This window comes from Macrotis lagotis, chromosome 2 (assembly GCF_037893015.1).
Source record: "Macrotis lagotis isolate mMagLag1 chromosome 2, bilby.v1.9.chrom.fasta, whole genome shotgun sequence".
In the NCBI taxonomy this organism is placed as follows: Eukaryota; Metazoa; Chordata; class Mammalia; order Peramelemorphia; family Peramelidae; genus Macrotis; species Macrotis lagotis.
In genome coordinates, this window is record NC_133659.1 from 188,771,188 (window position 1) to 188,843,276 (window position 72,089).

The 72,089-nt window shown below is 36.8% G+C and overlaps 1 protein-coding gene, 1 long non-coding RNA gene and 1 pseudogene across 2 annotated transcripts; 2 read left to right on the top strand and 1 right to left on the bottom strand.

Annotated features, from left to right (window-relative positions):
* Positions 1–12,576: 12,576 nt before the first annotated feature.
* On the bottom strand, positions 12,577–28,824 carry LOC141513803 (uncharacterized). The gene is made up of 3 exons (XR_012475883.1): positions 28,070–28,824; positions 27,412–27,853; positions 12,577–13,026 (listed from the first exon to the last, which is right to left on the bottom strand). It is a non-coding gene; the product is annotated as an uncharacterized LOC141513803 (long non-coding RNA).
* Positions 28,341–52,397, top strand: TOP2A (DNA topoisomerase II alpha). The gene is made up of 35 exons (XM_074223974.1): positions 28,341–28,466; positions 30,177–30,332; positions 30,582–30,672; positions 31,148–31,211; positions 32,233–32,378; positions 32,750–32,847; positions 33,084–33,296; positions 33,527–33,700; positions 33,893–33,994; positions 34,640–34,777; positions 34,898–35,036; positions 35,794–35,951; positions 36,334–36,459; positions 37,218–37,328; positions 37,416–37,521; positions 37,735–37,844; positions 38,133–38,225; positions 38,681–38,795; positions 38,877–38,998; positions 39,555–39,703; positions 40,949–41,180; positions 41,389–41,523; positions 41,636–41,836; positions 42,231–42,426; positions 44,250–44,341; positions 44,451–44,621; positions 44,737–44,820; positions 46,119–46,310; positions 47,673–47,763; positions 48,685–48,840; positions 48,972–49,104; positions 49,545–49,591; positions 49,791–49,934; positions 50,743–50,960; positions 51,252–52,397. The coding sequence occupies exons 1-35, from the start codon at positions 28,443–28,445 to the stop codon at positions 51,387–51,389; spliced, it is 4,665 nt and encodes a 1,554-aa protein (XP_074080075.1). The 5' UTR covers positions 28,341–28,442; the 3' UTR covers positions 51,390–52,397.
* Positions 52,398–54,147: 1,750 nt separating this feature from the next.
* Positions 54,148–54,551, top strand: LOC141511352 (prefoldin subunit 4 pseudogene; annotated as a pseudogene).
* The last annotated feature ends 17,538 nt before the right edge of the window (positions 54,552–72,089 follow it).

Consider the following 72,089-nt stretch of genomic DNA (forward strand, 5'->3'; position numbering starts at 1 on the left):
AGTCAGACTTGACTACACAACAATGTCAAAAAAATAAAGTCTCCACCTCCTAACAAAAGGAAGAAAGTATATTTTGGGGGCAGCTAGGTGGCGCAGTGGATAAAGCACCGGCCCTGGAGGCAGGAGGACCTGGGTTCAAATCCCATCTCAGACACTTAATAATTACCTAGCTGTGTGGCCTTGGCCAAGCCACTTAACCCCGTTTGCCTTGCAAAAACCTAAAAAAAAAAAAAAAAGTACATTTTCTTATCTATTTTCCAGGGCTAAGATTGTCAATTATAATTTCAGAGGGCATAATTTATTGAATGCTTTTATGTACATTGTTGAAGTCATTATATATATTATGTATCCAAGTACTTTACTCTGCTTCAATCCATACAAGTCTTCATAAAATTCTTCATTTTTGTTATTTATATTACATTCATATAGTACAATGCATTTAGTCATGTGCCCATCTCCATGTATCCATTTTTTTCCATTTCTTTGCTACCACAAAAAAAAAAAAGTGTTGCTAACAAATTAAGGAATATATGTCATTTTTCTTTTGGATTTTAACCTTCTTGGGGAATATGCAAAGCACCAGTAGGATCTCTAGGTCAACAAGTTAGAATAAGTTAATCATTTTCTTTTTCTCCTTCTCTTCCTCCTCCTCTTCTTCCTCCTAGCCCTTCTTCTCTTCCTCCTTTTCCTCCTCCTTCTTCATAATTCTAAATTTGACCAATTCAAAATTCCACCAACAGTGCACTAGTGTAACCTCTCTTCTCATAGCTTTTACTACACTACCTCATAGTCTTTTGTCATTTTTGTCAATTTGCTGGGTGTAACATGAATCTTCTAAAACACTTCGTGACCCCATTTGGGGTTTTCTTTGCAGAGATATTAGAGAGTTTTTGCCATTTCTTTCTCCAGTTCACTTTACAGATGAAGAAATTGAGGCAAACAGGGATAAGTGACTTGCCCAGGGTCATACAGAGTGCCTGAGATCAGATTTGAACTCAGAAAGATCAGTTTTTCTGACTCCAGAACCTGAACTCTACCTGAACTTCCCTGTTTTGATTTGCATTTCTCTTATTAATAGTGATTTGAAGCAGTCTTTATAGTTATTAGCTGATAATATTCTTTTGAGAGCTGTTCATATCCTTTGACTACTTATCTGTTAGGGATTTAGAATTTTTGCACTCTGATTTTCCCCCACCCTTCTAGACTTGAAGAAGAGATTGCATGCTTCATCCATCTCACTCTGAAGTTTTAGAATTCTAGTCAAAAACCTTTTCAGGATAGTTACAGTACTTTAAGGGCTTAAGAATCAGACTTCCATAGATATTGTATTCTATTACAAGAGAACTGAATTTTTTACTGTCCCTTTGGAAAATTTACCAAGTCAATTTCCTCCCCAGATCTCATATTCCTCTTTTGTAACATGAGGAGTAAAATTGAATATGAAGAATTCAGAGAAGCATGGGGAGACTTGGATGAACTGATAGAGCATGACATAGAGCAGAATCAGACAATGACTACAACAATATAAATAGAAAAAAACAAGCATCAAAAAAAATTAACCCTGAATATTGTCCAAACTTGTCCATAGAGAATAGATGAGAAAATATATTTTCCTTCCTCTTTGAAAAGGTGGAGAATTATAAGTATAGAAAATTGTATACACCATCAGACTCAATTAGATATATAGACTGGTTTTTCTGAATTGCATTTTTTCCCCTTTCTTTTTTACATTCTGTTACATGGGATGGCTTTCTGGATGAGGTATATATTCTGAAATATAAATGATAATTAAAATAGAAGTATAAAAATTTTAAAAATACAAATTAACATTTAAACTAGCTGATTGCTTTTTTTAGTTTTTTTTTTTGCAAGACAAATGGGGTTAAGTGACTTGCCCAAGGCCACACAGCTAGGTAATTATTAAGTGTCTGAGGCCAATCTGAACTCAGGTACTCCTGACTCCAGGGCTGGTGCTCTATCCACTGCGCCACCTAGCCACCCCTAAACTAGCTGATTTCTAAATTCCCTTCTAGCTTTAACATCTCAGAATAAGTCTTTGCTCTTCCTTACATCCTAGCAGAAGAATACTAATGGACTACTTAAAATATTATAAGCAATGTTTGCTGCTGACTCTTCTGAAAATTATTAGATTGTAATTATACTCCTTTATGTTAGGGACTCTCTTTTGCCTCCTTTTGCATCCTCAGCTCTAAGCAGTGTCTGACTCTTAAATGTTTATTGATTGAATGAAATTCCACGTTTTCCCTTTTCTCTTGAGTAGAAGTGATTCATTTTCTACCTCTTCATCTGACTGTGTTGCTCAAACCTCCCCTTTTCTTTCCTCTCTGATCAACTTGGTATCCCAAATCACACCAGCAGAAGACCACCTATATGTCCTGGTAGGGAGCAATGAAATGTATGGGAGAGAGAGTAATCTAAGGAATTAGTAAAAGAAGATACCTAAGGATCTTTCTAATTATAACTGAGTTTGCTTCTGAACTCAATGAAGATCCCTCTGTGCCTCTAGATAATCAGTTTTTAAAAAAAATTAGATGGGGCATAAGTCATCTGGGACTAATCAGGGCCTGAGACACTTTGGGGTTAGAGACCCCAAACTATTATTAAATCTTTCTCTTTCCTTGAAGTATATAGGGAATTTGTGTGAGAAGGTATCTGATTGGGGTGAGAGTGAGGGAGATGGAAGGAATAGGTTGCCAGACTGGTAGGGTAGGAAGAAATAAAGCTTGACTTGCTCCCCTCCCTAGGTCCCTTCCCCCTGCCCCAGAATTCTTGAGAAACCTCCTGTAAAGAGAGAGAAGGAAGGTGAGTGATCTTACAATTGGAACAAAAGAGAGGAGAGAACATAGTGTTGAAGAATGGGTACCAATGCACAGAGGAGAGAATGAGACAGATACATGAAAACCAAGGAAGAGTTCATTGAATGTTTGTCAAGGTCCAGTTGCTGAAGTCTCAGTCAGATCCAAAGTCAAACCAACTGAGACTCTAACCACTCAGTTGGTGGTTAGTTCCAAGCCCTTCTTGATTATTCTTAATTAGACTGAGGAAGCTTGGGAGAAGTTTGAGACACAGTCCAAGAGATCTGCACTCAATTCTTATGCTAAGGCAACCAAAAGGAGAATATTGGGTAGATGGAGGGTGAAGAGCGCCTGGCACTCCCTTTTTAAAGTAAATGAATCCCAGGGCTTTATGTCTCAGGCTTCATGCTATTCCTTAGCCAAATAACAGTCTGAGTACCTATGATGAAGCCCATTGTTGGGTACAGGGTAGAGCTGTGAGTGAGAAGTAGAGAGGAAACTGGGATACTTCCATTTTGAATAAACCCAAGATTTAAGGAGGAAAAAAGATTAATTAAAGAATACAGATTTCACAAATTGTGGTATATGAATGTGATGGAACATTATTCTTCTATAAAAAATCATTAGGGGGGCGGCTAGGTGGCATAGTGGATAAAGCACCAGCCCTGGAGTCAGGAGTACCTGGGTTCAAATCCGGTCTCAGACACTTAATAATTACCTAGCTGTGCATCCTTGGGCAAGCCACTTAACCCCATTTGCCTTGCAAAAAAAAAAAAATCATTAGGGATGGGATTTCCAAAAAGCCTGGAAAGACTCACATGAATTGAGTGAAATGAGCAGAACCAGAAGAACACTGTACACACTAACAACAGCATAGGGTGATGATCAACCATGATAGACTTGTTCATTTCAGCAGTATAATAATCAAAGACAATTTTAAAAGACTTGTGATGGAAAATACCATCCATATTCAGAGAAGGAACTGTGGAGTTTAAATGAAGACCAAAGCTTATTATCGTAAAGTTTTAAAAGTTGTCTTATATGTTATATCAATTTTTCTCTCCAATGTTTTCTTTTTTCCATTTGAGAGATTCTTCTTTCATAATATGTTCAATATAAATCTATGTTTATCATGATTGTGAATATAGAGCCTATACCAGATTGCTATCTGTCAGGGGAGGGAAGAAGAAATGAAGGGAAGGAGAAAAATTGTAAAACTCAAAACTGTGGGGGGAAAAAATGATTGGAAGAAACTGCCATTGCATGTAATGGATAAATAAAGATTATAGATTTAGAACTAGAGGAATCTTAGAAATTATCCAGTCTAATTCCTTCATTTTACAGATGACAGAACTGAGGCTGATAAAGGTTGAATCTCTTGTATTTGGCAGAAAGCTAGTAAATAGTGAAAGAAAGATTCCAATTGGAGTCTTCTAATTCCAAATACATTTTACACTATATCAAGTAAATGTTTCTTCACTAGACAAAAGGACTTGCCATAGGGCTCCTTTAAGTAATTAAGTTCCCTTAGTTCATTTAGAATAGGATTTAATTTGCAAGATTAGATTTACATTTTTTTTTTCAGGAATAACCCCTACTAGTCTTATTTAGAAAGACTTATCTGAAGAAGTTGAGAGAAAATTCTCTGTCCTCACAAAACTCCTCATCTGGGAGAATACAGAGCATAAAGTCAAGAAAATGAAGAATTCAAAAGCTGCCTTGAGGAACTAATGAATAGGGTACAAACTGAGTCCATACATATATCAGAGCTCCTGGGTGATACACCCAATGGGAAACTGTTTTTTTGTTCTCCTTTCATCCTCCCTTCTAACAATCTGAGACCTTCCTCTTTCTCCTTCAGTTCCATCTAGTAGCCTTGAACATCATTCTCCCTGGGAAATGAGCAGAGTACAAAAAGCTGATTACTAGTGCCACTGCTAATCTAAGAAATTTAAAGAAGCAGAGTTCTATAAAATATCTTGAATTTTCCTTTCTTCTTTCAACCAGAGACTGAAATCCCTGTTTAAAAAAAATGACTGCTCTGTGCCCATCATTAATCTCAAGGCAAACAGAGCCAATTGCCACAGAATTTCACAGAATTTCAGCCTTAGAAGACTCAGAGGCCATCCAGATTAATATATGTCCTGAACAATTTGGAACTATAGGACTATAAAACTGTTACCTTCGACCCAGCAATACCATTGCTGTGTCTGTGTCCCAAAGAGGTCAAAGAAAAGGAAAAAGGATCTATATGTACAAAAATAATTTAACAGTTCTTTTTGTAGTAGTAAAGAATTGAATACTGGGGAGACATACTATCAATTGGGGAATGGCAGAGCAAGTTATGATATATACTGTGATAGAATACTATTGTTCTATAAAGAAATGATGAGCAGGTTGGTTTCAGAAAAACCTGGGAAGACTTATATGATACAAAACAAAGTGAACAGAAGTAGAAGAACATTATATGACGTATCACAACATTTTCACAATAATCAGCTGTGAAAGATTTAGCTACTCTGCAAAATACAGTGATCCTAGACAATTCCAAAAGACTCATGAAAAATGCTTTCCACTTTCAAAGAAAGAACTGATGATCTCTGAATGCAGATCACTTTCTCTTCTTTGTTTCTTTTTGTTGTTGTTTTTTGCAAAATTGCTAATGTGGACATTTTGCATGATTTCACATGGATAATTGATATCATATTGCTTAGTTTTTCAATAGGTGGGGGAGGAATATGGAACTCAAAATTTTTTAAAAATGAATGTTAAAATTTCTACACGTAAATTGAAAATATTTAGTGAACTAAAATATATTTTAAAATAAAATAAAACACTGGACAGAAGATATACAGATGATAGATTAGATAGATAGATGAAAAAAGAGTTTTCCCTACAACATATTCAAAGAAACATGGATTGTTGGATCAGGTACTGACCTTGAAGTCAGGAAGACCTGATTATAAATCCTACCTTAGACACTTACTTTGTGACCCTGGGAAAGTCACTATGTCTCTGTTTCTGCATCCCTGACCTCTAAAATCTCTTCCACCTTTAAAGCTATGATCCTATGATATCCAAAAAGTGATCATCTTGCCTTTGTTGGAAGAAACTCCTATAAAGAAGAGCTTATTACCTCCCAAGAGAAGAAAGGAAGAAAAATTGTAAAACTCAAAACCTTACCCAAAAAAATGATTTGGCAAAAACTGCCATTGTATGTAGTGGATAAACAAACAAATGGTTCCCATTCTTGGATAGATTAAATTTAATGGAAGTTAATTAAACTGTGACTTTTCTCAGGGTTCCAAACTGTCAGTTGTCTCTTTGTGATCATTTCAGTTCCTCTGAAAACAAGTGGAAAAAATAAATAAAAATAACAGCAAAAACTTAATTCACAAAAACTGAGGACTTAATTCCTAATAATCTCTAATTTGTCCTGTAGGTAACCTATTTGTATAATTGTTTGCATGTTGATTCCCCCATTAGATTATGAATTCCTTGAAAGTAGGAACTATCTTTTGCATTTCTTTGTATCCTCAGCCCTTACAGTGCCTGTTGTTTAATAGACATTTGACAAATGTTTGTTGACTGACTGTAACACATCCATTAGAAGAAATCTGGTCAGCTAGGTGGTGCAGTGGATAGAGCAGCAGTCCTGGAGTCAGGAGGACCTGAGTTCAAATATGACCTTAAAACACTTAATAATTGCCTAGCTGAGTGACCTTGGGCAAGTCACTTTAACCCCATTGCCTTAAATAAATAAATTTTTTAAAAACAATAGTAATAATCATAATTTCTATTTATATAAAGCCCTTTATGGTTATCAAGGCATTTTATAAACATTACTTCATTTGATCTTCACTACACAATACTTGTGACAGAGGCACTATGGATCACAGTATTATAGATATAGCAAGATATAGAGATATATAATATTTGTGATATATAATGATAATGAGATTGTGCAATGGGTAGAACTCTGGGTGTAGGGCCAGGAAGACTCAGCTTCCTGTGTTCAAATCTGGCCTCAGATGCTTACTAACTGTGTGACACATAATAATATATTTCTGTGTCTCTGTGTGTGTGTGTGTGTGTGTGTGTGTGTGTGTGTGTGTGTGTGTGTGTGGGAAGATATAGAAAGGAATTTTAGAGGCCATTCCAGCCAAACTCCTCATTTTACAGGTGAGGAACTAAGACCCTGAAAAGTTAATTAACTCTTCCAAGGTCACACAGATAGTAAAAGAGAAAGATAGGATTTGAAAAATGGATCCTCTGAATCCAAATCCTTTCCACAGAATTACACTGATATTTGTGGTCACTGAAGCTGAGAGAAGGGAACTCCAAGGCCATGTAGATAGAAAAGGGTTCAATTGGGACTTAAATCTAGGTGTTCTGACTCCCAGTCAGAGCCCAGGAGATAGATCTTAAGCTGAGGGTTCAAAGAAGAATTGGTAAAGAGAAGAGAGGAAGGTACCTAAGCCTATATGAATGAGCTATGGGAAAGCATTGCCTTCAGTTGCAGAGGAGGGTCTCTTAAAGATTATTTAAACAATGTTCATAAGTGTCTATGGGCAGCCCACAGACTCTTCACTCCTGCATAAGACCCTCATGCCTCTTTATTTAAGCTACTAACCTTTCTTCCCTTCCTCCTTTCCCAGAGTCAACTGCTGACCATTATCTAGAATTCCTTATTTGAGGGAAATGCAACCTAAATCCAAGTCCCAAGCTCCCAACTATTCTTTAATAACCAACCCCTTCTATAGAATCCCTCTGATAGGTATCAAGGAGGAAAGATGTGGGAGGATATTGAGGAGAAGCAACTGGGCAGAGAATTGAAAAATGAAAGGAAATGAGAGAAGTTAGCTCTTAAAGAATCTCCTGGCTTTGGAGCTTAGAAGACAAGATTTGTCCTAAAAATTAATTCCCTGACTTCATCAACTTTCCCAGATCATCCAAAATTTTTATTTTCCAGAGATTATATTGCTCTATGACTCATAGATAAAATAGCATCACTCAGAGTTATTTAAAAGCACTGAGTATTTCATGACTAGGATCAGATTATAATCTCTTTTGTTTTGTTTTTGTTTTTGTTTTTTTAGGATTTGGCAAGGCAAATGGGGTTAAGTGGCTTGCCCAAGGCCACACAGCTAGGTGATTATTAAGTGTCTGAGACCAGATTTGAACTCAGGTACTCCTGACTCCAGGGCCAGTGCTCTATCCACTGCACCACCTAGCTGCCCCAGATTATATAATCTCTTAAAGGATTTTGCAGTTTCCCAAAATAGAAAGTTTGCTCTTTCCTTCTCATTCAATTTTCTGTCTACCTGTAGTTGCTGTTCAAGATATTTATATAGATAGACTCTCTTAATGGGCTATACATGCAATTGTCTGAACAACATTTATTCTTCATTACTGATCTTTCCTGTGCAGACCAATCTTTTGGGGAGAAGCTATGGTTATTCCTGAGGAAGCCTTATTTAGATTTCTGATAAAGAAGACTCATCTTCAAATCTCAAAATCATTCAGTAGTCACAGAAGGCATTTATTATGAACCTGGTGTAGTGAATCATTCACATATTAGTACTGCTTACATGATTCTAAAGTCTGTCAATAAAACAAGAGTTGGTTGTTGTTGTTGTTGTTGTTGCTACATGATGAGAAACTGAGGCAAACAGGGTTAAGTGACTTGCCCAGGGTCACACAGTTAGTGGCTGCGGCCAGATTTCAACCCAAAAACATGAGTCTTCCTGACTCCAGACTTAGTACACTGTTCACTGTACCACCTAGCTGCCCCTTAAAGCAAGGCTATGTCAAAGTAACAAGGATACCACCCATGTCCTTTGAAAAGCCAATGTTAAAAAATTCATATGGTGGATGGAGCCAACATGGCAGCATGGAGGCCAGAATTCCAGAACACTCCAAAAATTATGACTCTAACCAAATTCTAGAAAGACTGAGAAAAACAAGGGGCAGCTAAGTGATGCAGATGATAGAGCACCGGCCCTGAAGTCAGGAGGACTTAAGTTCAAATCTGGCCTCAGACATATAATAATTGCCTAGTTATGTGACATTGGGCAAGTCATTTAACCCCATTGCCTTTAAAAAAAAAAAAAAGACTGAGTGCAACTATTTTCCAGGTCAATTCAACCTGGAAGATCTACAGGAAGGGTCTGTCCCACCTGGATTGGAAAGGGCTGCAGGGCCACATCAGGCCAGAACAAACCAGCTCCAGCCTTCCAGAAACAATTTTCAGGGAGCCTGGGTCCAGTTTCCAGACCTCTCAACCCAGGGATCCCTAAGGACTACTTAAAAGGTCAGCGGGAAAATTCTTCTGCAACAGAGTGAAAGCAGCACAGGCCTCAGCACAACCCTGCCCCAGGAACCAGAAGCTGACCTGCCTCCAGAGTCACCTGTCAGCTGCTTCCAGAGCTCTTAACCCCCAAGGGGGAGACTGTTAAAGTCTCTCTGCTATCCTTAGGGCAGGACTCTGCTGCTTTGCCCATAATCAGATCTAAGTCATAGTCTACAATAGAGGAACAGGGACCCTCCTCATAATTCCAGGGCAGAGGGGAGTGCTGGTGGTCATCCACAGACTAGAGCACAGGCCAGGTCTCTCATAAGACCTTGAAGGAATTAAGGTATCTAGGGAGTTGTCCCAAAAACACTCAAAAGTTTGGGAAGTACATTAAAATAAGGTCATAGGCTGAGGAAATGAGTAAACCACAGAAGAAAAAGAATCTGATCTGAGAAGAACACTGGCCTTGGAGTTAGGAGTACCTGAGTTCAAATAGGGCCTCACACACTTAATGATTACCTAGCCGTGTGGCCTTGGGCAAGCCACTTAACCCCATTGCCCTGAAAAAAAAAATAATCTGATCATAGATAATTACTTTGGTCCCATGGAGAATCAAAACACACACTCAGAAGGTGGCAAAGTCTAAATTTCTGATCCAAAACCTCCAAAAAAAATAGGAATTGATCTCAGGTTATGGGAGAATTCAAAAAGGATTTTGAAAATCAAGTAAGGAAGATAGGGGAAAAACTGGGAAGAAAAATGAGAGCAATGCAGGAAAATCATGAAAATCAAAATAACTTGGTGAAAGAGATACAAAAAAAAAAACAAAGGAAAATAACATGTTAAAAACCAGTTTAAGTCAAATGGAAAAAGCAGTCCAAAAGGTCGATGAGGAGAAGAATACCTTAAAAAGAAGAACTGGCCAGATGGAAAAGGAGATAAAGCTCTCTGAAGAAAATAACTCCTTCAAATGTAGAATTAAGCTAAGGGAAGCTGATGACTGTGAGAAATCAAGAAACAATAAAACAAAACCAAAAGAATGAAAAACTAGAAGAAAAGGCACAATATCTCATTGGAAAAACAACTGATCTGGTAAACAGATCTAGAAGAGATGATTTAAAAATTATTGAGTTACCTGAAAGTCATGACCAGGAAAATAGCCTAGACTTCATTTTTCAAGAAATTCTCCAGGAAAATTACCCTGATTTCCTAGAAGAAGAAGATAAAATAGAAATAGAGGGAATCCACCAATCAACTCCTGAAAGAGTTAGGGGATTTTCAAACTTTCCTGTTGAAATGACCAGAGTTGAACAGAAAGTTTGATCTTCAGATAAAGGAGTCAGATGAAGCAAAGAGAGGGTGATCAAGAAAAGCAAATTATGAGGGATTTAATGATGTTGAACTGTCTGTATTCCTGCATGGAAAGATGATACTGATAACTGAAATGAACCTTCTCATTTGTTAGAGCAGTTAGAAAGACCATACATAGACAAGGCACAGGAGGGAGCTAAATATGAAGGTAAAATACATTATAAAGATGGAATCAATGGGTGAAAAAGGAATATATGAGAAAGGGACAGGAGGGAGAATGGGCTAAGATATTTCATACAAAAGAGTTAAGAAAAAAACTTTGCAATGGAGTGGAAGGGGGGAAGGTAAGGGGGAATGAGTAAGTCTTCATTCTCATTGGAAATGGCTCAGAGAGGAAATAACATTCACACTCAAAGGTATAGAAATCTGTCTTACCCTAGAGGAAACAAGGAAAGAAAAGGGATGGGAGAAAGGGGATGGGGGAGAGGAGGGGTGTGTAGGTGATAGGAGAGGGAAGATTGTGAGAGAGGGTAGTCAGATATAGCATATTTTTGAGGAGGGACAAGGTGAAAGGAGAGAGAATAGAACAAATAGGAGTGGGGAGGAATAGAATGGAGGAAAATATAGTTAGCAATAGCAACTATGAGGAAAAAAATTAAAGCAATTTCCCTGATAGACTTATGATCAAGAATGCAATCCATCCCAAAGACAGAGCTGATAGTATCTGAACACAGACTGAAGTACATTTTTTCTCTCACTTTTTTTTCTTGAGGTTTTTCTATTTTTGTGGGGGGGGGGGGGAATTATGGTTACTTTTACAAGACTATTGTAGTAATGTGAAAATAAATAAATAAATAAACTAAATGTGTTAACAAAAAAAGTTCATATGGCACTAGAAATTTACACATCATAAGGAGCTGTACTGTGGCTTCTCTCTTAGAAGTTCTCAGCTGAGATTCCTACCCAAAACACTCTAGGAATCATTCTCCTTATCTCTGGAGGTGCATCTGATTTCATAGTCTTTGAGTTTCAAGGCCAAAGGCTACTGTGGCTATTGCAATCTGGCTAAATGGTTTATTTGAGCTATTGGGAAATTAAATTCTCATAGTCTTCCCAAAGGCAATGAAAACTCCCATTAAATCTTCTTGTTTTATCCCCATTCATTGATAGTCTGTGTCATAGTAAGCATTTAATAATCCCTTACCAATTGAATGATTATTAGGGCAACACTAGGCAAAGAACTAAGTGAATTCTGGTAATCTATCCCAAACAATCAAAATTGAAGGCTGGGTAAAGGTGCCCTGTTGGTGAAATTCAATATTTTAATGTTACAAGTGCAGTAACAGGAAAATGTATGCAATAAATATTGAGGATTTTATATGGTAAGTATATATTTTGTAAAGTTTTCAGAGCTATACCTAACTCATCTCCTGTTTGCTGTAACATACAGAGAATCAGGTTGTCAAGTAAGATAATTAATAAATTGATTAACCAACAAGGAGGTGCAGTATATATTTTGGCCACCAGATGGTGCTGCCCTCAGACCATCAGTACACTGCTTCATGACTTCATCAGTCAGTGTGATGATGCAAGCTCTCCCAACACTACATTTCTTCTTATGCTCACAAAAGCATGCTTTTATTCTAGAAAATAAACTACTCTCCTGTATTATCAACCTGATAGTGATCATCTGACCTTGGGGGGCTATATGGCTTTATATAAGTTTTTTATAGTTCTAAGAATGTAACATAGAATGTACTCAACAATTAACAAAACAAAAAAAAAAATCTCCCTTCCCTGTTCCAAGCCCCAATACCCATTTTGAAGGTCTTCCCTTCTCATTCACAGCCAACTGTAAATTATTCATAGGAATTAGACAATTTAAATTCTAATATTTATATGATTTATTGAAATTATACAATAGGAAACTTTATTTTATTAACATTTTTTATTTTAACATTTATAAATGTTATTTTTTAACATTTATTAATTTTAATTCTTGTATTTGAAAACATTATTCTGAGAAAGGGTCCATAGGTTTTACCAGACTTCCAAGGGATGTGATACACAAAAATTCCTTGCATTAAGGCAATTATAAATTAATGTAAGTTACCCTCTAATCTATTCATTTTCCACTTTCTATATATCCAGGGAATGAGGAAAATGATAAAAAAAAAAAGGGGGGGATTCAATATTTCAAAACTCACTGAGATTGTCTCAGCAAGTTCAGGCAAGGAGGTAGGGAAGGAAGAGGAAGAGAGAGAATGTGTCTAAAGATTGCAATGATCAACTGCTTGATCTGAGTTCATATGTGGGAATATCACCCTAGTTGTCAGTCTCATTAGTTTTCTCTGATCCATGTTAGATTCTCATCTTCTGTCTTCATCTTCTGATACTCACTATAGCCAGCACAGAAAGGATAAGTTCCAATTTTTCTTCCACTTTGCCTCACCCTGATTTTAGCCTTGCTCTTCCATATGAGTTCCCAGTCTTTCAAAACCTCTCCTCCACTCAAATCAAGAAAGGCATCACATGGTCTAGTGGGGTGTCTAAGCCTCTCTGTTCCTAGTCAAATGAAGGAAATTTCCCATGGAATGGCATAGCCTACAAACACAGTATGGAGAACAGAGACGTGTTTACGTTAAAAAAAAAACTTTAGCTACCCTCCCACTTTGTATTTCAAGATAAAGTCAAAATGGATACATGTTTTAGACATAAAGGATATAATAAATAAATTAAGATGGCATAAAAAAATTTACCTATTTGATCTATGGATAAGGAGAGAGTTTATAACTCAAAAAGAGATAGAGACGATCACAGGAGGTAAAATGGATAATTTTAGTTACATAAAATTAAAGAGGTTTTGCCCAAACAAAACCAATGCACAAAATTAGAAGGAAAGCAGGAAACTGAGGGAGGGAAAGAGATTTTTACAGCAAATTTCTCTGATAAAGGCCATCTCTCTCTCTCTCTCTCTCTCTCTCTCTCTCTCTCTCTCTCTCTCTCTCTCTCTCTCTCTTAGATTTTTCAAGGCAATGTGGCTAGGTAATTATTTAGTGTCTGAGGCCGGATTTGAATTCAGGTACTACTGACTCCAAGGCCAGTGCTGTATCCAGTGAGCCACCTAGCCGCCCTATTTCTCAAATATATATAGTGAACAAGTCAAATTTGCAAAAAATCTAGAGCCACTCTTCAATTGATAAATAGTATATATATATATATATAAATAGTATATATATATATATATATATATATATATATAAAGAATACGAAAAATCAGTTTTCAGAAGAAGAAATCAAAGCTTTTGATATAAAAACATCACTTATATAAAAATATTAATAGCCCTGTTTGTGGTGGCAAAGAATTGGAAATCAAGTAAATGCCCTTCAATTGGGGAATGGCTTAGCAAACTGTGGTATATGTATGTCATGGAACACTATTGTTCTATTAGAAACCAGGAGGGATGGGATTTCAGGGAAACCTGGAGGGATTTGCATGAACTGATGCTGAGTTAGATGAGCAGAACCAGAAAAACACTGTACATCCTAACAGCAACATGGGGGTGATGATCAACCTTGATGGACTTGCTCATCCTGTCAGTGCAACAATCAAGGACAATTTGGGGCTGTCTGCAATGGAAAATATCATCTGTATCCAGAGAAACAACCGTGCAGTTTGAACAGACCAAGGACTATTACCTTAAATTTAGAAAAAAACAAACTGGTATCTTATTGTCTGATTTTGCTATCTCTTATACTTTATGTTTCTTCCTTAAGGGTATGATTTCTCTCTCATCACATTCAATTTGGATTAATGTATACCATGGAAACAATGTAAAGACTGGCAAATTGCCTTCTGTGGGAGGTGGGGGAAGGGAAGTAAGATTAGGTGAAAAATTGTAAAACCTAAAATAAATAAAATCTTTAATTTTAAAAAAAGCTATCAATAGTTATATGGAAACATGTTTTAAATCACTAATAATTAGATAAATATAAGTTAAAATAACTCTGAAATACAATTTCACACTATCAGAATGGCTAACATGACCAAAAAAGAAAATTATAAATACTGGAGGGGATATGGAAAGATAGTTACCCTAATTCACTATTGTTGGGGCTATGAACTATAACCATTTTGGAACTTTGCCCAAAGGACTATTAAACTTCATAGCCTTTGTCCCAGGGGTACCACTACTAGGTCTGGTAAAGAATTAAAAATTGAGGAGATACCCATCAAATGGGAAGTGACTGACAAATGATAGTATATGATTGGGATGAAATACTATTGAATCACAAGAAATGCCAGAGAGAATAGTTTCAGAAAAACCTGGAAATACATTGACTGATGCAAAGTGAAGTGAACAGAACTAGAACATTATATAGTAACAGAAACATTTTTTTGTTTTTTTGCAAGACAATGGGGTTAAATGACTTGCCCAAGGCCACACAGCTAGGTAATTACTAAGTGTCTGAGGCGGGATTTGAACTCAGGTACTCCTGACTCCAAGGCCAGTGCTTTATCCACTGCGCCACCTAGACACCCCAGTAACAGAAACATTTTAATGATAATCAACTATAAAAAGCATCTACTAGTATTAATGCAATGATCCACAACAATACCAAAGAATTCATAATGAAAAATGCTATCCATCCCCTGAAAGAAAATTGATGAATTCTGAATGCAGATTAACACATATTTTTTTCACTTTCTTTTTCTTGGGTTTTTTTTGGTAATGTGGCTACTGTGGAAATATATTTTGCATGATTTCATATGTATATTGTGGAGGAGTTGCTGGAAAGAGAACATTTGGAACTAAAAGTAAATATCATTTAAATTAAATTAAATACATAAAATAAAATAAAAACACATGTTTGAAAGACACCTGGTCAAAATAAAGCCTTTAAGGCTATATATTGTTCTACACTGAATCAACTTTTTTTATAATCAAGTAATAAATATAACAGGATTTTGCAAAGGCAAAAAAGTAAAATAAAACTCTTACTCAATCTCATACTAGTTTCAAACTCACATCCAACATATATGAAGAGTGGTGGGGGAAAGAGAAGGGAAACTGTTGGTTGGATAGTGAAATCTCACTTCAAATCATTTTATCTTCTCATTCATCACACATCTCAAACATGGTCAAGAACATCATAAAATAAAATAATTAGTTGTTACATTATGAATAAAGTAATCCAATCAATCCCATATAGAAAATAAAACATACTTAACATTGTAATATTTATCTGTAATAGAAAAACACTAGAGATCTTTCTAATAAGATCAGGGGTAAAACAACGTTATTCATTGATCCTACTATTACATGATATAGTTCTAGAAATACTAGTTTAGATCAACATTTTATATTACATTCCATAATAAACTCTAAATAGATAGATGACCTACATATAAAAAAAGACACATCACAAACAAAATATATTCCCTTATTTGAATAAGGGAAGAGTTCTTAAGCAAACATAAGAAATAAGATAGATAATTTTGATTGCTTAAAATTAAAACATTTCTCTACCAACAAAAGTAAAGCAGTTAGAATTAGAAGAAAAAGTTCACTGGGAAGAAAAGTTATTGAGATTTCTAAATAGAGGTGGCTAGGGTGGTTCAGTGGATAGAGTACCAGCCCAAGAGTCAGGAGTACCTGAGTTCAAATCTGGCCTCAGACACTTAATAATTATCCAGTTGTGTGGCCTTGGACAAGCCACTTAACCCCATTGCCTCAAAAAAAACTAAAAAGAGAGAGAGAGAGAGAGAGAGATTTCTAAATAATTTAATATTTAAGCTATATAAGGAATTGATAGAATTTATATATATAAGGAATTGATAGAATTGATAGAAATTCATAATAATAAACACTATATGCTTGGAGATAAATGGTCAAAAATTATGAACAGTTTTCCACAGAAGAAATACCAACTATCAGTATCTATATAAAATTACTATTTAGAACTATGTAAATTAAAATAATTCTGAGATTCTACCTCATATCCATTAGATTGACAAAGTTGGGATGGGGAGAAATTAGGCTTATGCTCGTTGGAAGGCCTATGGAAGGACAGGCACATTAATAGATTCTTGGTAGAACTGTGAATTAGTCCATTCATCTGGAAAGCATTTTGGAAAGTCATTAAACTGTGCAAACTTTTATCCATTGATACCACTACTTGGCATATACCCCAAAGAATAAAAAAAGAATGAAAAACCCATACAAGCAAAAATATGTTTACCAATACTTTTCACTGTAACAAAGAATTAGAAACAAAGCAAATGACAACCAATTGAAAATTGGCTTAACAAATTGTGGTATATAGATGTAACAGAATATTATTGTGTTGAAAGAAATTACAAAAGATATTGCTTCAGAAAAAAATGGTAGGGGCGGCTAGGTGGCATAGTGGATAAAGCACTGGCCTTGGAGTCAGGAGTACCTAGGTTCAAATCCGGTCTCAGACACTTAATAATTACCCAGCTGTGTGGCCTTGGGCAAGCCACTTAACCCCATTTGCTTTGCAAAAACTTAAAAAAAAAACTGGTAGATGGTAATGATGCAATAGTGAAATGAGCAGAAACAGAACTATGTAGACAATGATCATAGTATTATAAAAGAAAGACTTAAGAATTCTGAAAAGTGCAATGACCAAACATGGCTCCAGAAAAATAAGAATGAATCATAATAATATAATTAACATTTAAATAGCACTTTCATGTTTAAAAAACATTATATATACAGATACATATATATAAAATCTCAATTGATTCTCACAACATCTATTGCTATTATTATCTCCATTTTACAGATAATATAATTGAAGCTATGAGAAGTTAAATGACTTGCTCAGTCATGGAGACTGCTAAGGTAAAGGAAGGTACAGTCATGGAGCTTATAAGTGAGACTAAATTTTAATTTACATCTTCCAGATACACTGCACTACCTAGTTTACCTGATGACTAAAACATGCTATCATTTCTTGGTGCAGAGATGATGGGTTGTAGGTACAGAAATAGACATACATTTTCCAGACAAATTTATCTGATATACTATACTTTTTTAATAAGAGAAGGCTTTCAAGGGGCAGTTAGGTAGGGCAGTGGATAGAGTACTGGCCATGGAGTCAGGAGGACCTGAGTTCAGATGTGATCTCAGACACATAATAATTAATCTAGCTGTATGACCTTGGGCAAGTCACTTAATCCCATTGCCTTGCAAGAAAACAAAAGAAGAGTTTTGTTTGGAAAGGGGGAAATGGGTATACAGTGATAGTATTACAAAAAAAGACAAAAATGAAAACAGTATCAATGAAATATTTTTAAAATTCACAAAAGAGAGTAAGTTTGTAAGGGGACAAAGACAAGCAGAGTCATATTGATACAATTGCGTTAAATTAAATTTATATTTTTAAAATAAATATATGCAATAGATTAATATACAATCTTCTTTTTCTGACCTTTGTATTTGGAAAAATTCATGTTCATAGAATATTTTATAGTTCATAGTTAAAAAAAATTCAAGAGCTGAAAAAAACCCCTGCTTATGGACATTTCCTTTAGGGGAATGGCCACATAGCAGCTATAACTCAAGGTACAATGCAGAAGATGACAGCGGTGCAGCAACCTCAGTGCCTTAGAGAAAACAGCCCAGCAGAGGACAAACAGCAACTTATAGCAGGGCTTGCAGCTTGATGGTACACCTGACAGAAGGTATCAGATGATATTAGCAGCACTGTGAGAAAAAAAGTGGCAACACTAAAAGAGGTATTTCAGATAGCACAGTGTATGTTCCTCTCAGATGCATTCAATCAATCAATCAAGTTTATTAACTTCTTCCTTTATTCAGACACTGTGCTAGGCCTGGGAATATCAATTAAAACAAAAATAAAGTTCCTGCCCTCAAAAAACTTACTTCCTTTTTTAAAATTAAATATTGTATATATGTACATATAAAGTACATATATATGTACATAAAAGTACATATATATATATGTACTTTTTTTTTAAAGTTTTTGCAAGACAAATGGGGTTAAGTGGCTGGATTTGAACTCAGGAACTCCTGACTCCAGGGCCAGTGTTCTATCCACTGCACCACCTAGCCACCCCTAAATATTTTTTTTAAGAAAGATTTTATTTATTTTGAGTTTTACAATTTTCTCCTTATTCTTGCTTCCCTCCCCCCACCCCCCATAAAAGGTAGTCTCTTAGTCTTTACATTGTTTTCATGGTATACATTGAACTAAGTTGAATGTGATGAGCGAAAATCATATCCTTAAAGGAAGAAAAAAAAAGTAAAAGAAACAGCAAAATTACATAATGAGATAACGGGGTTTTTTTTCCTAAATAGAAGGCAATAGTCTTTGGTCTTTGTTCAAACTCCACATTTCTTTCTCTAGATGCAGATGGTATTCTCCATCACAAATAACTCAAAATTGTCCCTGATTGTTGCACTGATGGAATGAGCAAGTCCATCGAGGTTAATCATCACTCCCATGTTGCTGTTAGGGTATACAGTGTTTTTCTGGTTCTGCTCATCTCAGTTAGCATCAGTTCAGGCAAATCCTTCCAGGCTTCCCTGAATTCCCATCCCTCCTGGTTTCTAATAGAACAATAGAGTTCCATGACATACATATACCACAGTTTGTTAAGCCATTCCCCAATTGAAGGACATTCACTTAATTTCCAATTCTTTGCCACCACAAAAAAAGCTTACTTTCTAATAGAGGAAGATAACATGTAAAAAGGAAGCTAAACATTTGGAAGGGGGGAGAATGAGTATCTGAGCAGGGGGGAATAGAGGAGAAAAAAGTCTAAAGAGTCAGAAGAGCTCAGAGACCAGGGAAGAATGAAGGGAGGAACACGGCAGTCCTGAGTCCTTCCTTAAAAATAGAGCTTCTGACTTGCATAAATTGATGCTAAGTGAGATGAGCAGAACCAGAAGAACATTATGCACCTTAACAACAACATGGAATGATGATCAACCTCAATGGACTTGCTCACTCCATAAGTGCAATGATCAGGCATAATTTTAGGGTATTTGTGATGGAGACTCTGTATCCAAAAAAGGAATTGTGGAGTTTAAAAGAAGACAAAAGAGTGTTATTTTCAATTTTTTAAAAAGTCATCTTATGTATTACATAATTTTGCTATATCTAATATTTTCTTTCTTCCTTATGGACATGTTTTTTCTCTCAACATATTCAATTTTGATCTATGATCATGGAACAAATGTGAAATATATCAGATTGTCTTTTGTTGTGGGGTGGGGGGAAGAGAGGGAGAGGGGAAAAATTGTAAAATTCAAAACCTTGAATTTGAACTACTATTGTATATAATTGGAAAACAAATAAAACATTTATATAATGTTTTAAAAATAAATTGAAAGAAAAAGAAGTGTGAAAAAATAGAAATTTTGGAAGGAACTGACCAATCATAGGAAGGGATTACAGGGGTAGGGGGGGATTTTTTCCCAAGTTAGAAGGACTGAAGAGACACAGTGGAAAACAAAGTTCAGAGATTCAGATTGTCCCTCAATCCTGAATGTCCCCAAAGTGGGTGGCTTCTCCTAGGTATTCTCTTACAAATGGAACCAGTGATATGGAAATCTGTGGGAGAGTATATATTTTATAATATCCAACAGAGTCAATCTATGAAAGTTGCATGTGAGAGGAGTTTTGTTGTAATTCCTGTTTACTATTCAATTAAATATCTTTTCTTTGGACCTATAGATGTTCTCATTGTTCAAATAAAAGGAACAACAGTGAGAGAGCACAAGGAGAATCTAGAACTCAAGAGAGTGGAAAGGAATGGTTGCAGTTTTCTGGAATGCAAGTTTCTGTCAGAGCAGGAAGATGGAATTCTAGACACCCATGAACAAGATTTTCAAAGTCTTTGCCTCACCCCACACCATATCCAATCAATTGCCAAGTCTTGTTGACTCTAATCCTTTATCTTGAATTAGTACCCTTCTCTCCACCTTATTCAGACTCTCAACATCTCTCATATCCTATAATAATTCCTTCCTAATTGTTTTCCCTTTTTCCAGTGTTCTCTCCTCTCCAGTTCATCCTCTACACAAATATCAAATTAGCATTTCTAAAACAGCAGTCTGATCAGATCACTGTCCAAACATCTTCAGCAATATTCCAATGTCTCTAAGAAAAATCCAAATTCCTCAGATTGGTATTTACAACCCTCCAAAATCTGACTGCCATCTATATTGTTTCATATATTCCTTTTTTTTTTAAGGTTTTTGCAAGGCAATGGGGTTAAGTGGCTTGCCCAAGGCCACACAGCTAGGTAATTATTAAGTGTCTGAGACTGGATTTGAACCCAGGTCCTCCTGACTCCAAGGCCAGTGCTCTATCCACTGTGCCACCTAGCCACCCCCATATATTCTTCTTTCAAGTATTTTCTTATTCCAGCCAAACTGAATATTTGTTGATTAGCTCTGAGGAATGTTGGCCTGAGAAGTCGCCCCTCAAAAAAAAAAAAAGATTCTTTCTTCTCAGGAAGAAGAAGCAGATAATAGTTTCAGCAGATGTCAATAGTAGCTTATCTTAGAATAAACATTCATTTGGAAGGAAGAATAAAAGAGAAGTATTTCAGCAGAAATATACTTCTTCCAGATGATATTCTCTTTTTTACTGGCATGACTGAGACTTGCAGGGAAGAGTCATGCTGATGTTCTGAGGATGACTCTATACCTTAATTTTCTCTTATTTACTTTTTAATTGTCATAATTAGAATGCCTGGGGGCAGCCAGGCTGCACAGTTTCCCTGGAGTCAGGAGGACCTGAGTTCAAATCTACCTCAGACACTTAATAATTAGCTAGTTGTGTGACCCTGGGCACACAACTTTTTTTTTGCCTTGCAAAAAAAAAAATTCATAATTAGATTGCCATCTAATTTATTATCATGCCTGGTCTGTTAGGTGGAGAGTTAAATCATCTTTGCAAAACTGTTATTACCCCCCAAAAAAATCCTTACTGAATCTGGAATAGCAAAGGGGTCCAAAATGTTTAGGATCTATGATATGCAGTAAATGCTAATGGAATAAAAATGAATGAATGAATGAATAAGGAAATTGACTGGACCATTTACAGGAAATGATATTCGAAAGGTTCAGGAAAGGTCATTAACTATAGAAACAAAATGGAGTTAAATAGTCCTGAACTGTTGCACTATATTTTTTTAAACTGTAATAGTTATGGTATGATCTTTCCCTGCTTCCATCCAATGACCTCTTTATGACATCAGAGAAGATACAGCCTCATAAGTGGCATGCCACAGTACCTTCTCATATTCATCTCAAAGAAAGAGATGTTCTATAGCTGTGGTGACTGTCAGAAGAGGGATTCTAATCCTGAAAAAGATAAAGCAAGTGAATATGTGAGCCACTAATCTTTTAAACATTCTAATCTGAGAGTCTGTTAACAGAAACTAGTAAATCAAGAGAGGGGTTGTTATCCTGCATTCTCAAAAAGGACCAAAACTTCAGGAAGGCAATGTCATGACTTGCAAGTAAATTGGATTTAAGTGAGGGTGGGCTGTGCAAAGTCTCCATCTGAACAACTGGGAGAATCAATAACAGCTTCACTCACTTCCGTCCCTCTCCTTTCTGCTTGTTCAAATCTACTCTTCAGTTAGATCAAATACCACTTAAGGACCTATATGTGTTAGGTAATCTCCCCAGTTAGGTTTTGAATTCTGTAAGAACCAAGAATTTGGCCAGTCTCTGCAGGGATTTAACAGAAGACCTTTCACATTTTAGGAGCTTAACATTTACTTGTTAAATAATAGAGGGGAGAGATAGCAGGTTTTTCTTTTTTTAAGCTGGTTTTAAATCTATTATGGCTGTCTCTCCCTCCTCAGTACATGATGAGGAGGGAGACTAATTTCCTTCAGTTTTGCTCAACCCTGAACAAAAATTGAGCATGTGAGAGGAAGGATACCACCTGTCAGCAGAGGTGGCCTAAAGTTGAGCTGCTTTTGAAAAAACACTAGAGAAGTTCTTAGAGTTGTGTTTGAAATCAACCCCTCCTGGGCAGCTAGGTGGCTCAGTGGATAGAGCACCTGCCCTGGAGTCAGGAGTGACCTTCCAAATGTGACCTCAGACACTTAATAATTACCTAGCTGTTCGGCCTTGGGCAAGCCACTTAACCCCATTGCCTAGGGAAAAAAACAAAAAACAAAAACAAGAAGAAACCAACTCCTCCCACAACCTTTCAGATACCATTTCCTCATCTGTGAAAATGGGCTTAAGCATTCAAAGCCTTCTTACCAGCCCAGGGCTCTTAGCTCTCCAAGTTTCACTACATCACATTGCCTAATACAAGGAAGGATAATAATAAAGATTGAGAAGAGTGCTTGTGGACCCACCAAGATGATTGTAGGGCAATCCTCTATCAAATATTCCCCTGAGGAAAAATGGATGAATAATAGAAAGGCATTAAAATTGTTAGATAGATAATTTATTAAGCCAGACAGTGTGCTAAGCACTGAGGGTACAAAGAACAGTCCAAAAAAAAAAAGGTCCCTGCTTTTTTCCCTTGTTGGGGGAAATATACCAAATATACCAAGATATATACCAAATAAATTGGAAATAATTAATAAAGGAAAAGTATTTGAATTAAAGAGGTTCAGGAAAGGTTTCCTATAAAAGGTAGGATTTTTTTGCTCAAATGTAAAGGAAGTCAGGGAAACCAGGAGGTAGAGAGGAGAGGCCTTCTAAATAAAGGGGACATATTATTTTATAAAGGAGACATTTTTAATAAAGGGGACATTTAAATGAAAATATCCAGGGTTAGGGGATGGAGTGTTTTATTCAAGGACAGAGGAGACCAGTACCAGTGAATCAGGATGAGAGTGGGTATAAAGTGTAAAAAGACTGCTAAGGTAAAGGAAGGTACAGTGACATGAAGAGCTTTGAACCACAGATATTATATTTGATCTTAGAAGTGATAGCACAGTCACTGGAGCATATTGAATGGGGGATAGAGGTTGAGGGTGACTGATCTGCAATCACTTTTAAAACTGATGGAGGGCGGCTAGGTGGCATAGTGGATAAGGGCAGCTAGGTGGCGTAGTGGATAAAGCACCAGAAGTACCTGGGTTCAAATCTGATCTCAGACACTTAATAATTACCTGTGTGGCCTTGGGCAAGCCACTTAACCCCATTGCCTTGTAAAAACTAAAAGAAATAAATACATATTAAAACTAATTGATGGCAGGGTCACCATGTTGGTATGGTTCAAATATGAGGTGATGAGAGACTTTTCCAGAAAAGTGACTGTCAGAGGGCAGAAGGAAACTCATATTAGAAATTTCACAAATGTAAAATTAATGGGGCTTGGCAACAGATTAAATGGGGAGGTAGAGGGTAGAATACCAGCCTTGGAGTTCAGAAGACCTGAGTTCAAATTCATCCTTGGGCAACTCACTTAACCCTAATTACCTAAAAAAAGGAAGGAAGGAAGGATGGAAGGAAGGAAGGAAGGAAGGAAGGAAGGAAGGAAGGAAGGAAGGAAGGAAGGAAGGAAGGAAAGACAGAAAGAAATAAACAAAGATTTGAGGGGAGGAGACTAGAGGGGAGTTAGGAGGGACTGAAGACTAAAAGGATGGTGGTGCCCTCAACAAGAGCAGGGAAGTTAGGAAGAGGGGAGGATTTGAGGGTAAGATAATGAGTTCATTTTTGGACTCAGGTAGAGTTTAAGAGGTGGTACAGTAGATAGAGCACCGGTCTTGGGGTCAGGAGGACAGGAGTTTGAATCAAGCCTGATTGCCTCACATCCAGGGCCATCTCCAGTAGGCCTAATTCATATCTGGATGCAGATGGTTCTGAGTTTTGTTTTTTGGGGGATTTTCTTTTGGCTAAGCAATGGGGTTAAGTGACCTGCCCAAGGTCACACAGCTAGGCAATTATTAGGTGTCTGGGGTCAAATTTGAACTCAGGTCCTCCTGACTCCAGGACCAGTGCTCTATCCACTGTGCCACCTAGCTGCCCCTGGATATGGATGGTTCTGGAGGAAATGAGGCTTCTGACTTAGCACAGCAACCCCCCCCCCAAATCTAATTCATGTGCTTGTCATGGCATCACCTCCTTGATGTCATAGCCTTCTTCGAGAATGAAGGACAAGCATTACAGGATATCCAAGGACAGGCCATATCCTCAAAGAGTTTACATTCTAATAAAAAGAGACAACATACAAAAAGGAAATGGAAAGTTGAGGGGAAGGTATCAGGATGTATGCAGGACCAGAGGTAGAAAAGTCAAGAGTAAGGAGAAGAGTTGATTGAGAAGGGAGTTGAGATTGTCCTGGGAGTTTCCTCAGATGAGGTTCCAGGAAGAAAGCCACCAATAAACGAAGGAAGCCTGGATTCAGACCTTATGTTGTGCCAAAACTGGGGCTATAAATAGAAAAATTGAGATAATCCCTGCCCTCAAAGGGCCTCATACTCAAAATTGTGGGGACCACCATCAAAGAAAACTTCCCCCCACCCCAAAACTCTCCAGTGGGTGTGTATTTCTAAGTGTGACTTTCCATAGATCTCTGAGACCTCTGAACTCTTCAAGCCTCCATTATTTATCAAGTACCAGTATGGACCAGATGGAAAGTGCTTAGCATTGGGAAAACAAAAACAAAAAACTCTGCCCTCAAGGAGCTTTCATTCTAAAGGAGGAGAGAAAGAGAGCATATAAATGATGAAAGGAGGAGCTAGCACTTTTATAGGAAACCTTTCCTGAACCTCTTCTGCACAAAGTGTCTGGAAAGAAAGGGAAGGTAAAAGGGCATAACTAAAGACAGATATAAAAAATGATGCCATCTGTTTGATGATTAGCAAATGCCTCAAAGCATTGTAGATGGAATGCCAGTATAAAATGAGCTGGAGTAGGAAATGGCAAACCTCTTCAGTATCTTTGCCAAGAAAATCACAAATGGGGTCACAAAGAGTTGGACACAACTGTCAACAACAGTAACAACTACTACTAATATGCCAAACACTTTAAAGTGTTAAGTACTCTACAAATTTTATCCCATTTGATCCTCACAAGAATTCTAGGAGATAACCCTATTTTTTTTATTTTTGTTTCATTTTCCATTTATTTCATTTTCATTTATTTTGTTTCATATTTACAGGCAAACTCAAATTATTTACAAATTTTTTGGTTTTGTTTTTCTAACATTCATTTTATATAAAATTTTGAGTTCCAGATTTCTTCCTCCTTTTATACCCCTCCCTAAGACAGTAAGCAATTTGTATTATCCCCATTTTACAATTGAAGAAACTGAGGCAGGAAGAGTTTAAGTGGCTTGTCTCCAGGGTCACACAAGTAGGAAGAATCTGAGGTCAAATCTTCACTAAGATTTTCCTGAGTTCAGACCCACTATTCTATACAGTGTGCCACCTAGCTATCTCCCTGGAGGAAGAACAAAATGTGTAAAGATTAGAAAAATATGAAGGGGCTAGATTTTGAAGAGCTTCAAATGCCAAACCAAGTTTCTGTTGACTCCCAGAGATAATCGGGAGCCACTGGTTATTTGACTTCAGATGTATATTTTTTTAAAATTACTTTTGAAAGAGATATGGAAAGATATCGACCCTCATATCTTTTTTTTTTTAGATTTTTGCAAGGCAAATGGGGTTTTGCTATCTCTTATACTTTATTTTTCTTCCTTAAGGATATGATTTCTCCTTTATCACATTCAACTTAGATCAGTATATACTATGGAAACACTGTAAAGACTAACAGACTGCCTTCTGTGGGGGGTGGGGGAGGGGGAGGGAAGCAAGATTGGGGGGGAAATTGTAGAATTCAAAATAAATACAAATCTTTCTTTTATGAAAGAAAGAGAGAGAGAGAAAGAAAGAGAAGAGAAAGAGAAAGAAAGACAGAAAGAGAGAAAGAAAGAAAGAAAGGAAGGAAGGAAGGAAGGAAGGAAGGAAGGAAGGAAGGAAGGAAGGAAGGAAAGAGAGAAGAAATGAAGGGAGAAAGAAAGAAAGAAAGGAAGGAAGGAAGGAAGAAAGAAAGAAAGAAAGAAAAGAAAAGAAAAAAGAAAGAAAGAAGGAAGGAAGGAAAGAAAGAAAGAAAAAGAAAGAAAGAAAGGAAGGAAGGAAGGAAGGAAGGAAGGAAGGAGGGGTAAAGACTAACAATAAGAGAGAATGAGGAAAATTGAGGAGGCAATTTGCTAGAGATTCTGGAAAATGAGATCCAGGGTCTATTTCCTCTCTCACTCCCTTCTAGCTCCCATCATTTGAATGCAAGCTCCTTTACAGAAGAGGCTACCTCTGCTGATTTTTTTTTTTTTTAGTTTTTGCAGGGCAAACGGGGTTAAGTGACTTGCCCAAGGCCACACAGCTAGGTAATTATTAAGTGTCTGAGACCAGATTTGAACCCAGGTACTCCTGACTCCAAGGCCGGTGCTCTATCCACTGCAACCACCTAGCCACCCCCCCTTTGCTGATTTTTAATATTTCAGTACTCAGACCTTGGCATTGACCACTAAAGAAAAAAGTGTTGCTGCTGTTCAGTCATATCCAACTGTTTGGAGTTTTCTCGTCTGGGACACTAGAGTGGTTTGCCATTTCCTTCTTCAGTTCATTTCACAGATGAGGAGACGGAAGTCAACAAGGTTAAGTCATTGCCCAGGGTCCCATAACTAGTGTACATCAGAGGCTGAATTTAAACTCTGGAAGTGGAGTCTTCAAGGCTCCAGAGGCTCGGCGGTTCTGTCCATGGCCCCGCCTAGATGCCCCTAATAAATAGCCATAGCTAGGAGTTATGTAGCATTCTTAAGGTTTGCAAAAGCACTTCACAAATTATTCTCTCACTTGCTTCTCTGAAATCCTGGCTCTGTCTGTCTGCTATCTTCCTCCCTCCCCTCCCCCTCCTTCCATCTCTCATCCTCTCCTTCCCCCCAAAAGAAAACTGAGGGTCATATTGATAACATATAATTTTCTATAAATATAGTATTTCTGTTCACCTGCTTTGTTTAAATAAATCCAAATGTGATATAATCCCAGACGTGATTTATTTAGAAATTCTATTTCAGTTGTTTTTATTCCCAACACACTCCGTTTGTAATTCTTAGAGAAAAAGGAAAAGTCTTCCAATGTAAATAAAATTAATATAGGAGTTAAGCTCTTCAGAGTAATGCCTTCAAACAGGACCCTGTTCTGCAGCAAAAATCTCCACGGCTTCTCAACTGTGGCTATTAATATTAATGTAAAAACCACTTGCCAGTCATTTTAATTTTTTTACTCTGCTGTTGAATATAAATTATTGTGGAAATAACAATAAAAGAATGATCAAAAACACACTCCGCGTTTAGAAGGAGCAAAGGGTGTACTTGATTTGAATGGCGACACTGCTGTGCGACCCAGGGAAAGTCCAGGAGCTTCTCGGTGCCTTTTTCTTTTTCTTCTCTGTAAAAGAGAAGAAATCGCGAAATCCCTTTTTAGCTCTAAATCCTATTGGATCCTCGGCTGCGTGGTTAGACTCGGGCTCTAGGGATCTGAGGATTCTTGGGGGCCGGGAAGACACTTCTTGTCCCGTATCCCTCCCTGAACCCCCACTCTCCCCCTTTGCATTCCCGCGCTCCTCCCTCATTTCATAAAACCGCCCAAGTGGTTTTTACGAACCTCCGAACCGGCAAACCGCTGCTTCCTTCTCATTGGTGAAACCTCCCGCCAATCTTCTCGATCCCGACTCCAATTGGTCCCATTTGAAAGTTCCCTAGGATCCCTCCCCCTTCCGTGAGGACAGGCCTATTCGAATAGGACTCCGCAGTGGTTCATTGGGTTGTCTGAGAGCCACACGGTGATTGGTCGCTTGTGGTCGCAGGGACGACGAGTGATTGGTCAATCTGTCTCGGGCGGGCGGGGAAAGGATAATTTTGAAAGGAGCCCGCGTAACGGCCTCCTCGCCTCCGGCGGGTTGTGCAGTCGCTTTCCCATAAGCGCCTGGTCCTCGGTGTGTTCGGTCGCTCCCGTTGCCTCCCCTCACGGCCCGGGCATGGAGGATCTGTCGCCGCTGCAGGTGAGCATGGGGAGCCAGAGCGCGGCTTCGGACTCGGGCGGCCCGGATTGGGCTGGATAACCCCCGGGACCTTGGCCCGGCCAGGAGCCCCCCCTCACGTTCCTCACGGGGGTCTCGGAGCAATGACCTCCGACCCCTGGCCCCGGGTTAGTGAGGAGTCGCCTCAGGCCTCGTGGGCGGCCCCGGGTTGCGCCTCATCCCGGAACCGGCCCCCCCACCCCGGGGTGTAAAGCGAGGCGCGGGGGGGGCAAGGACCCTGCCCCGGCGGCGGCCAGAGGCCCCGTGACCGGGACTAGGGTTACCTGGGCCGAAGGGCCGCGAAACGGGACCCGCCGGGCCCTTCGCCCGCCTTTGTGGCCTGCGCGCAGGGTTTTTACAGTCTAATGGGGGAGGGGCGGCAGGGTGGCACCGTGGATAAAGCACCTGCCCTGGAGTCAGGAGGACCTGGGTTCAAACCCGGCCTCAGACACTTAATAATGACCTTGGGCATGCATGCCACTTAACCCCGTGGCAAAAAAACAATCTAAGGGGGGAGTCAGCGTGTAATCAGAAAGCTAAAAAGTGAGCTACATTGGGACAAATGGGAAGTCATCCTCAGAAGGCAGTGGAACTGAAGGGGATGCTTTTCTGTAAAAGATGGGATTTTAGTTAGTGCTCCCCGGGGAGGTAGTCGGAGGTGAGGGAGGGGCCGAGAGGATGCGCCTACCCCCCTGCTTAGCTTGTGTGGTCCCCGGGGTTCTAGAGGGTCTGAGAAAGATCCAGGAAGTTTGGGTCCGCCCCTTCCTCCCTCGGGCTCCTCTTTGGGAGATCACCTAGGCACACTGACTTGCCCTCACTTTTTCAGATCAGGAAAGTAAAGGCCAGGACCTGGGGGGGGGGGGGCGGAAGGAAAGTAAAGCCCAGGACCTGGGGGTGGCCGGGAATGGCTTTGATACTGTACCTGTCCACCACCCCACGTCCCTTTTATCGACTTTGATGCCCTTTTTATCTTACAGGGGTTTACAAATTAACTTTGCATACAAATTCAGTTTTTAATATGGTTCTACCTAAATCAAGAACTAGGGACCAAGAAACCTTTGGTCCTGGCCCTTATAATGACATGTATGTTTTTCTTAATAGCAGAAAAGAGCTCTACAAAGAATACTGAAACTATGCCCATCGTGGCAACTCATGTACACCACTGTAAAGATAAAAAAAGAAAAAAATTGTGTGAATAAATCTCTCCTAAGCCAAATACCCATTTGTATAGATCATAAAAAATATAATATTTCAGTTATTCCAGACCAACTGTATAGCATGTAGATCTTTTCTGTATGTTTCCCAGGGACATGATTTGATTCATAGTTTGTGTATATCTGAAACAATCAAATTATTTTAGAGCAGGACTTTACATGTTTATATTGCCCTACAAGTTTTCCATTCTGAAAGATGAATATCACTGTCTTCAAAGGAAAATGGATGTAGGACATAATTTTTTTCTGTGTATCTTTGCAATCTCCTTATACTCAGGATTGATTTAAAAAAACTGGTCTTCTTGATGTCTTTTAATTGTTAGGATTCAGTGATCATCTCCTATAAAGTATACTAGTATTGTATTCTACTTTGCAAACTCTACCCTTAACTATTAAAATATTAGTTTGGATTTTTTGTTCTATTTTCCTTTCAAGATTATTATTAAGAAACTTTTCTTATCTGTTTTTTTATTCTTAGCCTGTAAATGAAAATCTACAAGTAAATAAAATAAAGAAAAATGAGGACGCAAAGAAAAGATTGTCTGTTGAGAGAATCTATCAAAAGAAAACCCAGTTGGAGCATATTTTGCTCCGCCCTGATACCTATATTGGCTCTGTGGAGGTTGTGACCCAGGTAAATAAAATCAAGTACAGTTTGATGTTTGGTTTTCTAGGCCTTTGTTCTTTCTGGGTCCCCCCCCCTTCATCTTGGCTTATAAGTAACTGATCTCAAAACTTCAGTCATAAAATGCTTTCAATTAAAGTGTATTTTATTAGTATGCAACTTAGAAAACTTATAAAATCTGTAATGACTAGTTTAATTGTTAGGCATAATTTAGAGAATAACACACTGACCTTTAAAATGTCTTTTACCTTGTTCTAGCAAATGTGGGTTTATGATGAAGGAGTTGGACTTAACTACAGAGATGTAACTTTTGTTCCTGGTTTATACAAAATTTTTGATGAAATTTTAGGTAAGTAAATTCAAGTAAAGGATAAGAGTTATACTCCAAAGCCATTCCAATTAAAATTCTTACCTAGTAAAGATTTCTAAACTTCAGTTGTGGCTTACAAATAATCCATACAATCAAAGGTGTGTATAGCATTTTGACCTTGTTTTAAGTTTTCTAGTTTTTTAAAAAAAATTAAGTAATTCTAATAATAGTTTCACCTCTTATATTTGATTTTAGTGCCTTTCAACAATTTGTTGACATAAATGAATAGCATGAGTAATCATAGTAGTACTTCCATTTTTATAGAAAGTAAGGATTAGTGAGGAAGGTAATTAGCTGGGGTTCAAATGGGGATTTCTGGCTCCAGATCTAGTCTTTGTTGCCTGTAATTAATGCTTTCTCAATTTAGATTAGGTTTTTCTTTGGATTATGAGCATTTCTTTTTGAAAACAGACTTGAATTTCTTATTAAAATTATGATTCCTTTACTCTTGCAGTAAATGCCGCAGACAACAAGCAAAGGGACCCAAAAATGAATTGTATTAAAGTCACAATAGATTCGTAAGTCTTTTTTTGATCACCTATTGAATAAATCCCTAGTATATTTGAGAATAAGAGCTTTTTCTTTTTCTCATCTTAATTCATGCCAGTCCAACAGGTGATATTAATACTCTGGCTTCCCACATTCATAACTGATCTTCTCCAAAATAGGACTGAACCCCAGAGGGTACATAGACCATTAACCTACTGACTTACAGTAAAATGTGCTTTTTGTATTTTTCCAGCAAAGAAGGGAGCTGTATAATAACCAATTGTAGAGAATTTTTAAAATTATCCTGCCTTATAGTCTTTATCCAAGTTTATAGGAAATACTTTTTTCTTTTGTTCCATACAGTATACAATATTTATAATTAAAATACCATTGACTATTACAATAAGCACATTTATTTATTTAATAAGTTACAAAAAGCACATTTTATTCTCTTAAAATTTTGCTTAGAATACTGCAAATTTTTCCATGTAATAGCTATTGTTATTGGTAAAAAATGCCATGGAATAGTCATTTTATTTATGTCCCTGGATAGCAGAATAGAGAAAGGATAAAGGGGAAACTGTCAGGAAGGATGCTTACTTATAGGGGAACCAGTTTTTAATTTTTTTAACTGCAAAATAATATTTTTCCAGGTTTATCTTTTTCTTTCCATTTGGCATAGATCATATGCCCTTCCCCTGTGTATGCTAAATTGTGACTGTTACATATTTATTTAACATTATCATTGTCAGAGCAGATGTCGGAAAGAGTCAAGATTTTGGTGCATTTTCCTGCCTGCTTAGTGTTGTGAATGCTCAGGTTTCACCAATATTCCTTTCTAAGAAATATACTGGGTTTTGTGAGAAGGCAATTATGATGTCCAATTTTAGGAGGGATAAGAGAATGTTCATTTAAACTAATAAAAATTACAACCTATGAATATAAAATATTTAGGAAATAACTCCTATAAATATTGAACTTAAAATACAAAAGCATATGTTTAGCCTTTTATAATTTTAAATAAAAATTCAAATTTCTTTTTTTCTCCAGGGAAAACAATACAATTAGTATCTGGAATAATGGGAAAGGTATTCCTGTTGTAGAGCATAAAGTTGAGAAGGTCTATGTACCTGCTCTTATCTTTGGACAGCTCTTGACTTCCAGTAACTATGATGATGATGAGAAGAAGGTCACTGGTAAGATGTCTGAAAACTACTAAACTGTGGCTAAAAATTGTATCTTTGAAACTCAGGTCACTTATCAATCTTCTGGTGATTGGTGTAAAGGAGAGGGCAGAGATTTATAATTTTGGGGCAGCTGGGTGGAGCACTGGATAGAATACCAGCCCTGTAGTCAGGAGGACCTGAGTTCAAATTAGAACTCAGACACTTAATACTTAGGTATATGACCTTGGGCAAGTCACTTAAACCCCAAAATTTTAAAAAATAATTTTAATACTCTACCAAATACTATGTAGTTAAAATAGATGTGCACCCATCTTCACAGACTGTAAAGGGATTGAGTTTTGAGGGGGTTAAAGTACAATTTATGCCTTTACTTGTCTTAGGTGGTCGAAATGGTTATGGAGCCAAATTATGCAATATATTCAGTACCAAATTTACGGTGGAAACTGCCTGTAAAGAATATAAGAAAATGTTCAAACAGGTATGTATCAGGCCCTGGTTTTTATGATATCTACAGCATAAGTTTGCATCCTTGTTCTTATTATGGAATGTTGTGTAATTTAGAAACATTTAAGCAACTACTGAGATTGTGTGACATTAGATTCATTAAAATGCTTACCTTTAATATGTGCTATGGTTTGCACATTATTTTGGTATCTTTTATTATAAGACTATTTGAAAGTCTTTTACTAAATTTTTGCCTATTAACTTCCACAGACCTGGATGGATAACATGGGAAAGGCAGGGGAAATGACTCTCAAGTCCTTTAGTGGAGAAGACTACACATGTATCACATTTCAACCTGATCTTTCTAAATTTAAAATGACTAATCTAGACAAGGATATTGTTGCCTTGATGTCTAGAAGAGCTTATGATATTGCTGGTTCCACCAAAGATGTCAAGGTCTTTCTCAATGGAAATAGGCTGCCTGTGAGTAATGTTTGTTTGTCTTTGAACATCCCTTCCTTTACCACTACTCAACCCTCCCCTTAAATTACCTCCTTTTAAGTTTTTGAATTTTGTATGTGGACTTTTCCCAGAACGTTTTTCATCTATCAACCAGTATCACTGGATTTTAAAGAATCGTCATAATCATTGTACCCATTTTAACATTCACTTGATGGGAAGAAATAAAGTAATTACTATTATGTTGATAACAGGTAAAAGGATTCCGTAGCTATGTGGATCTGTATGTGAAGGACAAATTGGATGAAACTGGCAACCCACTGAAAATTATCCATGAAGAAGTAAACAACAGGTGGGAAGTATGTTTAACTATGAGTGAAAAAGGCTTCCAGCAAATTAGCTTTGTCAACAGCATTGCCACTTCCAAGGTAATTTCTTAAATCCGTCATTGATATAACTCATTTTATTGTTAAAAACATATTTGTTATTTTAAAAATTGATTTATGTTAATATTGGCATTTTATTGTTTATTAAGCTGAAAGTATAATAACCAGGACTCTTTAGTAGTGTATTAATGGTCTGAACTATTGACTTCTACATTTTACTATTTTTCTCCTTAGGGTGGCAGACATGTTGATTATGTAGCTGATCAAATTATAAGTAGACTTATTGATGTTGTGAAGAAAAAGAACAAAGGGGGTGTTGCAGTAAAAGCACATCAGGTATGAGCCCTTAATATTGAGAGAATAGTATAAATATATTTAGTCTTATAATTGAGCTAGTGACAAAGAGATTCAGTATTCACATGGACCCCAATCCATACACATGTATGCATACTGTGTGAGTTGTCCATATCCTAACCTCACTTGATCACAAGGAGGTGCACTCAACACAAAGAGATTTGTCCTCAGTTTCTCCTCAAAATTTGAGAATATGATTAGAGCACTTATTCTGTTCATCTTTCTGCCTTTGTGCCATGACATCTTTTACTCTCCTATGCCTTCTTTGTTTTCTGGGTGGTACTGGATTTCATTTCTTTGGAAACTTAGGATTTTTGTCTTATGACCGTTGTACAACATCATCAGTAGATTGTTGGCAGTTAAAAGATGGATCTTGGTTTCTAAGAGAAGATTGGAATCATTAAAGAAAATTTACAATTTTCTGAAGGCAATTTTACTACCCTTCTCAATTTAATTATAAATCCAGTGTGAAATTTGTCCTGCATGTTTCAGATACATACAATGATCAGGCTTAAGTTTTTTTCTGGTGCACACATGATGGCAAGAAATTGGGTAATAATCCAAACACAATATTGAGCTTATTTCACAGTTATAGATGAATTTTTAATTGATTAAATTTTACTGCAGGTGAAAAACCACATGTGGATTTTTGTGAATGCCTTAATTGAAAACCCAACCTTTGACTCCCAAACTAAGGAAAATATGACTCTGCAGGCCAAGAGCTTTGGTTCAAAATGTGAATTGAGTGAAAAATTCATCAAAGCTGTGAGTTGATACCATTACAGAGTGTAATAGATTATTAATAACCATATCTCAATTGAAAAAGTTAACGTTACATACTTTAGCCTGTGTTTTAAATATTCCCATGCATCCTTTCTATTTCAGGCAATTGGCTGTGGAATTGTAGAAAGCATACTAAATTGGGTGAAGTTTAAGGCCCAAATCCAGTTGAATAAAAAGTGTTCAGCTGTTAAACACAATAGAATCAAGGGAATTCCTAAACTTGATGATGCTAATGATGCAGGTATACACTTAATAACATTATTTTATTTGGAACTTTAGATTTCATAATTAAGCTTGTGAATTATAATATAGATCTTAGTTAAGCAATGTCCTATCACTAACTTAGAATTGGAATCTTGTAAGAATGACAAAGTTGAATGTTAGGCATCAAGAGTTTCTTTAGATGGATTATATATAATAATATATATAATAATGTGATAGCCACTAGCAAGTGCTAACTAATGTTCATTACAAATAACTTGTGACACAAAACAAAATCAAAAACTTTTGAGGTATAATACCTCAAAAGAACTTTCACATTTACTGAGATCACTGTAAACACGATTATGTTTTTTAGTGATGTTTTATTTATTTTTTTCTAATTACATGCTGTAGTTTTCAACAATATCTTTTTTTTTTTGCAGTTTTGACTTTTCACAATTTTCTCCTCCCCTGACAAAAAGCAATCTAATATGGACTGTATATATATTTATTACCATGTAAGCATGGTTCTTGACTGTTTTGTTTTAGTAAGCAAGAACAGTAAACTCAACTTTTAATATTGTTAACTTTGTCAATAGCCACATCTTTTCATAGAATTGTCTTTTAAGGTTTTTAAAAATTATCTGCTCCCTACCCCAAGCTATCTGATTAAATATTTTTATGTTATGCTGTTATAAATTGTAAAGAGGACCAAATGTGTAGGCATATGATTAAGAAGGCTTGCAACACTGGTGTCAGCTGCTGGAATTTATTTCTTTTGAAATTTGGCTTTGTAGGCAGTAAGAACTCTACAGATTGTACACTTATCTTGACTGAGGGAGACTCAGCCAAAACTTTAGCTGTTTCTGGCCTTGGTGTGGTTGGGAGAGACAAGTATGGTGTTTTCCCCCTTCGAGGAAAAATACTCAATGTTCGAGAAGCCTCTCATAAACAAGTAAGTGGACACACCTTTAAGGATCTAGATTTATTTTTGGATTTATTTAGGATCAGGATTTGTTTTTGGTTTAGTATTTTGCTTTAGACATTTTAATATATCTTTTAAATTGAAATAATTTTTAAAAAGAACAAAACCATTTGTAGCTTCAGCTTAATATAAGTCTCCTGGTTCATTAATATTTAGTATCAAAAAGATTAAAATTATAAGGCAGAAAAAATCTTGGTCTAACTAAACACAAAGATTGATCACTTGAATAAGTGATTTTATCTTTGATAAAATAATTGTAAAAGATGGTGAGACATAAGCACAGTATTAGACGAAGTAACCTGTGACTAAAATTAAAACTAATTATTTTTTGTCTCTTGTGTGTCTTTTCCAGATCATGGAAAATGCAGAAATTAATAATATCATTAAGATTGTGGGTCTTCAATACAAGAAAAACTATGAAGATGCAGATTCATTGAAGAGTCTCCGTTATGGAAAAATAATGATTATGACAGATCAGGTTAGAATCAATATAAAATGTTTAAGATAAGTAAAACAAGCTGAAATGAGTCTCATTTTTGCATGTCTAGCTAAAGTCATTGTCACCATATTGATTGATCAGATTTTATTGAGGGTTTATAGAATTATGCTTAAGTACCTTATGTGCACAATTTTAAATATATGTGGACTGGAAGGGTAGTGACTGAACCTGTGATTTCAGTGATATGGAATTCCCAGATGAGGAATCTCCCTCTACTAAGACAGATTAGCACTTTCTCTGAAACTATAAAAAGACTGAAAGGGTTAAGGGACTTGCCCAGATTTACAAAACCAGTATACCAGAGGTATGACTTGAATCTAGATCTTCCATGTATTTCAGACTGATTCTTTACATCCACTACATTACACTGCCTCTCATGGACTGGACACCCTTTTTTGGTTCTAGAAAATGGTGAAAGGAAGGTTATTGTGACAATCATAATTTAAATCTTTGGCTGGGGATATATGATTATAGATAAAAATGGAACAGTCACTATCACTAAGGGGCTTACTTTCTGGGGGAAAACATATATACACATACATAAGTAAATAAAAATATACCTTAAAACTTATATGGATGATGAATATTTAAGCTTTCAAATAATATTTTTGGTGAATTAAAAGTTGATTATTTCAAAATATTTTTAGAAATTATCTCTAGATTCTACCTTAAATGGTTTCAAAGCATCTTTGTTCTATGTTTTAACTTAATGTTGTTTTGTTTGTTTGTTTTTTTAGGATCAAGATGGTTCTCACATCAAAGGCTTGTTGATTAATTTCATCCATCACAATTGGCCCTCTCTTCTGAGACATTGTTTTCTGGAAGAATTTATCACTCCCATTGTAAAGGTATATTCAGTTTCTAAGGTAACTCAACAAATTTTGATCCAAGAAGGCATATTTTAGAGTCTTTACAATCTGTTATATTCACCATAGGTTTCAAGAAATAAGCAGGAATTATCATTTTATAGTCTTCCTGAATTTGAAGAATGGAAAAATTCTACTGAGAATCATAAAAAATGGAAAGTCAAGTACTACAAAGGTATGTAATGGATTTTCTGCTGTAATAATAAATGAAAATACAGAGCATTGTATTTTTTCCTTGATGTTTTATCCTAATTTTAAATTATCACTTGTTAACCTCTTAGCAAAATATGCTGTAAAATTTATATATCATGTGGTGTATTTTTCTCTCTTTCTGGAAATTTTCTTATAAAAGATTCAAAAGTTAATCGATATCCTGTTGGGTTTGTAGGTTTGGGCACCAGTACATCAAAAGAAGCTAAAGAATACTTTTCAGATATGGCCAGACATCGAATTCAATTCAGATATTCTGGCCCTGAGGATGATGCTGCAATCAGCCTGGTAAGTTAGATATATTGAGTTGGATTCTAATTCTAAAAATCACCAAAGTTTCAGTTAAATGAATCAAAACATTTACTTGCTTATATTCTATCTATGTAGATTTTTTTCCATTTTTCAAGAAAGTTGTAACTAAAATCCTACAAATAAGCTTCTCTGAAGCAGGAGAAAGATTAAAACAGAGTTGTAACTGAAACTTTTTATAATTAATAGGATCATAGATTTAGAATTAGAAGAGACCTTAGAGACCATCCAAACAATTGTCTTTTTATTTCTTTTTTTAATTTATAGGCCTTTAGCAAAAAACAGACTGATGATCGAAAAGAATGGCTAACTCATTTCATGGAAGATAGAAGACAGAGGAAGTTACTTGGCCTCCCTGAGGTAAAATATCTTTAGTAATGTCCTGTGTAGTTCATCATTTTCATTTTTGTCATTTTCATGGGCCTGGAAACAGTTGATTAGATACTTTGAGTCATTTAGCTGTTTGTTAGGTCTAACACTACTTTGTGTGGGGAAATCAATTGTGATGTAGCTAGATGTATGAAGGTCACTAAAATGGCCAGGTTGAGAATAGGAGACTACAAAGCAGCTGCAAATTATTATCCAGTGTCTAGTTAGTTATTTTATCCTTAAAACAAAGATTGACGTTTTTTACTCAATAATAATTTTCTAATGGGCTATGTTGAAAGTACAAAACTGTACTGTTCCACTTCATTTATTATGCTCAAGAATGGTAGAATATAGGTTTCTTGGTTTTTTGTTTTGTTTTATTTTTGTCAACAGTTATCCTGTAGAATATCTTTGTTTGAATATCATTCTCTTTTTTGATCCCTCAGGATTACTTATATGGAAAAGCTACTAAGCATCTAACATATAATGACTTCATAAATAAAGAACTAATCTTATTTTCAAACTCTGATAATGAGAGGTCTATCCCATCAATGGTAGATGGTAAGCTGATCTGCTTTTTATTAAATTAGCAAGAAGAGTAGATTGTTCATATTGACATTTGCTATTCTTTTTATTTTGAAGGTTTAAAGCCAGGTCAGAGAAAAGTCCTATTCACATGTTTCAAAAGAAATGACAAGAGAGAAGTGAAGGTTGCCCAGTTAGCTGGTTCAGTAGCAGAGATGTCCTCTTATCATCATGGTGAAGTAAGAAAAACCTCACAGAAATGCTTTTTGTTTCAAATTAACTTGTGTTTAATGGAAAGAAATACCAAAAAGAGCCTAATAATACATTCAAATTTTGATAATTATTACATATTATCTCTTGTTGAGTTCTTCTTGCTTTGAGAGATAACATTAAACCTGGCACAAAGTAGTTCAGGGATGGTGATAACATTGAAAGATAGTGTGGAGTAATATAATTTCCTTAGAGGAACAATAGTATTATATAGCAGTGATGTCAAACTCAGAAATGGGGGCCACTAAACTGTACCCAAGAATCCCTTCAGGCCACATATTGACTTAGAAAAACCGTATAATAGCATTGCCTCCTTGTTCTATTGCATTTTTAGTTAGTTCAATCTTAATTCCATTTTAATCTTGTTTGGGCTCACTGGACCACATGTTTAACACTTCTTGTATACAGAATATTTCCTCATTTCCTAACATCTGAAACATTAATAATAGGTCCTTTTACAGTACAAAGCTTGATAATTAAAAGTTGGATTTTTTGGTTTTTGTGTTTTGTTTTTTTCAATTTTAGATGTCACTCATGATGACCATTATTAATTTGGCTCAAAATTTTGTGGGCAGCAACAATCTCAACCTGTTGCAGCCCATTGGTCAGTTTGGTACCAGATTGCATGGTGGCAAAGACTCTGCTAGTCCTCGATATATCTTCACAATGCTCAGGTAAAGTCTACTTTTGGTTTCAGTGGAATTTCAGTAACTTCCAAGTGTCATATTTTGTCAGAAATTTAGAAATCTTAGCCAAAATTTGTCATGATTCAGATACTTGAATCCAGAAACATTATTTCTTGAAAGTTTGATGTTTTGGAAAATAGCAGGACATACTGGTTTAGTGTGTAAATTGTAGAGAGAACTTAAAACTGATTTTCAATCATTTATGTTAAGTATCATGGATTTTTCTACAACTTTGCCTAATTTTAGTAGATACAATCTCCTTCCCAATTTCCTCTGCTCTTGTTACTAGTTTTAATGGCTCAGTTTCTATATTCTATATGGTCATCCTGTATGAGTCTGAAAAATAGCACTTCTTACCGAATAACCATTACTCCTGTTATTTTGATTTCATATACATTTCTGTGACAGCTCTACCATAAATCAGCAAAGTACTTAAAATAAGTTGATCTTTTTGAGGTGGCTAGATGGTGCAGTGGATAGAGCACTGGCCCTGGAGTCAGGAGGACCTGAGTTCAAATCTGGCCTCAGATAAACAAGTTTATCTTTTTTAAAAAAGAAAGTTTTATTGATGTATTTCGTTTACATTACAAACATTTACAGATTACTCTCATTTCATGAGCTATCTTTATAAAACTAAATTAAGTAAAGCTAATAATACAGTGGTTTCATCTGAAAATATATGGCATCATTTCACATCTATAGTACCCTCCATCTCTTTTTTTATTAATGTTTTCTTTATCTCCCACCCCCCTTTTTTTTTTGAAAAATGAAAGATAAATTTCATAGTTAAACAAAACAGATCCCCCTGAATGGCTATGTACAAAATAGGTATATGTCATTCTGTACCCTACATCTATCACCTCTCTGGAATGGACCACTGGTTTCATCTTTATTCAGGAATCTTGTTCATTATATTGATCAAAATCCCCTGTGTGCATATGTGTATCTGTATGTCCTTCATAATAAAAAAAAAAAGGTATACACTGAAGCACCAGCAAAACTAAGCAACATATCCTGAGTTGGATAACATAGACAATGATCCATACCCATAGTTTCCTCCTCTTATAAAGAGAGGAGGTACATTTTTTAATTTCTGATTTGGGAACAAGCTACCAAATTAATTACACAAATGAGAATAATTGCCAAAAATGAGACAAAAAAGTTCCTTTTACAAAAACTGAAGGAAATCAGAATTTTTGTAAAATAACAAAAGTTTGTCAATTTTTTCTCTAGTCCATTGGCTCGGTTGCTTTTCCCAGCAAAGGATGATCAGACTTTGAAGTTCTTATATGATGACAATCAACGTGTAGAACCAGAATGGTACATTCCTATTATTCCCATGGTATTGATAAATGGTGCAGAAGGGATTGGAACTGGGTGGTCCTGTAAGATCCCCAACTTTGATGTCCGAGAAGTTGTGAATAATATCAGACGTCTGATGGATGGAGAAGAACCTTTACCAATGGTAATGATCTAGATGTTTTAGAATCTAATTCTAACTTTATCATTCATTTGAATTGATCATTTAGTAAAAATAAAAGGCTAGCTGATTATAAAATCTTTTATCAAAACTTTGAACTAAGTGTGTGTCCCAGTCTTTATTTTGGCCTAAATCTCTCTTAAGATACAAACCAACTTGTTTGAATTTTTGTGTTTTTTTCCCTTTTCTTTAGCTACCTAGTTACAAAAATTTCAAGGGTACAATTGATGAGCTAGCTCCAAATCAATATGTTATCAGTGGTGAAGTATCTATTATAAATTCAACAACCATTGAAATTTCTGAGCTTCCAGTCAGAACTTGGACTCAGGTAAAATAATTTCGTTTTTGTTTTGATTTTGTGATAAGAATAAATTAACTCCTATGACCTTTATCCCTTGTTGAATCATTTGGCGTACCTAAGAATTGGTTCTTTTTTTCAGGTCTATAAAGAGCAGGTTCTGGAACCCATGTTGAATGGTACTGACAAGACACCCCCTCTCATAACAGACTACAGGGAATACCACACTGATACCACAGTGAAGTTCATTATAAAGATGACTGAAGAAAAACTGGCCCAAGCAGAGCATGCAGGACTACACAAAGTCTTTAAACTTCAGACTAATCTAACATGTAATTCCATGGTATGTCTGAAAAGTATTCACACAACTTAGTATTTTGAAAGTTATATGGACCCTCTTTATTATGGAATTTTTTTGTTTCTGTTCTTGTTTTGCAAGGTAAATGGGGTTAAGTGGCTTGCCCAAGGCCACACAGCTAGGTAATTATTAAGTATCTGAGACCGGATTTGAACTCTGGTACTCCTGACTCCAGGGCCAGTGCTTTATCCACTGCGCCACCTAGCCGCCCCTATATGGATTTAACTTGAAAGATATCCATTAAGCAAAGCTACATTAGCACGTGTGTGTGTGTGTGTGTGTGTGTGTGTGTATGCTAAATCTCATTTTACATCAATAATAATCACTTTTTTAAAGTTTTTCTTCTATTCTGATTCTAATCCATGCTTTTTCATTTAAGGTGCTTTTTGATCATGTTGGCTGTCTAAAGAAGTATGATACTGTACTGGATATCCTAAAAGACTTCTTTGATCTGAGACTTAAATATTATGGACTGAGAAAAGAATGGCTAACTGGAATGCTTGGTGCTGAATCTGCCAAATTGAACAACCAGGCTCGATTCATTCTAGAGAAGATAGAGGGGAAAATAATCATTGGTATGTTACTGGAACAATAGGTACCATATAAGACAATACTGTACCTTCAAGGTTAGTTTCCATTAGACATTTTTGTGAGAAGAGCTGCCTGTATAAATGGCCAGATATATTAATATCATTGATTGGCACCAAAAATTAATCCTCCTGTTTATTGTGTTCAATTTGAAAGTTTTATCTAGTATTGCTTTGACAGACAAATGAAAGCATATTACTTTTGTTATTGATTAAAATCTATAACTAAGATCAAAGTAATTGAAGCATGATAAACTTACATAATAATTAACAGATTATTAAGAACTTTTTTAATATTCACAATAATCCCATTGTCTTCAGTAAATACCATTATCCTCATTTAAAGATTAAAAAATTGAATCTCAAAGTGGAAGTTAATTTGTAATGTCTGATCACAAAACCTTGTAAGGTAGATGCTGTTGTTATATCATTTTGCAAATGGGAAAATGAGGCTAAGGAGGTTATTAAGTGACTTTGCACAGTCACATAAACTGGTCAAAACAGTACATAGTCTACCACATAAATAAAAGGTGGGAATTATTAGCCTAATGGAAAAGATTGAAAAATAAAAATATATAAGGATATACACATACATATATGTGGAAAAGAATTAAATAAAAATACACAAAGCTGAATGGAAATATATGCATACAAAGATTAAGTGTCTGAGACCGGATTTGAACCCAGGTACTCCTGACTCCAGGTCCGGTGCTTTATCCACTGTGCCACCTAGCCTCCCCAAAGATATATTTTTTACATACATGCACACACACACATGAAATGGTGGAAACTGGCTCTGTGCCTAGGATAGAGGAAAAGATAGGTAATTCAATGGAAATTCCATAGGAAAGGGTTCAAGTAACTCACTGGAAATCAAAGAGAAAAAAGATCACCAAGAGTTACTAAAGACTAAAATATTAGAGAAGTATTGGAAAGACAGAAAAATAGTGAATGAGTAATATTCCAAACCAAAATCAAACTAAGGTGAAATTTCTATACTTAAAAATATTCTGGGGGCAGCTAGGTGGCGCAGTGGATAGAGCACCGACCCTGGAGTCAGGAGTATCTTGAGTTCAAATCTGGCCTCAGACACTTAATAATTGCCTAGCTGTGTGGCCTTGGGCAAGCCACTTAACCCCATTGCCTTGCAACAACCTAAATATATATATATATTAGTTTGTGCCCCAAGATTTCCTTACAGTAAGTAAAATAGTTTTTATATATTAAAAGAATGAGTGCTTTGCCCTATATTGCAGTGTACATAGTAAAGAAATTAATAGCTTGAGTACAGCAAAATCTTTGGAAGAAATTTTAGAGAATAATCTGGTTGTGTAGAGTTGATCTCTTTAGGGTAGCAGCCTATCTTGTTTGCCTGCCTCAAGAGTTTTATAGGCTATTTCAGGTATGCTTTCATTGCCCCCTTGTGGTGACTTGTTTTCAAAGAAAACTTTTCTTATATCATATTTACTAGAAACAGAAAATTTAAGTATGAATCTTATTCAAACTTAAATTTTCTGTTTCTAGTAAATATTTTTGGAGGGAAGTGGGAAGGTTGTCCTGACCTGTAACTTTATTGGTGTAAAGAACTCCTAAAAAGATTCCTCTCCCATTGAATTTTGTAAGGCAGATGGGGTTAAGTGGCTTGCCCAAGGTCACACAGCTAGGCAATTATTAAGTGTCTGAGGCCAGATTTGAACTCAGGTACTCCTGACTCCAGGGTCGGTGCTCTATCCACTGCGCCACCTAGTTGCCTCAACTATATAGTTAATTAAGGTTGCAATTGAGTATCATAATTTTCCATTTCCCCCTAGAAAATAAACCTAAGAAAGAGATAATTAAGGTTCTGATCCAGAGGGGATATGATTCAGATCCTGTCAAAGCCTGGAAGGAAGCTCAGCAAAAGGTAATTTATTGATTGGCTTCCTTTATCTTTTGTTAAAAATTCAAAAGTATCATAATATCTCAGTGCTGGCATTCCCTGGGAAAGTTACCATTTTTAAATCCCTTTTTAGAGTCCAGGAGACAATGAAGAGGAAAATGAAGAAAGTGAAAATGAAAAAGAAGGTGAAAAAAGTGATTCCACCACTGATTCTGGACCGACTTTTAATTACCTTCTTGATATGCCTCTCTGGTATTTGACCAAAGAGAAGAAAGATGAACTCTGTAGACAGAGGCATGAAAAAGTAAGTGTGAGGGGAGCTAACTGTTTTGCTTTAAATGCTGGAGTGAAACATCTATACAGGGTATTCTTTTTGCAAGTTGGTATATCTTTGATGTTCATCTGATTATGTAATTTAGGAGCAAGAACTAGAGACCTTAAAACGAAAAAGTCCTTCAGATTTATGGAGAGAGGACCTGGCTGCTTTTGTTGAAGAACTTGAGGTATGTGAGTTGGTTAGGGAAAGGGTATATATGAGTGTTTTAAGTAGATGTCATTTTTCACAAGCAGCATTATAATTAGAAGTAGAAATAATAAAAGAAATATAAAAATACCTCCCAAGATACCAGATACAATCTTACTATGCAACGAATCAAACAATTCAAAACACTCAAATATGACAGAAAACAAAATGTCTCTTTGGGACAAAAGTACAGGACATGACTTTGATTATAAGTTTGTAGGTGATGGAGTGACATATCCTACACAGAATGGAAGACAACCAGGTGGTATAATGGATAGAGTACTTAGCCTAAAATCAGAAAGACTCATATTCTAAAGTACCAATCTGGTTTAGTAACTCTGTAACCCTAGAGAAGTCACTTAACCCTGTTTGCCTCAGTTCTTCATCTATAAAATGAGCTGAAGAAAGAATGGCAAACTACTCCAGTAGCTTTGCTCGGAAAACCCCAAATCAGGTCATGAAGAGTTGGACAAAACTAATGAAGCTAGTACATATGTCTAGAGCAAAGGCAAGACTAACCTTCAGACCCATACTTTTTAGTTTTTGCAAAGCAATGGGGTTAAGTGACTTGCCCAAGGTCACACAGTTAGGTAATCATTAAGTATCTGAGGCCAGATTTGAACTCATGTACTCCTGACTCCAGGGCCAGTGCTCTATCCACTGTGCCACCTAGCTGCTCCCAGACGTTTTTTATGAAGACTATCCTAGTCACTCCTCACACACACAAAACCCACCCACCACCACCCCCCAAACAAATGATTAGATCAAATTTGCATGTAGGGTTAACTAGTCCTAATGTAATTTCAGAGGTTCCCCTTGTCTTCCCTTCACCAACAAAAATGGATCAACCTATTCACTGACCTGAAGTTTCCTTTTAAAAAAAGAAAAAATTATCTTTTCATGTTTGGTGATAAAGGGCTTAAGATGCAAATTACCATAAATAGTTGATCTTGTCCAGTTTCCTCATTTTATAGAATAAGAAACTAAACACAAAATAACTTTTAAGACACTTTCTAAGTATCACAAGTTTAAAGTTGAAAGAGACCTCAGAGGTCAACTTGTCCAAAACTCTTGATTTCCAAAAGAAATTTGAAAGGTCAAGAATCATACATATAAATCATGGCACTGTGAGTGTATATCATTATCAAGACTCATGGAGATTGTTGACTGTTGGAATTGACCAACTGGGTAAAGATAGAGAAGCTTATCATTTATATTTTAGGCATTAGACATTGTCTATTATTTAATAAGATTTTTTTTTCCATAACCTTTCTTTAGGTTGTTGAAGCCAAGGAAAAACGGGATGAACAAGTGGGTGTTGTTTGTAAAGGTAAAGCTGGTGCAAAATCAAAGTCAAAGAAAGGTCAACTGGCAGAAACTTTACCTTCTCCTTGTGGTAGACGAGTTGTCCCTCGAGTGACTGTAGAGATGAAAGCAGAAGCAGAAAAGAAAATCAGAAAGAAAATTAAGGTAATACATTTGAAAAAACTGGCAGGATGGAATAAACTGACCTCAAAGTTAGAAAAAGTTGTATTCAACTCACACATCCAATATACATTGACCATGTGACCCTCTCAACCCTCTCAGGAAACTCTGAGACTGTATTGGGGAAGCAGGTACCAAGCACAAGTCTTCAATGGTAGAAGATGTTCTCTTTACCATTCCAATGAAATCATAGGTTTCCCCACACCATCCCATTCCCAACAAGTTTTTTTGTGTCAGTAACTTTTCAAATGCTACTCTTTTCCAAATTTAATAAACATAATTAAAGTACTACTTGATTTGGTGATAGCTAAAAATTGATTAATATCTTATCCCTAAAGAATGCATATGATACATTCTATATAACATTTAGTATATTGGTGGAGTTTATTAATGTGTTAAAATTTTGTGAAACAACATTGGTTAAGGCACTTTATTATTGGGTATGCCCATAAGTTTTCCCAAATATGCTTTCATTTTGTTTGAAAAACCTTGAGTACATAATTTAAGGGGGATATTCTTCCTTAAAATGTATTAACTTTAATTTCCTAGCTGTGTGGCCTTGGGCAAGCCACTTAACTCCATTTGCCTTGCAAAAGCCTAAAAAAAAAAAGTATTAACTTACAAAAGATTTCTTCCTTCAGTGTTTTCTTTGAGCAGCTGCTAACATCTAGTTTAGACACAACATTTCAACTAACATTTGTTGAGAACCCTACTTACTACTCCATAGAAGTCATTAACTGGAGTAGGGTCATCGATTTAGACCTATGCCCAGGTACTATAATCTATTTTAAAGAGACTTTCCTTTCTTAATAGTTGGTTCTAAATTTCAAGGATGTACAAAAATGTAGATTTATTTTATAGATTCATAGATTAAGCTCTGATAGGGATACTTGGAGGCCATCTAATTGAACTTAGCCAAGAGAGGGGAAGCAATTTGTCCCAGTTTGCCCAGATAATAAAGAGCACAACTGGGATTCAACCTTAGATCCTCTGACCCCCAATTCTTTATGCTTTGTCTTGCTCCAGTCTTGACCTCTAAGAGCAAGCTGTGGGAATGTATTTTCTCATTTTCTTTCTGATTCTACATTTTTGGACTTGTTCTAATTTTCTCTTCTTTCTATGGAGACCATTCTATTAAATAATTTCTTTTCAGAATATCTTATATAACATTTATGAGCCAGGTATTCCTCTGCAGTGTCATGTTAATAAACCATACTAAAGTCACAGTGTACCTCTGTGTGTGTGTGTGTGTGTGTGTGTGTGTGTGTGTGTGTGTGTGTGTACTGCCAGTACTTAGCTATATGAAGTTGGCAAAACTTTTTAACGTTTCCCTTTTTATATCTTTAGACTGAAAATATCGAAGAAAGTTCTCAAGATGACAGTATAGAACCAGAAACTCTGAAACAAAGACTAACCAAAAAGATTAAGGCAGAACCAGGTAATTTAAAGGAAATAAATACTACAATCTTACATTAGTTACCTTCCACACCTTATCTAGTGACATACACTGGAGCTTGTGGAGTTGATATCACAAAGGGCAGTCTTTCTTCCTCAAACTATTGTAAAAAATGTAAATTCTTATCTCTTGAGCACTTATTCTCAGAACACAAACAAAATATAACATGTTGTCTCTACCTTAAACAAATTTATAATCAAAAGAGTTGGCACAGTTAGTATAAGGCTGTAGTTACATTGAATGACACATACAATGAATGTTACAAAAAGAAGACATTAAATACTAAAAGCTAAGTTCAAGGAAAGCTTAATGAAAAATACATATAGAGGGCTACTAGGTGGTGCAGTAGATTAAGCACTGGCCCTGGAGTCAGGAGTACCTGAGTTCAAATCGGGCCTCAGATACTTAATTTCGTAGCTATGTGGCCTTGGGCAAGCCACTTAACCCCCATTGCCTTACAAAAAAAACTAAAAAAAAATACATACAAAAATATGTACAATTTGAGCTTTGGGAATGTGGTCACAAACCAGGTAAACACAATGGAAATAATTAAAAGTGAAGTATTTAGGTTTTGTGAAATAGTTATTGAGAATAAGTTTGGAAAGGTACCATACGACCAGATTAAGAAGAGTCTTTGAAGTCCTACCATTTAGGAAATTTAAACTGGCAGTGAGTATGATGTCTATTGGTGAAAGAGGTTAAATTTAAGTTATCAAAGCAATTCTTGAGTTTGGGCTAGAGTAGTAGTAATCAAGAATAGAGAGAAAGTTGTATAAAAGAAAGAACCACTTGAAATTGGTGTGCACCCCACCCCCTTATAAAAAATGAAGGAAAATGTTTCACATATATTTCTAAGGAATGGGTAATGGTAATTAATTCTTTTCTATTTTTCTACCCTTCAAGGTACCAAACAAAAGAAGCAAACCAAATTGCCATTCAAACCAATCAGAAAAGAAAATAAGAAAAATCCTTGGTCTGATTCAGAATCTGATTTGAGTTGTAATGAAAGTGACTTTTATGTTCCCCCTAGAGAAACTAAATTGCGCAGGACAGCAGCAGGTAAGAAAAACTACCCAAAAAATTTTAAGGTACAAGTTAGTGGTCCTAGAAAGTTTTTTTTTTAATCACCATTTTTTGTAGAATATATATCCAAATGTTAGTCATTTTGACTTTTTGTTTGGGTTTTATAGCAGCAAAGACCAAATACACAGTTGATTTAGATTCAGACAGCGATATTTCTGATTATAAAGAGGAATTTCAAGATGAAGATGATGATTTTATTCCAGCAGATGGAAGTTCATCTCATGTTAAAAGTGCACCAAAGTGAGTATTTGAGCTCATTTAATTGTTACCATGTTGTGTTAATGTCTCCAGAAAGATTGTGACTGGTATAGACATACTCCATTTAACATTGCCCCAGCCAACTTCATGCAATTATGTCATTAATGCATCATAACAAAACTATCAATCCTACTGACACATCTTTTACCAAATGCCCGGGCGAAAATTCAAATGATCAGTGATTAGCTCAGCCAGAGTCCATTTGGGGAGTTAGTTCCAAGACCTAATTCTTCCTACTATCTCATTAATCACATTAAGTTCATTGCCCCTTGTAACATTTTGCTTAACATCACATTTTCACAGACCGAATTAATGACATTAGGTGAGATATGAGTAATGGACAGAACATATGTTAAGTAATAATAATTTAATTTATGTAGATTAGAGATAGTTATTAATTGTTAAAAACAATTTTATTCTAGAGCAACTAAAGGACAACCTACTAGCAAAGAAGAGGAACCACAGAAAAGTATGTGTGTGTGTGTGTGTGTGTGTAACTATTGAAATGTTTTCCTTGTGTTAAAAAAAAACTTTAAAACTAAGTAAATTTAGTTGATTTGCTTTTTTACCCTTTGGTAAATAATAGTTAATAATTCTGCTTATTCTGACATTTGAAGAACTAAAAATAATAGAGCTCTCAGCTCACTCAATATTTCTATCTTCTCAAGATGAAGTTGATGACCTAGAATCTGAGGAGAAGGACATGGCTCTGGCTTCTTCAAGCTCTTCTACTTTAGATTTTCCAGATGAACTTCAGATTGCAGATCCAGGACCCAAAAAAAGCACAGCAGTGAAAAAGACTGCAGCAAAGAGTAAGTCAAAATATTTTAAATAACTAATTTATGCTGAGAATACATAGTTTTAAAATTCATTCCCAGAAGTCACTTGGGAGGGAATTAAAACTTTCAGAAGTAGCATCCATTGTTTTTTGTCATAATGCAAAATAAAATAAATGATTTATTTAGTGTGTTGAACTAGATGCCATATAATAGAAAGTGTACTGCATTTAGAGTCCTTGACAAGTCATATCACTTGAGCTCCAGTTTTATCTAAAAAATCAAACACTGTCCATCTCAGGAAGGTTGTTTTGAGAGAAATGCTTTGTAAAGATCTTAGAGATGTACAAAAAATTCAAACTTCTGTTATTTTGTGTTTCTAATCTTACATTTTGTTGTAATATTTCCAGAACACTTGCTATACACTATCCTATTTGAACTTCAAAGCAATCTTAATGTTATTACCCATTTTACAGGTAGAAGAACTGAGTTTGGAACAGATTAGGCAATTTGTTCAAGGTTTGTTCTACTAGTAATGCTGTTATGTTTAACTAGGTCTTTTGACTTCCAAGTTCAATGCTTTTTTTACTAGGAGAGACATATTAAAATCAACAAACATTCAAATATCTATTTAGTGTACAGGGAAAAAGAATGGTAAACTGTGACCAAAATATAAAGTAAATAATTGTTTATATACTTGTGATATATAAGAAAATAAATTAAAAAAAATTAAAGATACTTATATGTATGTTTAGCTTTGCTGCAATGGCTTTTCCTAGGTCGATAATTACTTGGAAAAAGTTGAGTTTACTGCAATTCTAAATGGCAATGTTGACTTTTTCAGGTCAGCCTTCCACTTCTACAGCCGTAACAAAGAAAAGAGCAGCACCGAAAACAAGCAAAAGGGTTCTTGCCTCCAAAGTGTCTACAGACTCCATCTCTGAAGGCCCTGAAAGTATTGTGCCACCCAAAAGCAAGAAACCTCGCATAAGGAAGCCATCTAACTCTGATGACTCTGATTCAGATTTTGGAAAAAGCATATCAACAGCCAAGGCAGGAAAGGTGGGTCTTTTTAAGTACACATGGACCTTGATTTGGTACAGGGTGGCTAGAGGTTTAAGATGTAAAGTGTAATATTGACTCTGAATGTACTTATATGTACATAGTCAAGAAAGAGTTATCTCTTTGTTCTTTTAATTTGCCACCATCTTAACTTATTGATGGTGCTGGCCTTTAGATAATGTCTAACAAATTTACATACAGCTTCTTAAATTGTGGCATGCTTATTAGTGTAGTTAGACAATAGAGTTCCTTCATTTAACTTCAAGTTCTGTAAACCCTTTTTGCTTTCAGAAATCCAAGAAGGTAGATGATGATTTCCATATTGACTCAAATTCAAGCTCAGCTCCTGTGGTACCCCGGGCAAGACCTGGCCGAGCAAAGAAGCCTATTAAATACCTGGAAGAATCAGATGAGGATGATATATTTTAAAATGTGATGTGGAATTATTTTTAATCTTAATGATATCAAAATTGCTTTTGAAGTCATTTCTCTCTGAAACCCTTTTAGTTTCTTTCTCTGAGAATAAATTTAGCTTTAGGAGTATTTTTGATCAAAAAGCTACTGAAATTATTTTGCCACATTAGAATTTTTGATAGTGGTAAAGCTCAAGTTCTCCTGCCCTTTAGTATTTTCTTCTAAGAATTCAATGCTTTAATTGAGCAAGTCATCAACATTTTTCTTCACCTTTGTGTTTTGAGTCCTTGTGTTTTTTTCTTAATCTTTTTTATATCTGATTATATTTTGAACCTTGGATGTAAATTCTCTCTCCTGGTCTATTAGTTTTGTGAGTATTTAGGTTAGCTAAGAAGTACCAGTCACGTAAAGTAGTAAATTTGTCTATTACTGACCTATACAATGTTAGAGAGAAAAAGGAAAAGAGAAAGGTGCTTTGGCTTCCAAAGTATGGATTAGTGAGACTGGAATAATTTGTTAATTCATTACTATCTTTTTAGTTTTAGGAGGTGGGCAATGTTTTGCCAAATAACTTTTAACTTTATAGATCTAGCTAAAGTACTCCCCTTTCCAAAGTACCACATCTCTAACAAGTCAGATTGGTCATAAGAGATAGTACATTTTATATATATAAAACTATTGATTGGCTAAAATTTTCGCACTGCAAAGCCTGTGTTGTAATATTGCTAATGCTACTGTATAGAAATAGATATTGGCTCCATTAGCATCATATTTTTTAGGATAAGTTTCCAAGATGACATGGGCATTTATTTTTTAGGGAAGTTAAATGTCAGTGTCTCAGTAATAAAGAGAAGATCCTCAAAGGTAAATTTGGTTTCATGTTTGGAATTAGCCATGTTAATTTCTTTAAACTTTTAAAGTCCTTTGTCTTGCTGTACATAAGTGTCTCTTCTGTTTATATTATCTGTGGGTGATGTTCTTTAAGTGTACTTGTAAATATTTGCTATGTTTTTTTATGTAGTTGAATTAAAATAATTTTTGTACTTAAAAAAAGTAGTCAATGTGTTATATTTCATCCTTTACTATATGTTCTCAGGGAACCACATATAGCCAAAAAGGACAGCCTTTCCAAAGTGATGCCAGAGTTATTTGCCCTTCTTTTATAGGCTTTGGTTAATGGCCCTTTTATTGGTTTGGGGATGCCACCAGTCCTAAAGTCTGCCCACCCAAAATATCTTCCCCAATATTATGGAAAATTCTACTCTTTATATAAGGCAGCCTAGTATACTAAACTTGAGTCAAGAGATTCATTTGGTTTGTGTCCTGGCTTCCAATATGTAATACATAATAGACTCTTTAGGTTTTTTCCAAGGCAAATGGGGTTAAGTGGCTTGCCCGAGGCCACACAGCTAGGTAATTATCAAGTGTCTGAGACCAGATTTGAACCCAGGTACTCCTGACTCCAGGGCCGGTGCTCTATCCACTGGGCCACCTAGCCGCCCCCATAAGAGACTCTTAATAAATGTTGAATTAACTACTGTTAGACTATGAGAAGTCTTTTCAACTATTCAGTTTTTCAGTTTTCTTTCATCCATAAGAAAGAGGGGGTAAGGGGAAGTCAAAATTTTGCTTAGATTTTTCTACACCCCAACACACCACAACCTGGAAAGGCACCAAACCAAATGTGCAAAGCATTGTGCTCAAGAAAAAAGTCACTGAGTCAGCTTTTCCATCCTCTAGCAGTGTTGAAATAAATAGGTATGTAGACATTGGGGTGGGAGCTATCCAGGAGAGTCTAATAGTAACAGTTAAGCACCCAGTAAGGAGACCAAACCCTTGGGCAGATCTCCCAAGATAACCCTGAACTGGCATGGGGAGCAGGATCAGGTGCAGACGTCTAACAGCTCTGTTGTCCATTCATACAGTTCCAGAGCAGAGAAGGATGGTTGGAATGAGAGCACAGGGGTTCCTACCTTGTAAGAAACTAGGAATAAGTACCAGAAACACTGCTTTATGATTCTAAGTTCAAGAGAAAGTTATGACTAATTTTTAACTCCATACTTAATCCTATAGTGAAATAAACCAGAGTGAGAGACTAAAACCAAGGGGGATCCCACAGTTCAGTCACTGGGAACCTGCAGAACCTCCTGTGGCCTAACAGTGATGAGAGTCTCAAAACTTCACCATAGCCCCCCAAACCAGGTCAGAAACGGGGAGCAGTCAACAGACCTCTCCCTGGATCACCTCACTTTGGGAGCCCTGAAACCAACCTGAGTCAAGAAAGCAACAGAATGTAAAGAAGCTCAAGCCATACATTCTCCTCTGCCACCCCCCAAAAAAAAGTGAACAGAAGCCAACACTAACAAAATCCAAAGAGGAAAAATATGCTGAGAATGTGCAATCAACATTAAAATCTTGGGGCGGCTAGGTGGTGCAGTGGATAAAGCCCTGGCCCTGAAGTCAGGAGTACCTGGGTTCAAATCCAGCCTCAGACACTTAATAATCACCTAGCTGTGTGGCCTTGGGCAAGCCACTTAACCCTTATTTGCCTTGCGAAAACCTAAAAAAAAAAATTAAAATCTTAAAAAGTTTACTATGGTAACAGAATCAAGACAAAAAAATGGAAAAGACAATGACTTGCAAACATCTCCAATCAAAAAAATGATTAGAGAAAAGATGGGGTTCCCGGAGAGCGGGGGGGGGGGGGGGGGGGGGGGGGGGGGGGGGGGGCCGAGAGTAGAGCCCCCCCGCCCGGAGATGGTTCAGTCCCAAAATGGCCACCACCATGAAGAAGGTCCTGCTGAAGATGTCAACGTTACTTTTGAAGACCCGCAAAAGATTAACAAATTTACCCGGAATACTAGTAGAATCACAGAACTGAAGGAAGAAATAGACATTAAAAAGAAACAGCTTCAAAATTTAGAGGTTGCTTGTGATGACATGTTGATGATAGATGAAGATACTTTAATGATTCCCTATCAAATTGGTGATGTTTTTATTAGCCATTCTCAAGATGAAACTCAAGAAATGTTGGAAGAAGCTAAGAAAAATTTGCAAGATGAAATTGAAGCATTAGAATCTAGAGTTGAGTCAATCCAACGGGTGTTAGCTGATTTGAAAGTTCAGTGGTATGCAAAATTTGGGAGCAACATAAATCTTGAAGCAGATGACAGTTAAAAGTTTTCTAAATATAAATTTATTTGTTTAATAAAATCGAATATTGGTAACAATGATTTCCATTCTTCATAGGATGTTGAAATCAAATCATTTTTTTCTTCAAAAAAGTTTGTCTTTTATTTAATGAAAACTTGCCTATTTTCGCATGTCTTGCTTATTTTATATTTTTTTAAAGAAAAAACAGTAAACATCTGTGTATTTTGCATAATAATTTCAAAATTAGGGTCTTTGTGTGCTGTTTATTATCAGTTAAGCAAAAAAAAAAAAGAAAAGATGAACAAGAATTCCTAAAACTAAAAGTTTAAAAAGTAAATTATTTTTTTAAAATAAGATACCTAGGGGCAGCTAGGTGGTGCAGTGGATAAAGCCCTGGCCCTGGAGTCAGGAGTACCTGAGTTCAAATCCGGTCTCAGACACTTAATAATTACCTAGCTGTGTGTCCTTGGTCAAGCCAATTAACTCCATTTGGCTTGCAAAAAAACTAAAAAAAAAAAAAAAGATACCTAAGGGGTAAGTTGGAGGGGGCACACAAATAGAGCTTTGTAAGAAAATTTTGGAAAGACTCCTTATCTCTCCCCATCCATCTTCTGTTTTCCCTCTGATTGATTGTTCCTTAGCATCTACCCTTTGGGGCATTCTAATGTTTGAAGGGAAGTAATGTGAGAACTGGAAAGCTATACTGTAGCTGAATTGTGAATGATATCATACCATTGGTGAGGAGTTTGTATCTTAACCTAGAAACAATAGGGGACCACTAAAATTCCTCTAGAATTGGAGTGCTAGAATCAGATCTGTGCTTTAGGAGATTTTTGGCAGTTGGATGAAGAATGGATAGGACAAAGCAGAGATCAGAAACAGAGCAATTAGGTTGTCACAATAGGCTAAATATATTGGAATTTTATTATGAATACTGGTAGTCTATTTATCAGGTCCAGTTTCTTTGCATCACACTAAGACAAAGATATTGCTTAAGACAGTTCTCAGCATTAAGGTCTTTATACTCCATTAAACAAACTGGACTGAAGCTTCAGAGAAGGATGATCACGGGTTTTAAGCCTGTAGGCCTAAAGCTGTCAGTAATTTCTTTTTGTAAATTAAAAGTGAAATGACTTAAAAACCCAGTAAGAAAATGGAGAAGAGTGTCAAACACATCACCATCTTTCTCCCAAATTCTAGATCAGCACAGTGTCTTGATAAGGGATGATTTGAAAGTCTGAGTTGAAGGTAAAGAATGACATTGAAGGGTCTTTGTTTTTTAATAACAAACTCAAAGCTCCATTCTCTTTTTCCTAACCTCAGCTTTAATACAAGCAGGCCATGATTAAGTTACCTTATTACATTAATGATATCCCCGAAGCAGGAAAGTAGAATCAAAGGAGCCAAAGGCCTGAATCCCTCTTGAATAGCCTAAGGCTCAGTCTTCACATTCATCTGAGTAATTCTTGGTTCAAATGAGGCTGATAGTTCTAGTTTGTGCCCAGAAGAATAATTTCCCTATAGTGATGCTTCTGTATTTAAAGAAAATAGCTAGTTGGAGTTTCAAGCTAAAGTTGTCTCTGAGACCATCCTCACTTTCTTCCTTTAATTTCTTTTAAAGTATTTTAAAAATTATATTTTTTCAACCTAGCTTTCTAATGACTTCTCCATAAAATCATCACTTATAACAAGTACAGCCAAACAAAATAAATCAATATATTGTCTGTCTGAAAACATGTATCCTGTTCCTTGCCATTCCTCTGTACCAAAAGGCCAGCTTCACATGTATGAAATGTTTTGAAGTCATGATTGTTCACTGTTTAGCCTTTCAATTTTTTTTTGTCCCTTTGTGGCAATCATATAATTTATTTTCCTAATTTTACTTATTTCAATATGCATCTATTCAAGCAAGTCATGTATAATAATCTGGTTTTTGTTTATTTGTAATTTTTTGCAAGTTGGGGTTAAGAGAGTTATTGTCTGAGGATAGATTTGGGTCTTCCTGATTTTTTTTTTTAAGGTTTTTGCAAGGCAGCAGGGTTAAGTGGCTTGCCCAAGGCCACACAGCTAGGTAATTATTAAATGTCTGAGGTCGGATTTGAATTCAGGCACTCCTGACTCCTAGGCTGGTGCTCTATCCACTGCACCATCTAGCTGCCCCCAGGTCTTTCTGATTCTACTCTGTCACCTAGCTGCCCCTAGAATACTCTGTTGCATTCATTCTTACACCACTATTTGTTCAGCCATTCTCCTAATTGACGGGCACCCACATTCCTTCCAGTTTTCTGCTACTACAAAAGATGCTGGTGTGAATAATTTTATGACTGTGTAACTTTTCCCTCTGTCTTTGGCCTTGTGATCTATGCTTAATAGTGATATATGGTATAAATATGTAGTTCAGTTCAGCTGCAAATTGTTTTTCTGGATAATTAGATTAATGCACAGCTCCACCAACATTAGTGCACCTGTCTTCCCATAGTATTTCTAACATTGATCACTTTAGTAATTTTATCTTCTTTACTTCTCTGGTTAATTTTTGAGGTAAAACCTTAGGGTTGTAAAACAGTTTAGGGGGCAGAGCCAAGATGGCAACAAGAGCAGATTGTGTCTTAGGCGCTCTCTCATAAATCTTTGAAACTAAGGACTCTTAACTAAATTTTCGAGAGACAGAACCCACAGAGGGACCCAGTGCGGCAGTTCTCCTACTCAAGGTAACCTGGAAAAGAGCAGAAAGGCTCTGCTCCCCGGGGTCGGAGGGCCACCCGCCAGAGGGGTGGCCCGCCAGAGCAAAAGAACTTCAGCCTCCTGGAGGCAGCCCCAGGGCACTGGGAGCCACGGCAGCGGGGGAGTTTCCTGAGCTGCACCCCAGGGAGCACTGGGGGAACAGCAGGGGACCTCTGCCAGAGTGTGCACATGAAGCCCAGCCCTCAGGGCACACAGAGAGCAGCATGGCCACCACAGCCCAGATCAAGGAAACAGAAGCAGGCGGAGCTGGTAAGTAGGCGCCCCCAGGGCATGAGCCCATTGAGCTGAAGGAGGGGAGTGAAGAGAGAGAGAGACTGCTGAGCCCTGTCCTCTGCCCCTGGAACAGGACTCTGGGGCTCTGAACACATTCAGATCCTGATCACAGTCTAGACCCCCCCATAGAACAGCAGGGTCCCCCCCACCTCAGGCCCGTGGCAGAGGGGGACACATATGGTCACTCACAGACCAGGAGGGAGGACAGAGCCTCACACATTGAGATTCTTATGAGAGTGTCCCAAAAGCTCAGGAAGCACCCCCAAAACAGGCTTAGGCTGGGAAAATGAGCAAGCAGAGAAAAAAGAGGAACACCATTGAGAAATACATTATCTATGATCCCAAGAAGGGTCAAAATACTCGGTCTGAAGAAGAGGAAGCACAAGCTCCTGCATCTAAAGACTTCAAGAAAAACAGAAATTGGGCTCAGGCTATGACAGAGCTCAAAAAAGACTTTGAAAATCAAATGAGGGAGCTAGAAGAAAAACTTGGGAAAGAAATGAAAGAGATGCAGGAAAAACATGAAAATGAAGTCAGCAACCTAGTCAAGGAAATCCAAAAAAATGCTGAAGAAAATAGGATGCTAAAAACCAGCTTAGGTCAAATGGATAAAACAGTTCAAAAAGTTATTGAGGAGAAGAAAGCTCTAAAAAGCAAAATTAGCCAGATGGAAAGAGAGATAAGAAAACTCTGAGGAAAACAAATCCTTCAGACAAAGAATAGAACTCAGGGAGATTGATGAATTTACGAGAAATCAAGACTCATTCAAAACCAAAAAAATGAAAAATTAGAAGAAAATGTGAAACATCTCATTGAAAAAACAACTGATGTGGAAAACAGATTTAGGAAAGATAATTTAAAAATTATTGGAATGCCTGAAATTCATGACCAGGAAAAGAGCCTTGCCATCGTTTTCAAAGAATTACTACAGGAAAACTGCCCTGATATTCTAGAAGCAGAGGGCAAAATAGAAATGGAGAGAATCCACCGATCCTCCCAAGAAAGAGATCCCAAAAAACCAACCCCTAGGAATATTATAGCCAAGTTCCAGAACTCCCAAGTCAAAGAGAAAATACTACAAGCAGCCAGAAGGACACAGTTCAAATACCGTGGAGCTGCAGTCAGGATCACACAGGACTTAGCAGCAACTACATTGGAAGCTCGGAGGGCTTGGAATATAATATACCGGAAGCCAAAAGAGCTTAGAATGCAGCCAAGAATGAACTACCCAGCAAGGCTGAATGTCCTCTCCCAGGGAAAAAGATGGACTTTCAATGAACCAGGGGAATTTCAAATGTTTCTGTTGAAATGGCCAGAGCTGAACAGAAGGCTTGATCTTCAGATACAGGACTCAGGTGAAGCATGGAGATTGGAGGAAAAGGGAAAAATATGAGGGACTTAATGATGATGAACTGCATGTATTCCTGCATAGAAAAATGACACTGATAATACTCATATGAACCTTCTCAGTTAATAGAGCAGGTAGGGGGAGCTTTTATAACTGAAGCACAGGAGAAAGCTGAATTTGAAGATAAAATATGGTGTAAAACTGGAGTCAATAGAAAAAAAGGGAAATGTAATGGGAGAAAGAAAAAGGAGAGGGGGAATAGGCCAAGATATTTCATATAATAAGTTTTTTTATTATTACAATGAGCTATTGCAATGATATGGAAGAGGGAGGCAAGGGGGAATGAGGGAACCTTTGCTCTCATCAGAGGTGACTAGGAGAGGAAACAGCATATATACTCAATGGGGTATAGACATCTGGAGTAAGAAGGAGGGGGGGGACAGGGGGAAGGGGTGGGGATGTGAATAAAGGAAGAGAAGATGGACCATGGGGGGACAGTGGTCAGATATAACACATTTTCTTTTTTACTTCTTGCAAGGAGCTGGAATTGGATGGCCTGTCTGGGACCATAGGGTCAGGTGGATGCTGGGCCTAAGGGGTAGTAGGGATCTCAAGACTTCTTGGCCCCAGGACCAGGGATCTGTCTGCTGCGCCAATCAGCAACCCTACGGCAGAGTCAGAATGAAAGGAGAGAGAAAATATAGTACATGTTAGTGGAGAAATACAAAAGGAGAGAGTTGCAATCAGCAATGACAATGGTGGAAAAATATGGAAGTAACTTTTGCAATGGACTTATCACAAAGAATATGATCCACCCATGACAGAATTGTTGGTGTTGGAACAAAGACTGAAGCACATTTTTTATTATTATTATTTTGGAGGGGGTGCAAGGCAAATAGGGCTGGGTGGCCTGCCTGGGTCTGCATAGCAGGGTGATTGTTGTGTGTCTGAGGCAGTATTTGGACCCGGGTGCTCCTGAATCAAGGGCCAATGCTCTGTCTGCCACCCAGTCACCCCTACTATTATTACTATTTTATTTTATTTTGGGTCTTTTTTTGTTTTTTTTGCAGGGCAGTGGGGTTGGGGTGGCTTGCATATCACAGGGCTGGGTGATTGTTGGGTGTACGGGGGCCAGATATGGGCTCGGGTGTTCCTTGCTCCAGGGCTGGTGCTCCATCCATTGTGCCACCTGGCCATACCTACAATTATTACTATTATTTTTTTAATTTTAATTTTTTTTCCTCTCCCCTTTATCACTCAAGTGAGTCTATATTTTTTGGGGGAGGGGGTAATTTGTTTATGCTTAAACAAGAATATTTTATTAATGTATGAAAAACATTTGTACAAAATGAGAATAAATAAATATTTTAAAAAACAGTTTACATTTCTTTTTTTTTCTTTTTAGGATTTTTTTTTTGCAAGGCAAACAGGGTTAAGTGGCTTGCCCAAGGCCACACAACTAGGTAATTATTAAGTTTCTGAGACTGAATTTGAACCCAGGTACTCCTGACTCCAGGGCTGGTGCTTTATCCACTACACCACCTATCCGCCCCTGTTTACATTTCTTTTGTAAAATTTTTATTTTTCTTAATTGGTAATGTCCAGTATATTATTTAATGTGATAGTTAATAGTTTCCATTTCTTTTTTTGAAAATTATCTGTTGCCTTCCGGCCAAGATGGCAGAGAAGACAGGCACAGTTCTAAAGTCTCCTGATCTCTTCCCCATCTATCACATGAAACAAACCTCTTAAAAGAAATCCGAACCACAAAACCCAGAAAGAAAAGCCAGGAGAAAGAACGTCTACCTCAGGATTTGTCTCCCGCAGCAGCCTTGACTGAGTACCTGTGGGTGAGTCTGGGCTCAGAGGGAGGATCAGCCCCGGATCAGCCAGATTAACAGCTGAATTGGAACTGGGAGTCTGAGGGCCTGAGAGCCAGACCTGCTGGATCAGTGGTGGGGCTGGACAAAAGGGGCTTGGGTCCGCGGGGAAGCAGAGGCGCTGATGTTGGTGCTGTCCCCCTGGAGCTTGGGGAAGGGGCTGCAGGGAGAGGTCTGGTGCAGGAGAGCTGCAGACACCATTGCTGGGCTCCTCGAGTCTGAGAAACTCTGAGTCCACACCTCCATTGCACAGAGGCCTCCTCCCAAACAAATGCAAACTAATTCTGCCTCAGGCCCAGGTGTGTGAGCAAAAGAACCGGCCCAGCTGAGGAATGACCTCAGGCCAGGGTAAAGCCCACCATTGATTGAAGGCAAAAGAATTCAACAGCTCTGATTCCTTCCCTCAAGCAAAGGGAGAAGGACTCAATCAAGGTCACAGACACTCCAGAGAAAGCAGCCAGCACCTCCTACTGGCCAGCCAGAGAAACTGCACTCAGTAAAGCCTTTAGCAATCCCAAGCCCAGGTGAACCAGCCCCCCCCCCCCAACTCAAGGTCTTAGCATAATGAAGAAGGGTCAGCGGAAAGGTGGATCCATAGAAAAATTCCTGGAAGGGAAAGACCCCAACTCAGAGAGACCTGGAACCTCTGAGGAGAATACAATCTGGTCTCCAGCACAGAAAGACTTCCTTGAAGAAATAAGGAAGGAGCTTAAAAATTTGGGAGAGACAATTAATACCTTGCAACAAGGAAACAAAACCTTAGAAAGTACAATTGGACAAAGACAAAAGGAGAATAAATCTCAGATCCTCAAATGAGCGAATGCAAAAAGAAATTAATTCTCTCAAAACCTCAATTGGTCAAATGGAAAGCTCTTTCAAAAGTAGAATTGACCAATTGGAAAAGGAGTTGCAAAAGGTTAATGAAAAAAACTCCTCCCCCCCAAAAAAAGAATGGAGTCTACAGAAACTAATGACTCCATGAGACAGCAAGAACCAGTTAAACAAAATCAAAAAAATAGAAAAAATAGAAGCAAATGTAAAATACCTCATCAACAAAACCACTGACCTTGAGAATAGATCAAGGAGGGGCAACCTGAAAATTATAGGACTTCCTGAAAACATTGAAGAGAAAAAAAAGCCTGGACTTAATATTACAGGATCTAGTGATGGAAAACTGCCCTGATATCATGGAATCGGAGGGCAAAGTAGTTATTGAAAGAGTACATCGATCCCCACCAGAAAAAGATCCTAAAATGAAAACACCAAGGAATGTTGTGGCCAAACTGCAGAACTATCAGATAAAAGAGAAAATCCTGCAAGCAGCCAGAAAGAAACAATTTAAATATCAAAGAGCCACAGTAAGGATCATGCAGGACCTGGCTGCATCAACTTTAAGGGATCAAAGGGCCTGGAATGAGATATTTCAAAGAGCCTGGGAGCTTGGAATGCAGCCAAGAATCTACTTTCCTGAAAAGCTGAGCCTTCTCTTCCAGGGAAAAAGATGGACATTTAACGAAATGGAAGAATTCCAAAAATTTCTGATGAAAAGACCAGAGCTAAACAGAAAATGTGGACATCAAACAGGAAGTTCAAGAGACACATGAAAAGGTAAAAAAAGGGGGGGCAGTAAAAGAAAAAAATGCAATAAATGTAACTCTAACAGAGAGAATACACCTTGCCAGAAATGATGCACATTCATGACCTATCCATGAGACTACTATCTAATGGGATGTAACTGGCTTTAACCCCATTTGGGAGAAAGACTCTAATAACTCTCAGGAATTTAGACTCTATTCAATAGAATATACTAAACTAGAAGGGACAGACACTCAGAATTTTCTATGACTTAAATAGAATGATCTAAAAAAAAAAAAAAAACACTACCGCCCTAAAAAGGGGGACAGGAAAGAGATGGGAGGAGGGAGGGGATTGAATGGGGTAAATCGCATTACACTAAGAGGTACAAAAAACCTATGGTAATAGTGGGGAAGAAGGGAGCAGAGGAGAAACATCTGAATCTTCTTCTCATCAGACTTGGCTTAAAGTCAACCTACACATACTCAGTTAACTTATAAAACATCTAACCTTTCATGTATAAAAAGGGGAAAAGAGGAGGGGGGGGACGGAGAAAGGGAAGGGGAGTGTGGGAAATAAGGGGAAATAATAAAAGGAAGGGAAGGGAAAAGGGAAAAAGGGAAAGGGGAAAGAAAGGGGAGGGTGTGATATAGGAGGGCAAACACTGAAGGGGGTGGTTTTCAGAAACAAAAGACTGGGGAATATGGATAAAAGGGGGGAAAGGGGGAAAAATACAAACAGAGGGAAGATAGCATGGAAGGCAATCAAGAATTAGTAATCATAACCTTAAATGTGAATGGGATGAACTCTCCCTTAAAACGTAAGCAAATAGCAGAGTGGATTAAAAATAAGAATCCTACAATATGCTGCTTACAAGAAACTCATTTGAAGAAGAGAGATACATATAGAGTAAAGGTAAAAGGTTGGAGGAAAATATATTTTGCTTCAGCTGAAGTAAAAAAAGCAGGGGTAGCAATCCTTATCTCAGACAAAGCAGCAGCAAAAATAGATAGCGTTAAAAGAGATAAGGAAGGAAACTTTATCCTCCTAAAAGGTACCATAGACAATAAAGTCATTTCAGTATTGAATATATATGCACCCAGTGGGACAGCACCCAAATTCTTAGAGGAAAAGCTGAAAGAATTACAGGAAGACATAGACAGCAAAACTCTACTAGTAGGAGACCTCAACCTCCCACTATCAGATCTAGATAAATCAAATCATAAAACAAACAAGAAAGAAATTAGGGAGGTAAATAGATTGTTAGAAAAATTAGATATGGTAGACTTATGAAGTAAACTGAATGGGAATAGAAAGGAATATACCTTTTTCTCTGCAGTACATGGAACTTATACAAAAATTGACCATGTACTAGGACATAAAAACCTAATGATCAACTGCAGAAAGGCAAAAATAGTGAATACATCTTTCTCAGATCACAATGCAATAAAAGTCATATGCAATACTGGGCCAAGGAGATATAGACCCAGAACAAATTGGAAACTGAATAACCTCATTTTAAAAAATGAGTGGACCAAAAAATAAATTATAGAAAGAATTAACCATTTTATCATAGATAATGATAATAATGAAACAACATACCAAAACCTATGGGATTCATTCAAAGCAATTCTCAGGGGATATAGCTCTAAATGTTTACATAAATAAATTGGAGAAAGAGGAAATCAATGAACTAAACATGCAACTAAAAAAATTAGAGAAAGAACAAATCAAAAATCCCCAAATACCAAATTAGAAATTCTAAAAATTAAAGGAGAAATTAATAAAATTGAAAGCAAAAAAAAATATTGAATTAATAAATAAAACCAAAAGTTGGTATTATGAAAAACCAATAAAATTGATAAACCTCTGGTCAATTTGATTTAAAAAAAGAAAGAAGCAAACCAAATTGCTAGTATTATAAATGAAAAAGGTGAACTCACCACCGATGAGGAGGAAATTAAAGTAATAATTCGAAATTATTTTGTCCAACTCTATGCCAAGAAATTTTATGATCTAAGTGAAATGGATCAATACTTACAAAAATATAATTTGCCCAGGTTAAATGAAGAAGACATTAAATACCTAAACAACCCTATCTCAGAAAAAGAATTTCAACAAGCCATTACTGAAATCCCTAAAAAAAAAAATCTCCAGGGCCTGATGGATTCACAAGTGAATTCTACCAAACATTTAAGGAACAATTGTTTCCAATCCTATATAAACTCTTTGGAAAAATAGGGAAAGATGGAACTCTGCCTAACTCTTTCTATGAAACCAATATGGTACTGTTACCTAAACCAGTAAGAGTTAAAACAGAGAAAGAAAATTATAGACCTATTTCCCTGATGAATATAGATGCAAAAATCCTAAATAAAATCTTAGCAAAACAACTACAACAAGTAATCATTAGGATAATATATTATGATCAAGTAGGATTTATTCCAGAAATGCAGGGTTTGTTCAATATTAGGAAAACTGTTAATATACTCAATTATATCAACAACAAACCTATCAGAAATCATATGATCATATCAATAGATGCTGAAAAAGCTTTTGACAAAATACAGCATCCATTCCTATTAAAAACACTAGAGAGTGTAGGAATAAATGGACTGTTCCTTAAAATAATTAGCAGTATCTATCGGAAACCATCAACAAGCATTATATTTAATGGGGAGAGGCTAGAGGCATTCCCAATAAGATCGGGGTGAAACAAGGGTGCCCATTATCACCACTACTATTCAATATTGTATTAGAAATGTTAGCATCAGCAATTAGGGAAGAAAAAGAAATTGAAGGAATTAGAATTGGGAAGGAAGAGACAAAACTCTCACTCTTCACAGATAACATGATGGTCTACCTAGAGAATCCCACGAAATCATCTAAAAAGCTACTGGAAACAATTAGCAATTTTAGCAAAGTTGTAGGTTATAAAATAAACCCTCATAAATCCTCAACTTTTCTATATATGTCTAGCAAGAAACAGCAGGAAGAGCTAGAAAGAGAAATCTCATTCAAAGTAACCTCAGACAGTGTAAAATATTTGGGAGTCTATTTGCCAAGACAGATTCAGAATCTTTTTGAAAACAATTATAAAACACTTCTCACACAAATTAAATCCGATTTAAATAACTAGGCAAATATCAACTGCTCATGGATAGGTAGAGCTAATATAATAAAAATGACAATTCTACTAACTAAAACTAAACTGTTTAGTGCCCTACCAATCAAAATTCCAAAAAATTACTTTAATGGGTTAGAAAAAATTGTAAGTAAATTCATATGGAAAAATAAAAAGTCAAGAATTGCCAGGAGCTTAATAAAAAAAAGTACAAACGAAGGTGGCTTAGCCCTACCCGATCTAAAATTATATTATAAAGCATCTGTCATCAAAACTGTTTGGTATTGGCTAAGAAATAGAGTGGTGGACCAGTGAAATAGACTAGGTGTAAAAGCAGGAGAGGATTATAGTAATCTGCTGTTTGATAAACCCAAAGAGTCCAGTCATTGTGATAAAAACTCCCTCTTTGATAAAAATTGCCGGGATAATTGGAAGTTAGTATGGAAGAAACTTAGATTAGACCAACACCTCACACCCTTTACCAAGATAAGATCCCAATGGTTACAGGACATAGACATAAAAAACAATACTATAAGCAAATTAGAAGATCAAGGACTAGTTTACCTGTCAGATCTATGGAAAGGGGAACATAAAGTATAAGAGCAAGATCAGACAATAAAATATCAGGTTTGTTTTTTTTCTAAATTATAGGTAATAGTCTTTGGTCTTTGTCCAAACTCTGCAGTTCTTTCTCTGAATACAGATGATATTCTCCATTGCAGACAGTCCCAAATTGTCCCTGATTGTTGCACTGATGGAATGAGCAAGTCCATCAAGTTTGATCATCGCCCCCATGTTGCTTTTAGGGTGTACAATGTTTTTCTGGTTCTGCTCATCTCACTCAGCATCAATTCATGCAAATCCTTCCAAGATGCCCTGAATTCCCATCCTTCCTGGTTTCTAATAGAACAATGGTGTTCCATGACATATATACATATATATATATATATATATATATATACACATACATATATATATGTGTGTGTATGTGTGTGTGTGTGTGTGTATGTGTGTGTGTGTGTGTGTGTGTGTGTGTGTGTGTGTACAAGTGATGTTTTTACCCCTTTTGCATCATTTTTTCAGGGTATAGACCCAGTAATAGTATTTCTGGATTAAAGGGTATGCTCATTTTTGTTGCCCTTTGGGCATAATTCCAAATTGATCTCCAGAAAGCTTGGGTGAGTTCACAGCTCCACCAACAATGTATTAGTGTCCCAGATTTCCCACATCCCTTCCAGCATTGATCATTGTCCTTTCTGGTCATATTGGCCAATCTAAGGTGTGAAGTGATGCCTCAGAGATGCTTTAATTTGCATTTCTCTAATAAGTAATGATTTAGAGCACTTTTCATATGACTACAGATTGCTTTGATTTCCTCATCTACAAATTGCCTTTGCATATCCTTTGACCATTTGTCGGTTGGGGAATGGCTTGTTTTTTTGAAAATTTGACTCAGTTCTCTGTATATTTTAGAAATGAGTCCTTTGTCAGAAACACTAGTTGCAAAAATTATTTCCCAATTTACTACATTTCTTTTGATCTTGGTTACAGTGGTTTTGTCTGTGCAAAAGCTTCTTAATTTAATGTAGTCAAAATTATCTAGTTTGTTTTAAATGATGTTCTCTATCTCTTCCTTGGTCATAAACTGTTTCCCTTTCCATAGATCTGACAGGTAAACTACTCCTTGATCTCCTAGTTTGCTTATTTTATGTTTTTTTATGTCTAAATCCTGTATACATTTGGATCTTATCTTGGTAAAGGTGTGAGGTGTTGATCTAATCTAAATTTCTTCCATTCTAACTTCCAATTTTCCCGGCAATTTTTATCAAAGAGAGAGTTTTTATCCCAACAGTTGGACTCTTTGCGTTTATCAAACAGCAGATTACTATAATTATTTCCTTCTAGTGCACCTAGTCTAGTCCACTGGTCCACCACTCTATTTCTTAGCCAATACCAGACAGTTTTGATGACTGATGCTTTATAATATAATTTTAGATCTGGTAGGGCTAAGCCACCTTTTTTTGTACTTTTTTTCATTGAATCCCTGGAAATTCTTGACTTTATTTCTCCATATGAATTTACTTACAACTTTTTCTAACTCCTTAAAGTAATTTTTTGGAATTTTGATTGGTAGGGCACTCCCTTGATTTATGCTAACACATGGGTGGTTTTGTCACCATGGCTTCTGTGCCATCAAAACAAATGTTTTGATGAGTTCTAGGATAAACTGTGCCATTCAAAAGGTTGTTGAATATTTCAGCATCACTTGAGTTTGTTGTCAAGATCCGTATAAAGAAATACAAGTTTTAACACTGGATGAATACAAGCCAGATAGCAAATCTTAGCAGTGGTTCAGTGGTTAGAATGCTGAGCCTAGAGTTAAGAAGATTCATCACCCTGAGTCAGATTCATACTCAGATACTTACTAGCTGTGTGACCCTGGACAAGTTACTTCACCCTCTTAGCCTTGGTTCCTCATCTGTAAAATGAGCTGAAGAAGGAAATGACAAACGATTCCAGTATCTCAGCCAAGAAAAACCCAAATGGGGTCATGAAGACTGAACAATAACAACAAAGGCAAAAATACAACTATGTAGACAAGATATCAACTCAGTCTTCATATTTGCATCTAAATCTTTAATTCACAGGTCATGTAGCCTCTGGAAAATTCCACATGCAATCAGAAGATAATGAGTTAAAGGGCAAATTTTTTTTATTCTTTGGAAAAATATTTACCTCATTGAATCACTTAAAGGGGGGCCAGAGGCTCAGAGACCACACAGTGAAAATTACTGCATTAGAGTAACCAGAATGTCGTATGAAGCCCTAAATTGTCAGGAAAATATAGAAGGATAAACAGAAGTTCAGGCATAACATAAGAAGAGCTGATCTTGGAAATTTGAAGAATATCTACGTTCAACTTCTGCCTGATATGTATGACCTATGTGATTCAAAAGCCACCTTCTATAAAACCTTTCCTAAGTCCCCCTCCCTTCTACAACCATATATAAAGACACATACACATATCTATATCTATATCTATATCTAATCTATATCTATATCTGTATCTATATAGTTACACATTATAGTTAATTCTAATTGCATAGGTATGTTTTTATGCATGCACACATACATACATTTTATATATATATATATAAATATAAATATATATATATATAAATATAAATATATATATATATATATATATATATATATATGAATGAACAGGAACTTTTACAAAATAATATTTACTTCAAAAGGTACAATCATAAGTATATGAACTTACTCTCTCCAACTTTGGGAATCATAATTTTCTTTTCCCACCCCACCCCTCTTTACTATTTCAATCTCTGGGGAGGGAAAAAGGATTAATCACAGTTTAGCTCAGTTCCTGAAGAATACAATCCTAGTTCCAAATCCAGTTCCCCACTCGCTTTCACAGGGTTTCCTTAGGGCAAGTGGGCTGCACCTCCCTTGCCTTCAATCCTGGCTCCAAGGCTGGAGTTCCCAGGTCCTGTGGGGATTATTTCTGGTCAACTGAAATGGAGGATAAACAGCACAAAACATAAATACTCCCAGGCCCATTGCTAGAAGTTGAGATATCAGTTCTGTTCTTGGTTTCCATATTGGGTCCAGGAGATAGGAGTCACAGTCAAAAAGATGGTGGAGAGTAACAGGGGCCAAGAAGAGAGTCTGTGCTAGACAAACCAGGCAGGCTCAAAGGCTAGCCTGGGTATGTACATGTATGTGTGTGTGTGCATGTGTATGGGCATGTATGTAGGTCAACTAAGGCACAGTAGATAGAGCACAGATCTTGGAGTCAGGAGAACAGAAGTTCAAATCCAGCCTCAGTCACTTGACTCTTGCTATTGTGTGACCTTGGGCAAGTCACTTAACACTGTTTGCCCCACATCCAGGGTCGTCTCCAGTCATCCTGATTCGTATCTGGCCACTGGACCCAGATGGCTCCAGTGGAAAAAGTTAGGTGGGTGACTTAACATAGCACCCCCTCACTCAAATCCAATTCATGTGCTTGTCATGGTATCTCCTTCCTGATGTCATGGTCTTCTTCAAGTATGAAGGACAAACATCATCATTATATGAGTAGATCTAGTAGGCATTATAGTATATATGAATACATTATATACACACATACTTTCTATAACATACCAAATATATGCCCAGTATAGTAGTATTTTGTATAGTATTACAAAAGAGAATATAGTAGGTATTATAGTATGTATGTGTATATACTATGTTACATACTACATATATTATAGATGGTAAGGTAGGTATTATAAAGGTGGATATAATAAATATGCATGCAATATATAGGCACACATACCTTCTACTTATACATCTATTATACCATATTAACACACTACCTTTACTATATAATACTACCATATCTACTATAATATAATATGAATAAATATATATTTATATGTGCACATCTGACATATATAAGTATATGATATATGTAATTATTATGTGATTTACACAAAATTTATATATAATTGTGTTTGTGTGTTTATACATATAGCACCTGCTTACAGATGTACACTTCTTCACCATTTGAATGTAAGCTCCCTGAGGGCAAGGATTTTTTCCCTTTTGTATCCCCAATGCTTGGGACAGTACCTGCTGCATTATAAGCTCCTAATTAAAGCTTACTGGTCAGCTTGTTGACCCTGAACAAGTCCTTTGACCTCTTAGCAGAGCAGAGGTTGACTCCCACCAGGAAAGGGAGCCAGCTTCCTTGCAGGAGTTGGTCGTTGCTGCTGCAGGGGCCTGTAGGAACTCAGCATTGAGATAGTCATGCTGAGCATACCCTCTGGCTCTGGAGGCCACTGAGGATGAGAAACCAGGAGACTAGTGTGGAGAGCAGGGTCAGGATCCCCAGAGACACCCGGTGACTATTAACAAGGGCACTAAGGTGCCCAAAACCAGATACTAAAAAAAGTCACCAAACCCAAAAGTCCCCAAAGCCACTGTTGGGCACTCTGTAAATCCCTTCCATCTACCAGGACATAAAATCATCCTTCGGTAGAGACCCCTCCAGCTCACAGCTCTCAGGAAGCCTTGATTAATACTGTTAGGGATCTGATCCTTCAGCTCTCCTCTTTGGAAGAACAATCCCCAGGCACTATCAAAGACAAACAAAAGACCTGCATAATTTGACAGATGGGGACCCAGGAATTTGTTTTCCCTGGTAGTTTTCACAGGATTGTGGTGAGCACAGAATCTCTTCTTAATGAGAAGGGGCGGGGGGATAGGGGTGAGTACCTTTTGTAGACCAGGAACTTTACTAATTCATCTCCACAACAACCCTGTGATGGAAGTGCTGGCTCTTATTATCCCCATTTTACTGTTGAGGAAACCAAGATAGACAAGTGAAATGATTTTCCCAGCGTTCCAAAGCTAGTAAGTGTCTGAGGCTGTATTTGAATTCAGGTGTCCCTGAATCAATATCCACTGAGCTAGTCATTTTAATATGCATCATAACTAATAATAAATAGCTAAGGTTACTTTACATTTACAAGCACTTTACATTTATAACTTTGCTTGGTCCTCAGAATGATCCTTTTGAGGTGGATGCTTATTGCCATTGTACAGATGAATAAACTGAGGCTGAAATTAAACGAGTTGCTCAAGATCTCGACTCAGTGTCTGAAGAACTCAGAGCTTTCAGTTCCCAAGTTCAGTTTTCTCCCCACTGTGCCATCTAGCTGCCTTCCTCCTCCTGTACCATCCAATTGTCAAAAAAAAAAAAAAAGTAGAATTGGGGGAACCGCTTCCTTTTTTTCTCTTCAGAGAGTCACTACTTCCTTCTATAACTTCCTCATAAAATAGATTCCTTAAGAGTCAGTTGAGTAACTATAGAGGAAACAGCATCAGGCATCTGCAACTTATCATTATCTCTCTCAGCTAGAAATCCTGTTGCTCCATTTATGGTGATATCAGCTGAAAAATGTCTCTGAGAACCTAGACAGTAGCTAGAACAGAGGCTGTTGCCACCCCAACTCAACCAAGGAAGAAGAGGAACATTGTGGAAAGGAGTAGGGGGAGGGATGGGGCTCAGCTTCCAGCACAACTTTGCCCCCCTTCTTTCCTGGGGTTCTTCTTTCTAGGTTCTAGTCACCACATTTAAAAGACTGGTTGTTTTGTTTTGGTCTTTATAACCCTAGGGCAATGCCTTATATGACGAAGAAGAGTTTCTTAATTGTTTGTTGAAATAATTACCTCAAACTTCTGCTATTGGGAGGAGTTGACATAGCATCAGAGAGAGGTAGGACCTGAAAGGGAGGTAATACTGAAAGTTAATGGAGAACAGCCTTAGAGGCTGTTCAAGTCAATGCCAAAAGATTTAGAGAAATACAACTCCCCCATCCCAGGATGCTAGGTGGCTCCCCTGCAGAAAATTTTCTGGAATATATGATTAAGAGTACACAAGATAGAGAAATGGATGGGTTGCAATTTTTACTAATAGGGAAGTACTCAAACTGACAGAAACACAGACTGTATGGTTGATCATTGTCCTTCATTCTCAGAAGAGGACCCACATGACATCACTATGTTGGGGTCAAGGTACAGTGCTTCCAATTGTGGCTGATTAG

Bases quoted from the DNA above. Each gene is read 5' to 3' on its own strand.
- TOP2A (XM_074223974.1), top strand. From the start codon at position 28,443: ATGGAGGATCTGTCGCCGCTGCAG. The intron at 44,342-44,450 runs GTAATTTATTGA...ATCCCTTTTTAG, and splicing joins GGAAGGAAGCTCAGCAAAAG to AGTCCAGGAGACAATGAAGA. The intron at 49,592-49,790 runs GTATGTGTGTGT...TATCTTCTCAAG, and splicing joins AGAAGAGGAACCACAGAAAA to ATGAAGTTGATGACCTAGAA.